This window comes from Lachnellula hyalina (genome assembly GCF_007821495.1).
Source record: "Lachnellula hyalina strain CBS 185.66 chromosome Unknown contig00003, whole genome shotgun sequence".
Lineage (NCBI taxonomy): Eukaryota > Fungi > Ascomycota > Leotiomycetes > Helotiales > Lachnaceae > Lachnellula > Lachnellula hyalina.
Genome location: NW_022157117.1, coordinates 106,494 through 160,251, shown reverse-complemented (window position 1 = coordinate 160,251; position 53,758 = coordinate 106,494). Strand labels below are relative to the sequence as shown.

The following is a 53,758-nucleotide window of genomic DNA, read 5'->3' as shown; positions in this document are numbered from 1 at the left end:
GCCATACCGTATCCAGGAGAAAGCGTTCCCATGGTACTGTCACATATTAATTACATAGATATCCGCATTCCTTGAGGTCCGTTTGGTAAATATGGCCTATACCGGTATTTAGTACGTTTACAGAACAAGCGTACGTTATACAGAACAAGCATACGTTATACAGAACAAGCGTACGTTATACTTACCAAGCGGGTCTCTATCCATCTTCCCGTGTAGATGATTTGGCCATCATCTGCCGCAAAAGTCCGGCTGCTTAGGACATTGTTACCATACCAATTTGCCATTTGGGGATAGGGGAGCGGCGTTGGAAGGAGGGGCAGCGACCGTTGGAGAAGTCGATGCTTTGTGTAAGTTGTCCACAGATGCCTCAGTCTTGCTCGCCACTAATTATATCCTTCACAGTTTGTCAGAGGTGAGCATTCCTACTGATTTGGACCCTCCCGAATCACGGGAGAAGTGAATGGGCTGAGGTGCCCACCGCCATATTTCCTGAATTGGACTTTGCCTGTGGTCTGCGACCAAGGATATGGCAAACGATCGCCAGTCTGTCGGCGACAAACTGTCGCTTGAGCTTCATGCCCGCTCAATGGGACTTATCACGTGGCATTCCTTCCTCTTTATGAGCTTTCGTGCCGGCTCATTATTGAGTTCCTAAATCCCGAGGCATATTATCAGGACCGGTACGTCCTCTACAAACTGCCTTGCTTTGAACTTTCATGCCAATTCTTGGTCGACTTTGCGAGGCATAGTCTCAGGTCCGATGCGTACGTCTTCCACCAACTGTCCTTTCCAAGCCTTGTTCGCACATCAAATCTCAGCTTGTAAGTAACAAACACTTCAAAATTTCCATTCACATTCTACATATATTTGAATAGCTTCTAACCAGGTCGTTGCTCTAGGTTGTGCTTCCATTCTTTAGTTTCCTCTTTCCGCGTTGATGATAATGATTTTAAAATGTGTTATGAGACCACGAGTATTGTTTTTCGACAGTCGTTTGTAATGGCCGAATTTTCCTGGCTTTGCTTTTCCTTGTAGGATTTGGTTCATTCCACGGTTCTGAAAACACTGTGTCATCTTTGGATTTATGCGCCTCCCTTTATCAATCAATATCTATGCACCACGCGCCGTTCTTTAAAATTTCCTCTCCCCACGAACCGCCCATTGCAAAAGAGAATCCCTCAATCTAGGCTCGAGGCACGGGGTCCAGGTACTATCCACCGCGAGTCGCCTTCTATTTTCTACTATGCTGTAAACAAAGCTTGAGCCCACCTAGTCCGTTTGAGACATTAGGTTAAAATGGGTCTATACACGTGACCGTACGTGTACATAATTCCGAGAACGATTTGAGACCAAGGCTTTTGCTATGGTAGAATGCCGAGAAAGCCCAAATCTCCTTAGTCTGTAATGCTATAAAAGTACCATTTGAATATATACCTTATACTATGAAAATGTACAGCCTGTCTCCCGATGCTTACTAGGCCAGACCAGGCTAATGCTGCTCGCTTATCACTTGCATGCTTTGATACGACGACGACTGGGACTTGTTGAATGGAAATAAAAATCAATTAATCTAACCAGTATTTTATCACGAAGGTATGGTCCCGAGTGGCCACCCGGCATAATAACCAGGCAAGGTACCCACCTTGCAGGACCCAGGATTTGTGAAGGAGCCTGAGCTCCCCATACATTTGTCAACGGCGGTGATGTTATACCACTGGCAATTGATACTCGCGGCGCCTCCTTGACGCGTGTCTGCACCTTTATCGCAACGGTCAAAAATACTCTGGAAGGCCGTCTTGCAGTCATCCTGGTTGAGGTTGATTCGGTCGGTACAGCCTTTGTCGAGATAGGCAAACATGAACAGTTCACCACCGCTGCTGGCGCCATCCTTGCTGTACCCGCTCGGCGCATTGCTGTATGGATTGGACGGGATTGTCGCAAGGCTGGCTCCACTGTTATCAGAGCAGAACTTGTCGCCAGCGCTGATTAGCGAGTCCTGCTTGATGCTGAACTGCTTGTTGACATTGCACGTGGGAGTAGGTGCAGCGGCTGCTTGGGTGGATTGGGTGGATTTTGTGTTTGTGGCTGCGCAACCTGTCACCGCGGAGCCAGCATTCGTCCAAGTAGCTACTGGATACATCGAGTTGTCGTTACAGGTGCAGTACGGTCCAGACCCTACACCAGTTCCCGAGATGGTCTCGGTGCGACAGGAAGTCACGGAGCCGCCGGTTACTTGTGTGACCTTGGGAGATATAGTAGCGGTTGGCGTTGCTGTGTACGCGCATGGAGAAGAGGGCGTATCAACAGTTGGGTAGATGCGTTTTGTACCCGCGCTGTCACACACGCACCACGAGGCAGGCGTTGCGGCGGGCTTGCCATCAAAGGCATTACCATCACTGTTGACGGAGCAAGACGGTGCAGCAGTGCCAAGGAGGGCGTGGTTTGCATCAATAGATCCAGCGATCTTCTGCTGTTCATCCCACCAGTTCTGGGCACCATCGCTTGGCTGCGGTGGAGCATCAACGCCGAGAAGCAAGCATGCGCAGTCTTTTTCGGTGCCCGTGGTGCACTTTTCCGTGTCTTGATTCCCTTGGCAATCCGAGTCGGTGCAGAGAGGGGAGTCTAGAGTAGAATGAGGTGTTAGATGGATGGATCAGACCGTTATATTTGAATCCCAACGAACGAACGCACCTTGATCGACTGCCTTGCTTGAATCGCACTTGTTATTATCATCGTCAGGCTCACCAACTCCCGCTTTAGGTAATTTCACCGCGGCAATGGTCCCGACATACAACTTAGCAGTGATCATGGTACTCAAGATGATCAAGGCTTTCTTCTTTTGGGCCTGGCTTTTCAAAACAGCAATCGCTGCCGAGAGATACGCTGGAGCATTGGCAGCGACGTCGGTAGCAATTGACTCCCAAAAAGCGTCCGTACCCGCAGCTTCCAGTGGGCCATCTGCGCCACTTGCTTTGACTGCCGCATCAATAAGACAAGATACCGCTGTTTAGTCATTAGTTTTGAAGGTGTGGATAAGGTGGTAGAAGCTCACAGTCGGCCCGCGGGATGAGGCTCCGCTTTTTGAGACCGCACGCTTGAATGGCGGCATCAGCAGTCTGTCGCAAAGCATCGCCGACGTCCTCCGCGAATGTGAGTCCAATAGCCCCATCAGCTGCAGCAGTCTCGACAGCAACTTTGATGTCGGATGTTGTAGTTGCTAGCTTATTACTGATCGTACTCGTGATTGTCTCGAGACTTAGATAATTTGTATGACCTTCGATGTACTAGATGTTTGTAATTAGTAGCCGTTTTTGTATGTCACGCAGTCAACATCAAGTACTTACGTGGTACACTTTCCCATCCCACGTTATCACCGGATTATTCGGGCCAAGGTCAGTGAGAGCATAATCGGTTGGGTTGCCGAGTTCTTCTGAAACCGAATCGACGCCGATTGACTGGCGAGCCTGAATGAACTTTGGAGCAGCAGTGATCTGCGCGCCATCAGGAGCGGCAATCGCAAGAGCGGCGGAAAAAAAGGCGGCGCTGAGCCAAAAGATATTCGGGGCCATTGCTTTGTTTGATGAGATGAAACCTCAAGCACGAAATGTAGAGATTCAAGTTGAAGTTAAGATATATCATATATGTATGAATGCCAGCTAGCTTCAAAGGTGAGCGGAAACTTCACATTCTATTTCGGCAACACTTCGCGCCTCTACAAATTTCTTTGCTAGCTTCTGGAAGGAATGATAACTATTACTGAAATACATATACTGCGCCTATCCAGCCCCATAGCTGATACAATGTTGACAACTTGGCAAAATCCTGTAAAAGAAATAGGCAATCCTCGTAAAGAATGTCCTAGTAGAGTAGAATAAGAAATTACAGACAATGCTTTTAAGGCTAACTAAGAGAAGTAACTCCTTTACGTATTCACGTTGAGATTGCGCTGCATCTAGCTTCATTAAGCAACTGTTTAAGTTTTGCACGGTTAGCTTTCAGAATGTGGCTGTAAATCTATTACATCTTCAATAACGAGTAGACCGTTGAGATTTGGTACGATGAGATGCCAAGATTTGCGGAGCTAGATATCACTGGCAGCCCCACAGAATCCTGCAGATCTAAAAGAGGGTGCTTAATGGCGGTGGTCTTCTTGACATATCCGAGTTGTTACCGATTGGATACCCCACAGGTGGTTTGTTTCATCGGATCGGGCTGTACAAAGGAGCAGCAAAGGTGCAGCCTTAAATGATTTAGACTCTTCGCGTGGCTAATAGGCTAAAAACACGAGTGCCAAGAGGTAAAGTCATTTGATGGTTGCAGCTGATACAGGGTACTTGTCACCACCCTTGCATACAAAGGATTTTTAACATGGGTAAAGCGAGATACGAAGCATTCGACCCCTGGATATTTCCCTTTTACGACGTATAACCTTATTTAGACATATACTGCTAAGAAACTCTTTGCATACCAAATAGTAACGCTTCTAACAGTTGAACTGTATTGTGGAATACAAATTCGATAATAGTATTCTATAAAACCTACATATAAAGTGGATGTATGTTTACCTCTAACATGCCCGCAAACCAACCAGAACCTCGCAAGGATCCGAAATGACCAAAGGGGAAATGTAAGCACATATGCAGATCTTAAAAAGGGTTTTGTGCCGCTGGATAAATGATTACGGTACTACCTTGCGGCGTAAGCACCGCAGAGGCGTATAAACCACTGAGAAGCCGAACCGCCGAAGGGCACATGCAGAATCATGGCCCAAATCAATGTACGCGCCGCAACTGAAAGTAAAATAGCATGTTGCACAGCCCAAATTCCTGTATAATTACAAAGGATGGGGTCAGATGGCCAAGACATTGCTCATCCTACAACAACAAGTGCGGTGAAGTAGGTAGGCCTAGTAGTGTTATTTTTGACTCGATTCTTGGCGAATAGAGGATTTTCGAAAACGACCATTTGACACTCTCATCTCGTAATGAACTACTGATGGGTTTGTTATCTTCGCTCCTACTTAAGTCATCATGGGCCTTTTATTGCTTTCAGGTGTTGTTGACGCTTGCTTTCCCTGCATCCTTACTCTCTTTTTGTCAAGAGGTGCATTCTTAACTTCAAACATTTCTTTTACTTTCACTTAGTTCAGCCTAGTGTTAGCACCGTCGTTGACTACGTTCATTATGCAGCTGCTCTCTGGTATCGTGGTGGCATGTGCCGCACTGAGTTTTGGAGGTACCGCTAATGGGTATCTGATTGACCCAGATTCATGCACCGGTGGTGAGTTTTCCGGCACCTTGCACATTGTGTGCGCTCGTAGACTGACTTGAAATAGACAACTATCAATTCGTCAAGGACACGGTCGAACAGGCTTTCACTATGGCCAACTTGGTTTCAGCCTCGGTTAAGACAACTCCGTTTGATCCGAACGCCAGTTGGCTGCTTAAACAGCTGTTTAACCTCGGTGACTCAGACTCTAGTGCTGCAAAGACCATGGTTGAACGTAAGTTGCATGACCCATAGTCTGTTGAATAGCTATTAACTCGACCTAGTCGCCCTCGATGCATCAGCTGCGAACAATAAGGGCGAGAAAACGGGTATACTTGTATTCGAGGAGGAGAAGACTGGGAACCTCGATGATCTTGATCAAAACGAGGTGGTTATCTTCTGTAGCACAGATCGCCTCGTCCGCAGAGCAAAGGACCCACTCCACCTGTACGACAAGAAAGTGAAACAAGCCGTGGGGACCACCAGTGGCTGTAGCAGTGCTTTCGCGTACACGCAGACGTTTGCCAAACATTGGGACACCATAACAGTTTGCCCGTGGTTCCTACAATACGCTGTGGCGAAGAAGTACCGCACGAAAAAAGACCTCACATCGCTACGTGCCTATATGGCGGTCAAAGGGCTCGATAAATTGATTACCAACAAGTACTACACGCCAATCGATCTAATGAGTCTATGGGATAAGGTCATGCTTCACGAGATGATGCACACGACACCCGGTGGACTTAAAGATGACGTGGGAGGGAGTGATGGCTACGGCTGGAAAAAGTGCACGGCGCTGTCTACTGATGGCCAAGCCAAGCTCAACGCTGACTCGTGGGCACTTTTGGGTAGTGCGCTGTTTTGGTTCAACCAAGGAAGTCCCATCGACGCCACGGGAAGTTTCACCTCCTCTGCTACGACGGCGCAGGGTGGCTCGAAGAGGTGGTTTGGGTCAGGGGTCGGACGAGGTATTGAGGCGGTTAAGCTTGAAGCAGTGAAGCGCTTTACTTAGGCCGTCGACTTGTAAATGTTAGCCTGGCGAGCGAATTCACGTACATTTCTCGAATATAGTAAAAGACATGCAGCCCTGAATGATACACCAAGTCTTTGATTTTCTGAGAACTTTGTGATTATATAGCAGCATTGAGGATATACGATTAAATGAATTAGATGGTTTAGAGTGGAAAAGTTTCTACTTCTCTATTCAATCCAGCAAGATGGGAGTTTCCAAAAGTATTCTATGAACTTGCTGTCCCCCCAGGCAATGACCCGGGAACCCTCCGCAAAACTTCCCACTGCTTCAAGATCTCTTCCGCAGAGTTCCCCTGTCCTAAATCTCGCACCCAGGTTAATACTAATTCCCCATGGGCTCCCTCCTCATTCAACAAGTCTTGAAGTGGCATCAAAATCTCCGCCTCTCGCTCCTGCCACCCCTCCGTCCAGCCATGTAGCACGTTCAACTCGACGCATAGCCACTGCAGATGATGGAACCTTTTCATCGCCTCCCAAAGGTCAACCCACTTCCTGTCCTCACGACCGCTGCTCTTCAACCAGCCCATCAATCCTTTGGGATGTTGCACTGGTATCGGTGGCTTGGCCAGTGTCCATGAGAAGTCCAGTCGCTTGAGGAACGGTGCTCCCACTCCGGCCGCGAGCAGTCGTATGACTACCGGATCGCCCGTAGAAAACGTGTTGATACCATAGAGTAGAGGGAGCGCCTCAGCATGGACAATGGAGCAGGTCAGTATGAGGCTGAGGAGGCGGGCAGCGCGCACGGCGGCGACTTGTGGTCCACCGATTCCAGGTGTTTGCAGAGTGAGAACGAGATGGTCTCGGGGCCCCTCGGCAGCGAGGGGTATTGGTGAGCATTGAAGGGCGAGCCTAAAGATTTGGAGGCGAATTTCGGATGGCAATGTGGCGAACAGAGGGGAGCGACCCTGGGGGTTCGGTGGGAACCGGCGGCGCCGTTTAGGACGTAGTTGAAAAGGCATAGGATGAGAAAGATTCAAATCGAAGGGGAATGCTAGAGTTAGATCGTTGTTGGGTTCCGTAAGTTTTGTTGACCCGAGTATAAATAAGACTTCTAGCTTACTTTGATTAAGGGGCGGGGGCGGGGCTCAGCACTCTATACGAGTAATAAGCGAAAATGAATTATATGAAATAGCGTTATATTTATGAAATTCTATAATTTAGGTAAGGTGGGGCGCGGATTACAAAAATTACAGGACACTTAGAACATTTCTGACTAAGCAGATTACCATGATCCTCCAGATCCTCACCAACCACTAGAACCACATCCGAGTTGTCTCACGAGTATTATCGCATTGCAACGGCACAATGCGAAGGAGAATCCAATAGCCACAACACCTCACCGTCTTCAAGGAGCGCGATAAGGCCACGGAGATCTGCGCTCGCTACGGCCTTAGTGACTCTACCGTGTCGATTAGCGCATGCACAGCGAAACGCCGCCTGAAAATGTGACACCCACCTTCGGTTTGCTCGCCTTACCTATCTAGGCATGGGGTAACATTGAAAAACAATAAGAGCTTTCTTATATGTATACCATTACATGAAAATCTACAACCACCATGATGGCTGTGACTGCCACCAATGCAGACAAGCTATACAAAGATCTCATTTCCCAAAGATACACTGAAGGGTTAAAAACGTACATTATAACTTTGAAGTTTTCGGACTTCACGCTGCTTGATCGGGAGCTCTTGGACCAAATCAGCTATGGAGGAGACCTGTGGGAGTTCCGTGCAGATTTGCTGGAACATCCATCATTCGAACAGACCCGCATTCCACCGCTCGAGCATGTCAAAAATCAACTTCAAACTCTCCGGAGTTTAACGACCCTTCCAGTGCTGTTCACAGTCCGGACAATTTCACAAGGGGGCAAATTTCCTGACAATGCTGCTCAAGAAGCCTTGGCCCTGATGAAGCTTGCGGTGGAAGTTGGCTGTGAGTATATCGATGTCGAACTCGACTGGCCATCATTTGTGGTTGAAGACATTCGTGCTAGTAAAGGTGGCTCGAAAATTGTCGCTTCATACCATGAATTTTCAGGGAATGTCAGATGGACAAGTGAGGCTCTACAAGAAAAGTGCAGGGCAGCAGATGCTATAGGCGGTATGGCAGCTACTTTCTTGTTGAACGGGTCATATTAACTGAATATTCGTCACAGATATCACCAAGCTTTGCGTTCAAGCAGTTGACATTAACGATAGTCACGAGCTTGCGCTCTATGCCCGTGATTATCAACTGCGAACGGAGAAGCCAATCATTGCCGTGGCAATGGGTCGCCATGGGCAATTGTCGCGGTTCACCGCAGCGGTTACGTTTGTGACGCACAAGCTGATACCGCAGTCTCCTGGTAGTGACCAATTGACTCTATCATGTATCAATCGGGCATTGTGTCTTTTGGGACAACTCCCAAAACGGAAGTTCTGCATCGTTGGAGGCGAAATCTTCCACCACGGGCTGTCAGCTTTCTTGGTTCCAGCATTCGAGGAGTTGGGCTTACCATATTCGCTATTTGAGGCGGGTCAGACTCTTGGAGCTGCCATTGCAAGACCTGATTTCGGTGGAGCTTACTTTGCTGCTCCTGAGTTCGCAAGTTTGGAAGACGTTCAAAGTATATCACCCGCTGCGAGGGAAATTGGCAGAGTAGATACAATCTCAGTCACAGATACATCACATGGACGATTATTATACGGTGATAATACGACATGGGTGGCGATCAAAGCTTGCATTGAGAAAAATGTCACCAGGGATTTTGAGAATTCCACAGCTCTCATCATCGGAGCCGATTACAGAGCCAGGGCTGCGTGTTATTCCGTTCAGTGTCTTGGCTTCGCAGATGTCATTATTGACAGTGGGTATGAAGAGAAGAGTCAGGCAATTGTCTCTGACTTCCAGGGGCATCCCGTGAGCTTCAGAGTTGGTACACTTGCAGATATACAAGTATCGGAGGTGGGCAATTTGAAGCGCAGGTTAGTCGTCATTCGATGTGTGAACTACCCTCTGTTGAAGCAAGACATACGCAACATTGCGTCTCAGTGGTCTGCATCAACTTTCATTGAAATGGAATGTGCATCACATACGGAAGACTTCACGCAAGATGCACTTCTTCGGGATTATTGGGAGGTGTTTACCGCCGACGATGTTTTCAAAGAACAAGCGTATGTGTTATTTGAAACATGGTCCGGAAGAAGAGCCCCGAAATCAATTAACAATATGCATTCCGCTATGTAGGCTGGATCGCTGTCACCAGGCTGGCTTATTGAAGACCTCGCCGTATAGTCGGGTGGGAATGAAGAGGGCATTCAAAGTACATATTCCAAATATTTGTGGTACAGCCATTGATCTATGTTCATCTTTGCCTTATCATCAAATCTGAAATAGACGCCATTTCCTGTTGGTCCAATCTTCTCTTGGAATCTAGCATTGAGTCTTTGAACTTGTATATTTCCTCTTCTGATGGTTGTCTCCACTTCCACATCTTCGTAAAGTCGTTATGACAGTCCTCAAGTACATCAACGACATATTTCCCAAGTGTGGGAAGAAATTTGAACCCTGGACACACCGAGTCAGTCCAAAATATATCACAGGCTCAGACATTACATACCATGACCAGATCCACCAGTAACTACAAGACAGTTTTCTATTCCAGGGACCCAGTCTATGACGAAGTCGAGATCGATGGCAAACGAATCCCAACAAATTTTGGCTGCTTTAATATCGCAGCCAACCAATTCTGGAATATTAGCTGAGATGAAATCTTTGACTGTATCCACCACAATCTTCGGAACATTTGTCCTCGAGGTGTAGTTCCATGGTTTTGATTTCGAAGTAATTCTCTCTGCGTCCGAATCAAAGGTGGGTGGTGCAGGATTTGTCCATTTAGGGGAGCGATGAAGAAATTTGAGTGTGCCATTGGCTTTATGGCAGTCAGCAAAAAGGGATCAAGTACTCGCGACATTGATCTACTTACGGTCGATAGGAAAGCCACTCAAACCTCCATCCTCATCATATCCAGTATAATTCCAGGAGAAGACAGGAAACACCTCTGACCTGAACCTAGCTTGAAATTCAGCTGGAACGTTGACATGTACAATATTTGCTCCTGTAGTATTAACAATCTTTTCCAGCCCCGGAACCAATTCATGTGTTCGGGCCCCTGCGGCCATGATTACAATGTCGCCGACATGCTCTCTGCCGTCACTTGTCCTGATACCAGTAGCACGTTTGGTATCACCGCTCTGGCCGTCAGACGTCAGCGCATATAGAAATGTCTCAAACTTCCCAGCCACGCTGTCTAGGATGATTTTGGCACCTAATTGTTGTATTTTCCGCAACGCAAAGAGACAGGCAGCATCTGCGTACACGAAACCAGCAAGAGTATCCAAAACGCCATCTACCGGAAGCCCTCTGCCTAGGCGGTCAAAGGGGTCGCATTTCTCTCTCGCCCATCCATTCTGAATCGCTCGCTGTCGCTCGGAAGAGTCGGTGATTCTGTACTGCGAGTTTCCTTGGCCACTTACTTCCAGGGTCTTCAGCGTAGCGATTTCGGCTTCAGCTATCGTTCCAGAACCGTGCATGCGAGTCCAGCCGCAGTTTACAAATAGAGGGGTTTCAGACTCGGTGTTCCACTGCTTCCATTTTGCAATCGCTTCTGTGGCCAGAGTTGTATGAGCCGACTCGGACCCGTACGCTGACCTGATGACTTTCATTGTATCTACTTGCATGCATTAGTTTTTATATACATCCACTGGACTCCACCACCTTTTGATGGGATTTTGTTTACCTGCGGATGCAGAATCGGCTCCTTGGAAAGCGGAGTACTCGGATTCGTTGAAATTCTGGTGGTCGAAGATCGTAACATCTTTATATCCGCCTTCAAGGAGATGAAGAGCTGTTGACAAGCCAAAAGCTCCGGCACCTACATTTCTGAATTTAGGTCGATATCAAGAAAGAATTCTTGAGGCTGTAGTACGTACCAACAATAATAACCGATCTATTCCCAGAGTTAGACATATTTCCAAAATCCAATCACATGTGACCTTTCAGAAGTAGTGAGGTCTGAGGATGCCACTATTGATCTAGGGCAAAATATGGTAGATTTCAACGGGACGGCTTTAGAATGTGACATTAAAACGAAGCTCTCTTGATCATCCAGCCACTAATAGTCACTCATACTGCAACCGTAAAATGGCGTGATACACAAAATGCGAAAGTCTTTCTTGTCAACGTATTAAGACCATCCCTGTCTTTCTAAATCCCAGTGTTTTGCGCGCGTGTCGCGATCTATCCCATCGACCCATCCCATCCCACCGGGTCGCCTGGTCTGAGTTTTAAGTACAAAATAGCGGAGATTTGTTCCGTAGAACCCTAGACCCATACTTTGCTTGATTTCCTTTGGCTGATCAAAGTTTTGGTTCTCACGTGGGCCGTGAACCAGGGACGAGCTCGGCAAAAGACTTACTCGAGCCGTGTTCAGACCGGTCTTAATTTCCAACATCCCACTTTCAAGGCTCGAAATTCAAGAAAGCCGCGTTTATATCGACCACCCAGACCGAAATTTCGAACAAGTCCGTGGGTTTCGACCCGGTTTTAGTACAAGATAACAATTTGAGGCTGCAAGCACGCAATCTGTTATGGAGCTCTGCGACAGATATCGGAAAGGGTCTTCCTGCTGCTGGAAGCATAAGAAGAGCGTGACAGATTCTCGGTTTTGCGGGTATCATTTTTTTGAGGGTGGATATTTCCAAGGATACGAAACGTTTGAGCTTCTTGGAATCCCTCTGTCACGATGGGGCTTCTGGTTAAGTTTGCCGAGTTCATTAAATGGTACCCGCGTGGGATGCCCGCTGAAGAGAGACGCCTGGTCTTCAAAGTCGATTGCCTCGTTCTGATCTACGCTTGTCTCTCTTTCTTCACAAAGTATCTGGACGTGTCTGCTCTGAGTAAGTTAATCAGTTCCAGCCTTTGGTGGCTTTTATTACATGGACTAATACGTGCACTTTCAAAGCCAATGCCTATGTGTCTGGGATGAAGGAAGATCTGCATTTGACTGGAAATAGATTGAATTATATCAATGCAGCATGTAAGCACACTTCCTAAGAGATCTCATTGAAGATTCTTGCTGACGTTTTTGTTGTGGCACTTAGACGAGGTCGGATATGTTGTTTTCCAGGTCCCGTCTAACATTCTGGTTACAAAATACCCAGCCCACTATTATCTACCCGCTGTTGAAATCTTCTGGGGTATTTTTACCTTGGGGACCGCTTTCGTCACAACGTATGAGCAACTTGTGGTTATGCGCTTCTTCGTTGGCCTCAGTTCCACAGCTTGCTATATCGGTTGCTTGACTGTCATCAGCTCGTACGTCCCAAACGATTCCTACCGTAGGGGAGTTATACTAATTGTTTATAGCTGGTATAAAAAGAATGAGCTCGGTAGACGCAATGCTCTATTCTGGTGCGCCAATCCTCTCGGGACAATGTTTGCTGGATATCTGCAGGCTGCTGCGTATACCAATCTCGATGGCCATAGCGGACTGCAGGGATGGAGGTCAGAATCCCGTTATCACAGGCTATACGCTTATAGTGAATGAGAACTGACTTGACATAGATGGCTTTTCATCATATGCACCGTCATAACCATACCAATTGCATTCGTGTATGTTGCACTACATTGTTATTTCACTTTCCTACCTATCCAAGGCTGACTGATATATCCCTATAGCGGCTTCTTCTTTTTCCCAGACACTGCAGATACCACCACAACCCGATGGTTGAGCGATGATGAGAAAGCCCTTGCAAAGAGTCGCATCCAAGCTGATGGATTCATGCCTTCCAAAGGCGTAAACCTAGGTCTCTTCAAACGTTGTCTAAAGCGACTAGACTTCTACATCTTCGTACCGCTCACAGTCATCTTCTTCACGTGTCTATATGGCTACAACACTCCCTACATCCTGTGGCTCAAGTCCCTAAAGAAGCCCAACTCCTCGAAGAAAAAATACACCATCCCAATGGTCAACAACCTCGGGACGGTCTCGTCTGCAGTTGGCGTAGTCACCGCGATTTCCGTGTCATATTATACTGATATCAGCGGGTCACGCTGGGAGGCTGCGCTGCTCGCCGGCGTCGTTTGCTTGTTCAGTAATGTTGTTCTCGCGGTGTGGAAGGTGCCGTACGGACTTCACTTCTTCTCATACATTGCGCTCGGTGCTGCGCATGGTATTGGGCCTTTGCTCGTCACATGGACAGGTGAAGCCCTTGCGGATGATTTGGAGACGCGGTCTATCGTCTTTGCTGTGCAGAATACCTTTGGCGAAGTTGCGGGTCTGGTCGTGCCCCTAGTTGCGTGGCAGGTTTCGCATGCTCCTAGTTTCCGGGGTGGGTTCATCTGGGTATGTCTCAACTGGTGATTATTCTGTTTGGGGTTTGTCAAAGCTAACATTCTGCGCGTCTAGGCTGCCTGTATAAGTGCACTGTTCCTCGGCAACGCATTTCTTATAGCTCTTGTACAGCGATCTAGAAAAATTCGCGCAAGGGGCCTGGATGCTACTGGTGTGCTGGGTGAGGGAAGAGTAGTCTCAGCAAACGATGAGAGTGAACTGACACAGAAGAATATCCTGCAGGTTGCTATTGTGGCGGACAACCATCCGGAGGTGAAGTGATGCGTTTTATTCACCGCCCGCTTGAAAGCACATTCCAGGCAAGGAAATTATGACTTGGGGATTAGATACCTAGATTCTTTTAGCACCTTAATATACGAACTCGAAAAACAGTACAAAGAGAAGTCGTTGAGTTGGTGATTGACGGTTTCTTCTTACAGTCGTCTAACCAGTTCTCGCCAAGTGCGAAGCATATAATGTTAGAGATTGTTTAAATGCGGTGTTCGAAAATTCGATATTAATGATTCTCGTGGAGATAGTAATACCTAGGCTTGCATTAAACGGCAAATTGCGGATTCGTTTCAATATATTTTCGTTATGCGCCGTCTTGCTATCTTCTTCTCCTAATCTCCATTTCTCGGTGGTTTCGCTCTGGCATGTGGCCTTTGCTGTATTCTATGATGTCTAGATTTATACCATGATTGCCACCACTTTCAAGCGAAATACTAGTAAAACTCGTTCACCGCTGTAATAGAATAGAAATCTTTCCGATTAGAATATTAGCAAGTCCAAGTTAAAATCTGAAATGGATTGGCAAGTACGCCAAGGCGCGTCCCAGCGACCCCCCGACCTTGCATGCCGCCCCCTCGCTCTCAGCGCTAATCGAAGTTTCGTACTAAAAGCTGTATTGAAATGATAAAATGTATCCCTTCACTTAACAACTAATACAGTCGTAACAAGTTTAATAGATTCCACTCAATACGTGGCGTTGCAAGTTAACAACGCCGATTCATGTTTATTTCATATATGCAAGAGAAATCCCCGAAACAGTGCTAAACCCGGGTGCGCTTACCCAATCCAGTAAGGTCGTGGACACCACAGGCTCCGCAATTCTCAACGTCGCGGGGTCAATATTTCCGCATCCAATGAGAGACTAGGAGACCGTTACCTTCCTCTCTTGATCAACATGCCATTTTACCGCCTCTATCAACTGCATCTCTTCTGCATCCAAGTGACTTCATACCTGCACCACACGGGATGCCCCGTACGTATTGTATATACAGAGTGTGATACGAATACCAGCTTCTGTCTGTCTGTCTGTGTCGTATGGGGATACCACACAGTCGCGCGAATCTTGTCGGCTGGCTCAAGATTTGAACTCGGAATTGGGCAGTCTTAGAGAAAGAGTACACCAAGTCATCTCACAGCTTGGCAGTCTTGGCAGCCGGCGATGATGCCAATTGAAGCCACAAACGAGTTACCGTTTTGGAAAGCTGTCCAAGATCCGAAGTCATGGATAAAGGACCCTTGCAGGGTGATACAGTACTGCACGAGGTAGAGATCCCAGTACCCCAGTACCATCCCACCCTCCCACAATTTCACAAGCCAACAGGTCTGCATCTCCTTGTCTGTCAATCATATGTATAGCCAGCCCCTCCATGTACTGTAAATCTACATGCCTCTCCTCGCATCTACAACTCCCGCTCTCCATTTCTCGCGGGTCATACCTCGAATAGTCTGTTTGTCTTTCGCCTTCTAGTACGTCTTGAAGTTACTGGTGTATGCAGCGGAGATACACCGCTTCTGATTAGGTGGGCTGGAGAAGACAGAATGAGTACCACTAAACAGGAGAATGTCAAATGGGTTGATGTAAGAATTTATGCCTTACCCTGATATTCGCAACGGTCTCAACGAAATATTGTCTTAGACCTACCTCTCTTCGCCCCAACTAACAAAATGGTTTCTCAAAGGGCGTTCGAGGTTTCGCATCTCTCCTCGTGGTATTTACACACCTTTGCCGTTCTTTCGATGAAGATATATTCAAACCGACGTCCGCCGATGGAGCATCACCGCGCATAGTCCAGCTACCCATCATCCGCATCCTATTCCAAGGAAGAGTCGGAGTGACCATTTTCTCACTTGTTACGGGATATGTGTGCGCTCTGAAACCAATCCGGCAATTCCGAGCGGGGAATCATGAGGCTGCGTTCACCTCCATCTCGAAAAGTGCCTTGCGACGGATACCAAGGCTTTTTCTACCCACGACAATCGCGACGGTCATCATATGGTTCATCTGTCAATTGGGGGCTTTTAATGTGGCAAAGCACAGTGATAGTTGGTGGATCGATCATACATCGCCTAATTCCTCTTCGAACATTGGGGAAGCTTTGAAGCAATTAATATATCACATTATTACGACTTGGACGAATCAATGGAATATTTACGATGCCAATCAGTGGACAATGCTTCCTCTGCTCAAAGGAAGTATATGGATATTCATGTTGATGATTGCAACGGCATACGTCAAGCCAAGGTACCGAATGATGGTGGAAATGGCATTCTTCACCTACTTCTATATCTGCAACGACCGTAAGTCCATCAACGATAACCTGACAAGGGACAAAAGCTGACTCGTGAGAACAGCATTCGGAATGCAATTCTTCTACGGCGCCTTCCTCTCGGATTTGTCGCAGTGTCCTGGCCACATATCCTGGTGCCAAGCCCGCAAATGGACGTCTAGATTCCTGGCACCACTTCTGATCTTCCTCGGTCTCATTCTCGCATCTTACCCCGAAGACGAACCTCAATGGATCCGCTGGTCTGAAGTCATGAAGAGAATCGCAGCTTGGATATTTCCAGGCGATGCTAAGACCGCTCGATTCTACTCTGGCATTGGCCTGCAATTTGTCACGCTCGGTATCCATTTCTCCCCCTCTGTCAAGAACGGCCTTTCGAACAAGTACCTGCTGTGGTTTGGGAAGAACTCGTTTGCGGTTTACCTGATACACGGTACCCTTTTGAGGACTGTGCTTGTGTGGCTGTATTACGGCGTGCATGTGCCTGCAGATACTATGGTTGAGGATAAGCTAGAGCCAGGAATGTTGCCTATCTGTGGAAGGGCGAGGTTCTGGTTTTGGTTGCCGATTTGGTTTGTTATGTTGTATTCGTTGGCGAATCTCTGGACCAAGTACGTCGATGCATGGTGTGCGAGGGTGACGGAAAAATTGGTGAAGTGCGTTTTTCAGGAGCCGAATGAAGATTTGGATGCAGAGAAGAGGCTTCTGCCTCAGTGAACGGAATGTCAAGAAGTGCAGCTTGGCTTAGTCGATATACTCCGATCCATCAAGGAATCAATGACGAGGCAGCAGAAGGAAAGATGGATGGGCCAGGAGAGATTCACAGGATGAGCGAGACGAAGAGTCATTTTCGGCGTTGAAGCATATAGATAGAACCATGGACATAGCAGGTTGAGAGGCGTCGAAATGGATTTCAGCACACGTTTGCTGTGGGGTCTTGGATTAATATCCACTGGAGGCGTTTCCGGCTTGAGATTCAGAGCGCCAATGGGCAATCGAAACAGAATTGTCTGTCTACTGACATGATTCAATATGATATCAACACCAATACAGTATTGAACATGCGCCTATAGTATACACAATGAATAGTTCCACCAGCTATTTTCTTTACTTGATTGGCGCTGAATTTCCTGCTCAAGTCGATTCACACCCCAAGCAATATGAAACATGTAATGAGATCGGATTTTACATATTGATAAAAAGCAATTGAAAGAAAGTAGCTTGATTCAAGAAGTGACTTCTTGATCGCTGACTGAGTGACAAGTAGAGTGAATATAGAAATTCCGAAGAGTAAGGAGTACAATTGAGACACAGGAAAATTTGAGCTCGAGTCCTAGCTAGTAACGAGTGCAACTAAATTATAAATATCCTTTACAATAACTTAAACTGCCCGTGAAAGACTACCTTACCTGTTCTACTAAATAAATCATCACGTGTTTCAAGAGGGGTCTCTAAAATATAAGCCCTTCTTCATGCACGCAGCGCGAGTCAGCCTTGCTCCGGGTGGACTAAGCCTTACCGGCAGAGTTTTCAAATGAAGCTTCTGCTTCTGCTAGCAGGTAGGCTTTCTGATGGGCACCCTCATGTAGATTAAGGCTCTCGAAATAACGATTCAAGTGAAATGGATTATGATAGAGAGAAAAAGGAAAGATGATAGACGTTTATTGAAGATCTCTTTTCCCTGACACGCCCTGACCGCCTTGCTAGCGCTGAGCTGATTCAACGACCGCGCCCCGCTTGTTGACTCGCTAAAACAGCCGGTCCTGGAAGAGAAAGCGACACAAAAGTGTATCAAGGATCAATCTTTCTTTGCCTTTGTTCTCCACGACTCTCTCCTCTCTCCTCCCCTCTTCTCCTCTTCTCCCACTTCCACCCGCCTCGATTCACGGTACCTGCCAATTTATACCTACCTGTGTAGTCAATTCTGCCCTCGATTTTCTTGATCGCCTTATACTCGGTGTTTCATTTACGGATCTGCATATACTTCGTTGTTCCGCAGCCGCATTTATTCCATCACCTTGCAGACCGCCCAAAGACTCTCGACATCGAACGATTTCTCGAAAAGCCTCAACCCACACCTTCAAAAAGGGCATCTCGACACTCGACAACGACGACGACGACGACCGCGGACTCTCAACGCGACAAGAATTATCCCAAACCTGCATCAATCATTCCTTCTGTGACTTTCAGTAGTCATGGCAGAGCCTACGCAGTTTGCATACAGGACACAGAAGACGGTGGGCATCGTGGATGCAGCGCCCGTCTATGAGCCCTTGAGCGGGTTCCAGAGACCGGATGTTGCCTCTCGCTGCTGCACGTACTCGCCGTGCGGGCGGTACTTTGCCTGGGTCAGTAACGAGGCAGTCACTGTAGTCGATGCCTCCGTCGGACACGTCATCACCACTCTCTCCATACCCAACGTGTACGAATTGGGTTTCTCGCCGCGGGGCTCATATCTCATCACATGGGAGCGGCCGTCCAAGGATGAGAATGGGGATGCCGTGAAGAATCTAAAGGTCTGGCGCACGGTGGAGGACATTGCAGAGGGCGCGGAGAAGCAGGTTGTAGGGCGGTTCGTGCAGAAGTCGCAAACGGGGTGGAACTTGCAGTACACTTTCGATGAGAAGTACTGCGCCCGCGCTGTCACCAATGAGGTGCAGTTCTACGAGAGTGACAACTTGGGGTCGGTCTGGAACAAGCTGCGCGCCGAGGGCGTTACAGATTTTGCTATTTCACCTGGCAACAACCAAGCTGTTGCCGTCTTCATCCCAGAGCGCAAAGTATATATGCCTAAGCTCCTTTTCTCTGATCTGAAAGTGCTAACTTTTTATCCAGGGTCAACCTGCTACCGTCAAGGTTTTCAACGTCCCTCAATTCGCCAGCCCGGTTTCACAAAAGAATTTCTTTAAGGGCGACAAGGTCACGTTGAAGTGGAACCAGCTGGGTACAACCCTTATTGTTCTTGCACAAACCGAAGTCGACAAGACGGGCAAGAGTTATTACGGAGAAACTACACTATATGTGCTGAGTGCAAATGGTGGATTTGATTCGAGAATTACTCTGGACAAGGAAGGCCCAATTCATGATGTATCGTGGTCCCCTAATTCGAAAGAGTTTGGAGTGGTCTACGGATACATGCCAGCCAAGACAACCATCTTCAACCAAAGAGCTGTTGCAACGCATACGTTCGATCTCAGGCCCAGAAACACAATCTTGTTTTCCCCCACCGGTCGATTTGTTTTGGTTGCTGGTTTTGGTAACCTTGCAGGGCAGATGGATATCTATGATCTCGAAAAGGATTACAAGAAGATCTGCACTATCGAGGGTGGCAATCCAAGTGTCTGCGAGTGGAGTCCAGACAGCAAATTCATCCTGACTGCCACTACTAGTCCCCGTCTTCGTGTTGAAAATGGAGTTCGGTTGTGGCATGTTGGAGGAGGTATTATGTACAATGAAGATATGGTGGAGTTGTATCACGTTACCTGGAGACCTCAATCACTGGACAAGCTTACGGCTGGGGATCCTTTGCATCCAGTCCCGACTCCTCATGCATCGGCTCTAGCGTATCTAGGTACTGTCAAGACGCCTTCCAAGCCTGCGGGCGCTTACCGGCCACCTGGAGCTCGCGGAACCTTAACACCATCGCATTACAAGCGTGAAGACGAAGGAGGGGCCGCACATGTTGTTAGTAACGGCACTCAGCTGGTAGGATCCAACGGATTTGGCAGAGGTAAACGACAAATCCCGGGAGCGGAAGCAGTGGAAAATCTGCCACCTGGAGCGGATCCTAGCAAACCAGTCCCAGGAGGTGCCGAGGGAGATGAGAATCTCTCCAAAGCAGCTTTAAAGAATAAGAAGAAGCGAGAAGCAAAGAAAGCCAAGGAGGCAGAAGCCAAGGCCCAGGGCCTAGTCCCTTCGCCCGATGGAGGAAATGCCGCTCCCCCCGATGTCCGCAGCCCTGAACGCAGAGATAGGCGCGACCATCAACGTAGCCGATCCAAGGGAAACCAAGACATACGCACCCCATCTCAGCAACGATTCCGCAGCAATACCCAGCAAGGCAAACAGCCACAGTATCGTCAGCAGAACGGCGGAGCTCCCACGGGAAATATGAACAACCTCTCTATCAATTCCACCCCACAGCCGCCAAAGCCGGTGCCTGCGCCTGAGCTCTCTGTCACATCACCTAATGGTGGCAGCCCAGATGCGAAGAAATTACGAGGACTGCAGAAGAAGATCCGCGCGATTGAGGATTTGGAAATGAGGCTCGCAGGAGGTGAGAAGTTGGAAGATACTCAGCTTAAAAAGATTGGCACGAAGTCTCAGGTGCAGGGAGAGCTTTTTGCTTTGGACCGTGAAAGTTAGTAGTCTTCAGACTCCAGGGATCAGCTTTCTGAAGACTTAGCTCTCGAAGCATTTCTTTTTCATGGCCCGAGTTCTCCAAAGCAAGCCTTTGTTGACGCTTGAAGCATATCATGCACAGGTAGTTGGGAGAGTGTCATTGGGTTTTTGTCTGCGTTGGATTTACTGGCATTGGCATTGGCGTCGGGCATTAAATCAATTTGCTTGTACGAGAATGGCTCGAGAGAATTTACGCGTTGATGTATAGGGGAAGGGAAAAGAGCCAGTATGGCATGGCATGGCATCGGTGATATGAATGAATGCACGGATGCGTAGATTAGTTTAGAGGAATAAAAATCTCTCCATACTTGGAGAATTCGGAAATTCGAGATTCTTTTCTTTTCATTTCTTTTTCCTTCTTCACTCGCTTCACTTGTGAGTGACAGACAATATATTACCTCAGGATACTATGAACATTTCAAAACTCGAAGCTCCTATTTAATGGGTGAGGCTATCATTGATATCACACCGTAATCCCCTTGACCCTTTCATCCACAGCGCAATCAAAATCCAAAGAGAAAAAAGTATATATATGTATGTGTAGTCAACCACCCCTCATTCTCGGCCCCACTATTTATCGCCGATTGACCCCACCTTCCCAATACGGAAAGATTTCTCAACTTCACTTCATCTCAATTCATCCTTTCACCCCTAACCTATCTTGTGTATGAGTATCCGCTGCCGATTTGTCTGCTTACTGTGAAGGTTTCTAAGAATGAGTTCTGAAGCTCACGTTCTGGCAGATGGCGTTGAGATTGGGGGAGGGGGGAGTGATGTGGGTCAGGTGAGTACTGTATTCTTGTGTGGGTGTGGGTCTGGGTGTGAGATTTGATGTTAATGCTGATGGTGAATAGGAGAATGAGGTGTTGGGAGGAGCGGATGTGGATGTGGATGTGGATGTGGATATGGAAGATGGTGGAGGGGCGATTCCCGAGGTAGATGGAGGAGGGGGCCATGTGAGTTTTTGTGAGCTGAGATGAGATGAGATGAGGCGAGGGGATGGGATGGGATGGGTAGGAAGAAGATTCTGATTATGTGTCTGTGTATCAGAGGCAAGATATAGATATCGAGATCGATTCTGCTATTGGAGCGGCTGGGAGTTATGCGTACGTACCGCCGGGAGCATTTCTTTGCGAATCCCACCTAATGAATCATTCGTTGTCTTCGTTTGGAGAAGCTGAGCTGATGTGGTATGGTGTGATGATAGGACTTCGACGTATACAGCTGGCTCTAGTCTTCTGAATAGGAATGTGGAGGAGAATGGGAGGACGTATCATGTATATAAGGATGGGAGTATGTTTGTTTATTTACCTTGACTTGATTTGGGGAAGAGATGAGATGAGATGAGATGAGATGATGCTGAATATTTCATCTAGAGTATATGTTGCCCAATGACGAAGTCAGTTTTCCTTCCTTCATCCACTCATTGATTCGCGAGGAGATTGGTGCTATTTGCTAATGCGAAACTCAGATCGAGTTGAATAGACTAGGTATGTGAATTCCTCTCCCTCACAGCCCTTTCAAAGTACTCGGGAATTAATAGCGAAACGAATGAATGGAATAGATATGCAAAACAAAATGTGGAGCATCACGTTGGACCAGAAGCTTCATTTAGCACCCATTGGCTCGAATCCTCAAAACGTCCTCGATATAGCGACAGGGACAGGAATATGGGCCATCGATTTCGGTCCGCCCTTCTCTTCGCTTCCTCTCTCTTCCAGCTGAGGACCTGTTCAGCTAATATCTCATGCAGCCGACGATTACCCCTCTGCAAACGTCATCGGCACTGATCTCTCAGCCATCCAGCCAGCATTGTACTTCTTTCCACTTATCCCTTCCCCCTTCCCCCCCTTTAACTCCCACTAATCAAATCACCCCCTCAAGAATCCCACCAAACCTATCCTTCGAACTCGACGACGTAGAAGATGACTGGGTCTTCGCCCAGAAATTCGACTACATCCACGGCCGCACCCTGGCCACATGTTTCAAGTCCCCGCTCTCGGTATTCAAGAAAGCGTACGAGGCGCTGGCCCCGGGGGGCTGGTTCGAGATGCAGGATATGTGTTTGCAGCGGAGTGATGATGGGAGTATGGATGGGACGAGTTTGAAGGAGTGGCAGGAGGTGAGTTTACGTTTTCTCTTTCTTTCTTTTAAGATTTTTCGCGTTTTGTATTCTGGGACGATTGTTAGTGGATGATTGAGTGAAGGGAAGTGAAGGAGTGAAGAAGGTTTGTGTGTGTATTGTGTGCATGCTGATGGGGTGATGTAATAGCATGTCCAAGAAGCAACGGCCTTTACAGGCGTGCCCTGGACGAACGTCCCGAATTACCAACGCTGGTTCATCGAAGCCGGTTTCGAAAATGTCACCGAGGTTACTTTCCGCTGGCCGAGTAATCAGTGGAGTGGGGATAGGAAGGAGAGGTTGCTGGGTGCCTGTAAGATTTCCCTTTTCTCTGTTGACCATTCATCGTACAAGTACAATACAATATGTGATTGTCCATTCCATCAATCAATCATCGTGAGAAGTACTGTATGCATATGTTGGAGAAAGTAATACTGAGAGAATATGATACACAGGGACACAAGCACAGATCGACAACGGCATGCTGGAATCCGTATCCACACGCCTCTTTATGATGAAGCTAGGCTGGTCGCAAGAGAAGCTGGACGCGTTCTTGGCCAAAGTTAATGCGGATACGAAGAATCCGAATATCCATGCCTATTCTCCCGTGTACGTGAACATGCCATGTCCCCCGCATATACAGTATACTGATCATGAGGTACCTTGATAGAACGGTTCTTTATGGGCGCAAGCCGACAAGTGCTTGATTGATGGGGTCGAGGGAGGTTGGATTTGGAAGTTGAATATGGAGATATCTTTTGTTACGATTGTGCACGTGGGGAGGTGAAACTTTGAAGATGATGGGATACATTGCGTGCTTAAGTATATGCTGGGGAACCTTACTTACTATTACTATTGTGACTGTTTATCAAATGCCCTGTTCGATTCCCATCCCGTACCTAGCTTTAAGGACAAGATTAAGTGTGAGGGTACTGGTGTAGTGTTATATTGGTAACCATCGCATCATCTCCGCGCTTCTTTGCAACTAATCGTCTTTTCCTTGGCCTCGTATTTCTATGCTAGGATATTGTCGATATCTGGGAAGTGGTTAATTAGCAAGAAGAGTGGGTGGGTGGCTTGCTGTAGGTGAGAGCTTTCTAGCAAGACTGGACGGACGGCTTGGTGATTGAATGAATAGAGAATCGTGGGATTATAATATGATATGCTAGGGTGAGAATGGATGAATGAATGAAATGGTAATAGTACTATCGTATAAATGTTTAGCATCATTTCCAATAGGGTGTTCGGGACGGAGGGAGCATGGGTTTGCCAGGGGGAAGGAAGGAAGGAAGCTGATCACGTGTTGATATTTTGTGATACAAGCGCAGACAAGACCTACTTACTACTCTTATTTGACGTATATGGATTTAGAAGTCAAGGTGGTTTTCTAATATACTGTATACTACAAGTTGGAAAGAGCATACTGCAATGTGTTGGTTTGCCTGCACCACACGTGACCGAACGCATGATTTCCTTGCGGGTAGGTTGATATAGACCATAGAAGTCAGGGGTGAGTATAAGCTTACTTGAACCTCACTTAGATAATTGAGTGAGGTAAGTCATAATCAAAAATATCCTGAATACTCGAGTAGTCAGAAGGAAAACAAATGACTAGAAAGCATAAGGTTTCCTGAAGTTTCAGCCTACTCTATGCCGTGTATGCTATTCTTGCCCCACAGAGACGCTTACGACGTGACGTGTTCAACATTTTCGAAATAAATAATTAGTTTATTCCGCAATCCAAAGCGCGAGATTGGTTTGCGTTTATATTATTACTTTAGCTTTTGGAATAAGATTGATTGAGAAAGAGAATAAGAAAGAGAAAGAGAAAGGGCTGGAGAAGAGCATTGCGTATAGCAGCATTGTTGTTTTATGATATATATATGTATGGCAGGAGAGGCTCAGATCTTGAGTACTGCTATGAAGATCTAAACAGAAACGTAAAGGTCAGGGTTGGATTTTTCTCTGTTGAAATACATATGTAATTAATCAGATGTATTTACGGAGTATGGAAATCAGAAATAGAAGCTTGGAAGCCGGCAATTGACAACGATATTTGTCTCGAAACATCTCCGACGCACATTTTGCCAAGTTTTAGCTGGTAAAGATACGGAACGGAGTACTGTAAAAGGCTACAATCTCTCGATGCGCTACTGTACTGTATTGATCTCACCGGTGACTAACCTAAGCAAGCGCTGATAAAATGTGTCACCAAACGCCTGCCGGTTATCCTTTACCTATATCGGGTGTAATAAGACTATGAGCCTCACAAGTACCCAAAAGGGGGTTCTCATGCGACCTGTACGTGTCGCAGCGATCCCAGTTTCGCAATTTTCAAGTTAAAGGCTTTAGTATATTCGGTAGGTGGAAATTTTGAACAAATCAACGACGGTACAGTAGAAGCTGAATAGATGACCTTCTAACCTTCTTTACGGAGGTAAGTGTACTGTAAGTTTGATGGTTGTTCAGCCACACGAGACACGGGACCTCCGTTCGGCAGGCACTCGCCACGTGGCTGTTCAGGGCGGGTCGATGCCTGATTGGACGTCTTGTACGGTCAACGTTTTAGCTCAGGGACGAACGAGTTTCGATGCACGCCAAAGGGGGAGGGGGATGCACCCAATCTACTTGTATCAAAACCAACAGCCTCTTTGGATGCAACATCGCATCTGGCCTTCCTTGAGGACAGAGTCATGAGGTGCTTTGACTTTGACTTGTGGTAGGTAGGGTTTTAAGCCACACCGCTCTTATGTGCTGCTAACATCCTCCTGCAACCTCCAGCTGCAGTGCAATGATATACTATCTTCGGGAAGCGACAGGAAAAGGCAGCGTAAGGCAAGTAAGGAAGGGTCAGGCCAGGGCGTGGTACTGTACAGTACTGTATCGTGTGGTAGCACCTATCCCCGAAGTACAGTAGCGTTCCCCTCTCGCTGAAACTCCAAGTGTCCTTGTCTTGAGATGGAGCATCCTATGGGAACCCCTCTTAGTGCCTCGAACCCGCATGGAGTATGCTGTACATGCCAACGACCTGCATACCGAGTCCTGGCCCCATTGCTTTTGCCAGCGATTATGGATAGCAGATAGCAAATAGCCCTTTTTGATACTATAGGGAAAATCAAGGTGTACGATTCGATTCGATTTGACTAGCCTCGTGGTCGAGAGCGGAAAGAATGAGGAAAGAATGAGGAAAGAAGTGAGGAAAGAAGAAACGTGTGAGAATTTAGAAGCTGTGATGCTACTAAAACCCCTCCCCCTGTGAACAAAGAACCACTCAATCGAAAAGTCGACAGAAATAAGGAAAGCGCGTACGGACACGACACGGACCTTTTGTCACGTCGGCCGAGCTCAAGCAAAGAGACAGCAAAAACCTTGACAAGCTGTCAACGTGCACGAGCATGAGCATGATCCCCCCATCTTTGCCTTACCGTACTCGTTCTCGTTAACCTCCGAAAATTAAAAGTTTGGCTGCTAGGACCAAGTAGGCTGGAGCTGCTACCGTACTGGATGCTGATTAAACCTCCCAACGAGAACTTGCTCCGTATAAGGTAAGTTGGTAAATGGAAAGCCCAAAGCGTGCACTGCTACTACTCAACGGGCGTCAATTGTAAATTACTTGGTAAAATCTACCAAAATTCCATTCCATCTCCATCACCTGCAACATACATATCACCAAATCATTTCAATACAGATGTTTCGCGACTGAGATTCTTTGTAGCCTCGTCTCGTGGCCAGGAATACACCAAAAACTACTCTAGTCCGTAAAAGCAAACACCCTCGACGATCTAATCTAACATTTCTCGGTGCCAGCCGGACCGGAATTTATCCCCTTGTACTCAACAATCAATTCCAAGTCTGCCACATCGAATAGTCGACAATTACTTGTACAATCCTCACAGTCCCTACCGTCTGCTATCAGTGAGAAGAAAGAAGACCTTGGTCTCTCCCGCGCCCTTCGGCAGTTTCAATAGCAGGTCGCATCTCCAACGTTTCCCGTCAGACACCCCAGCACCGAGCCGAGCTACGTTATTATTATCACAAGGTTCCTACTTCACCATCGACTGAATGCGAGGTTAAACCGTGTCGAAGATTCCGAGATTGGATTGCAGTAAGGCAGGTTCTGGCGTTGTGCAACTGTCAAGAGTTGTCGTCGCTGTCGCTTTTTGTGTCGCCAAACCTACCCCCTAATCGATCTCTTCCTGATGCCAGCCTTGCCTACCATCATCGAGGCTTCAAGATGCAGTCCTTCGAGAACACGCCATTGCCGCAGCCAAAACGCAACGGCCCGCCTTTGAACGTTGATACTGCTAATTACAGAGAGAAGAGGATTGAGGCTTCACCCCCACGAACAGCCTCCGCGGCTCACGAATCTCGGTCCAACAGAGGCAATATTGGTGCTGCGAATCGGGCGCTGAAACCAAGAGAGACATTTTTGGAAGATAACATACCGACGGATCCTGCTGGAAACAAAGAAAATGAGCCAGAGAATGGGCAGCGCGGACGCGATTCCCACGATCTCTCTTTGTCGCCGAGACAAGTAACTCGCGACTCGCTAGTTGATAATATGCTACTATCCCTCGACCAATTTTCATATGAGCAGGAGGCCGAGGGGTTTGGAACAAGGCCTACTGTGGATGAAGAAAGATTATATTCCACTTTTGACGAAGAAGAACCCTATCAACCTACATCGAATTTCCCGCCCAGAAACGGCCGAACGGGACACAATTATTCCTACAGTTCCGACTACGAGGGCGCAGACGACTCCAGCCGATACTCCTCGGGCCAAGCGTCTCGAGGGCGAAGAAGTAATAGCAGTTCGAATTTCCAAACTAGCTTAGGAAGGATTGATAGCATTCGCAAAGATTCAGGCAGCCAGGGGTTTGGTTCCAGGGGTCCATCCGCACCAATAACAGGGATACATTCGCGCAGCGGCAAAGGTAGCAAGGGAAGCAGTGCCAATAGTTTTGACCTTGGATACGCACAGGTTACAAGCAATCAACGCTGGGCGCCGGGGTTCCATGGGAGATCTTCAAGCTTTGACTATGGTGCGAATCGGCAGACCATGACTTCACAATCAGATGGGATGGCTCGGCAAAACGGCCCTTCTTTCACCCCATACGACTACGATGCTGCGCCAACCCCTACAGTTCCAGTTGGGCCTCGAAGGCCTCGTCCGGCATCACCAATTTTGATACCCCAGCAAGAACGTTCGCAGGTGGCCCCCGAGCCGGTGAAGCTGGAGCGGAAACGGAGTACAAGGTCATCCAAGAGCGCATATGCGCGCAAAGGGTCTGCACCTCCAGCAGGGGGCAGGCATGATTATGGGCTCGATGACCAAAACCACCAGCTTCCACCTCTGCCCGCTTTTATTAGAGAACCAGCACCAGCCCCATTAGTTGGATATGGAAAGACAAAAAGCCCGCCAGTCTCCTCAGGATCGAACCAACCCTCCAAAGACAAGCCTGGATTTTTCAGAAGAGTTTTCGGCTCCTCCAAGACCAACCTTGCACCTGAACCTCCTGGGTCACACGGTTCCACTGCGTCTACTGAAACGACGAGTCGCCCAAATAGCAAACCGCATCACAATGTCAACCAGACTAAGTCTCAACATGTCCCACCACCTCGAGAACCACCACCCCCACCAAAGGAGCAGCCCCATGTACTCACCAAAAAGACGTCGTCCTTCTTCCGGCGGCGAAAGAAGTCAGTGACGGAACCTCAGCCCCCAATGCCTGTTCCTATTGTCCCACCTATACTCTCACAAATGGGGGACGAGAGCAAAGGTCTACCAAGCCCCGTGAGCAGTCTTCGGGAAGTGATGAATCCCTACCTCAGGGCTCCCGCTAGGACTACAATGGTCCCTCAAACTCGAATAAGCATTGATCGCCAGATGAACGATAGTCCAGAACCGCACGACCGCAATGTGAGAGGATTTTCTCCAGATTATGAGCCTGACAAAAGCGCCACGATCAGAACTGTCAAATCGAGTTCGCGGGACGCTGATGAATCTAACCAGTCAAGTTCTGCTTACATCACAGCCCGCCGCACGGGGATTGACGGCCAAGACAGAGGCATGGGAGACGGTACTTTTCTACAAGATAACAGCGATGTTGATCCTGATGCTCCCAGTAACGCTTCGAAATTTGACAATGCCACAAAAGATAACTTGGAAGTTGGTAACACTTTGTCACCAATATCTCCCATTACCCCCATGTCAGCCACTCCATCAGTAGCCCGTGATATAGCTCTTGTTGCTGAGTATGAGAGAATTCACTCGAAAAGATCTCCAACGGTGGCGAAATTCGAAACGGCAAAGACTTCTCCCACAATTGAGTCTGCCAAGAGTCAAGCAGAATCGAAGCAGAAGAAACCTGCAAGGGAGGAGGAATGGGTCATGCTTACACCTACAAAGCCCGAGTCCCAAGCCGAAATTGAAAACCGTGTCTGGTTAGAACCATCCGACGATGAAGAAGTGGAAGACAGTAATCTTGGTACAAATATATCCAAAAATACGGGCTCAACCGATACAGTCTATCAGTCTGCCACAAGTCTACCGATTGTTAAGATTGAGGGAGAGCCTGAAGAGGATTTCGAAGAAGAGACATCTAAACCAAATCTTCTTAGCGCTGCCGAGGCTATTAAATCTCTGGACGAGCTGCCACCTGCTGTCGATAACACCATTCCGATGGAAGGTGATCGTGAAAGAGCGAAAAAGATATATGATGGAAACGAGGACTTTATCTTAAAAGGAAAAGCAGCTGCATGGATGGGAGAAGAAGGTCCTATCCGTTCAAGAACCTTGGTTGCCTATATGGAACTGTATGAATTTGCAAATCTGAACATTCTTGCAGCTCTACGGAATATATGTGGCAAATTGGTTTTGAAAGCCGAGAGTCAACAGGTCGATCGCATCCTGTGTTCCTTTGCTCGGCGATGGTGCCAATGTAACCCCAAACATGGATTCAAAGCTACTGGTAGGTGCACCATTATCTTCGGTCTATGTTTTACTAATTTGCATTGCAGATGTCGTTCATACTATTTGCTACTCGATACTTTTACTGAATACTGACTTGCATCTTGCCGATATTGAGCAGAAGATGACTCGGAGCCAATTTGTCAAAAACACGATGCCTACGATTCGAAAGAGCGTTTCCGAGTCCGCCCCAGATGCTTTTGAGACGAGACCCTCTGTTTTACCAGGAAAGAACCAGGCTTTTGGCGTGGATTCTGGTGATAGTGCTTTGAAGCCAGAGAAAGAAAGGGCCTCTTTTGAAGCTGAACGTCCTTCTTGGCGGTCCTCCTTTAAGCCTCCACCTCGAATAGATCCGGATGGGAACCGCATTGCTCCAACTCCTCTTGACTACGATACTCCCCAGGATGATTGCGGCCCTCTAGTGAAAGCACCATTTCATGGGACTTCACGCACTTGGGAGGTTCAAGTTGAAATTGTTCTCAAGGACTTTTACAACTCTATTCGTAGTGAACGCCTTCCGTTATTCGGCGCTCCTATCGAGAAGCCACAGCTCCAACCAGCATCGACTAGCAGTTTGGCTGTGTTTACCAACGGTATGCTTCGACGCAGCCCCAGTGTTCTAAGCAAAGCTCCTTCCGATTCCCAAAGCTATGCAAGAGGTAGGACCGCCCAGACAGTTCGTGAAGGGAATGGCAAATGGGCCACCAAGAACCGTTCAAGACCCCGGTTGTACCCTGGTTCTGGGATGGGATCTAGTAGAACTAGCCTGGATGACCAATCCTCGATGTGGAGCCCGTCTGTTTCTTCAAGTACTTGGAGCAAGTACTCCCTGGGAAAAACGCACACTTCGATGTCCGTTGATTCGCTTGGATCCAATTGGCCGCAAGGCGATTATCAGCAATCTATTGGTTTCGCCAATGCTCTTAGCCAGGCCATTATTCGCGAAGAGACTGTTGGCAGTGCTGGCAGTAATGGGAGTGATCGTGAAGAACTTCGCGTCGCACCTCTTCTCGAGGACGAGTCTTTGGAGCTTGCTGGTGCGCCATGGGCGAAAGAAGGTATTGTTAAGCACAAGCATCACCTTGAAGCCTTGGACAAAAAATCCAAAGACCGCAACTGGAATGAGGTCTTTGCTGTTGTTGAGAAGGGATACTTGAGTTTGTTTTCTTTCTCGACGAAAAGCATGCGCAACAAAGGCAAGGGCAAGGCTACTGGAGGCGTTGTTGGTGGAGGCAACTGGCAGGAGAATGCGCAGAATCTTGGGTCGTTCCTCCTTAGGCAGACAATTGCCAGTGCCCTTCCACCACCTGGGTATTCAAAGCAACGTCCTCATGTATGGGCTCTGTCATTACCTACTGGTGCAGTCCATCTCTTTCAAGTTGGTACCCCAGACATTGTCAAGGAGTTTGTATCGTCAGCCAACTATTGGAGCGCACGACTTTCGAATCATCCATTGGTTGGAGGTATTAGTAATATCGAATATGGCTGGTCTGATTCTATTGTCAACAACGCCTTGGTCGCTGCCATCAATGAGACCAATGCTCCAAGACAATCAATCAACGGTCCTCGGCCAAGTATTCAAAGCTCTTTGCGATCTAGTCTCGACCAATCCAGCGGAAGTGTGAGGTCCAAATTACCTGGAGACCGCATTGCGATTTCCGACTGGTCCCCACCGACGCAAAGCATGCGAGCTAGTAACCTGATGGAGGCAGATCAGTTGCAAACTTTGGTTACATACGTCGCCGGCATTGAAGAAGAGTTTCAGAAGCACAACCAATTGCGAAGCCCAATGCTTCTTGCTGTAAGTTATTTATTTGTACTCTTGAACAGAACTAATGCGAAACAGTTCACACCCCGCCACCCAAATTCTCAGAAAGCAATGGCAAACTGGGAAAAGAAATCCTCATATCTTCTGCGCGAGATTGTGAAATTCAGAACCTACATTGATTGCTTACACGCGGCCCAAATTGGCAAACAACGAATCTATACCGAGCGGGCTGCCGAAAGGGCCGTCGCAGAGGGATATGATGATGATGATGGCGACATTACTTTACGCCCAGAAGACTAAATTCCAACTTAATTTGTTTTTCTTTGTTTTGCATTATAAGGGGATTGCTTGCACCACGACATTATGTTCACGTCTGATGTTTTTCACTCTCCTTCATCGCCACCAACAACATACAACAAACACTTCACTTCACGAACACTTCTTCCTCCTTTCTGCGCTTACAAAGAGGCACTTGTATAATATATGTACAGATTTGGATTGTGCGCTGGCGTTGTTGGCTACTGGCTTTTCTGTTTTGGTTGATGCTTTGATTTGCTGTAACACTATTATACCCAGCCTGCGCTTTGCTTGATTTTTACCTTTTGGATGGATGAATGGGGGATTGATAGATAGATAGCTAGGGCTTATGAAGTATGACTTATTATGAGGCGGATGGTGGCCTGGCTTGGCTGGCTGGCTTGACTGTTTCTTGTTCTATTTTGTCTTTTCTGTTTCGTTCTCGATGTTTTGCCGGGCATAGTTAGAAGTCTGGTCGGTCTGTCTGTTTGGTGATGACATGACGATTATTGTGTTTATGAATGAGGTTAGAGAAAGAACGGAACGGAACGGAACGGAACAAACGAACCAATACATATATAAGTTTTAATTTCAGAATAGTATAGATTTCTTGGGATTGAGATGGATTCGTTCAGGACCTTTTTTGTGAACTGTATTATGTATGTAACCTGGGGGCCATGCGTAGGTGCACAGCCGCACTGCATTTGGTGTACCGGTCGGTGTACATACATGTACAAGATGGGTTTCGCAGAATGCATATACGGAGTAAGGAGGCGTTGCCTTGCTCTGTCTGACGTTGCGAAGGAAGGCGAGGGGAGGGAAATGCAATGCTGAGGCAGACAGGTATGAAAGCGATTATTCACGAAAGAGGGAGGGGGCATATTTCGAGCAGCGCTCTATCTACGCCTCGGTTCCTCCTCCATATGTCTGTCAGCCTTCTTCAGCCTAGGGTATATATATAAGAGTCCAGTTCCATGTCCATGCAAAACAAGCAATCAAGCAATCAAGCAATGTGATACTAGAGCAATCTACCTTTACCTCATCCCCCCTCAATCTACGAGATCCTTCGAGAAGAACCACACCTTCCTTTCCTTTCCTTTCCTTTTCCACTATAACCATCCATAACAATGACCGATTCCGATCCCGCGTCTACCATCCTCTACGGATACACCTACGAAGGCGTATGGCAGCAAGAGCACACGGAGCGCTACATATGGACTCTCACTTCCCCACGCGCAGTGTTCGTCCTCAGCGCCTTTGCAGCGCTGTTCGCCTTCTCGCAGTCTAGATCCTGGATCCTGGCTCGGCATCTCGTTGTTCTGCGCAAGAAAGCTGTGAGGCTGGAATGCGGTGGTCCAGAGCCGCTAGAGCTGCTGTCGCAGTCGGGGGCTGTGCAGGATATACTGCCGGCGATGAGGGAACGGGTAAGGGATTGGATTTCTGCTTTTTGTGTTTTGAGACGACGACGACGGGAGGGTCTGGGGGATACGCATGAGCTGGACACGTGTGATTCTCCGGTCATCTCGAGCCGATCGAGATCGTGCATGCGAATATCACGCTGTTTGAACTGGGGGTTAATTCGGGGGTGCGGCTTGCGGTCAACCATCCATCGGCTTACTTGCATGCCTGTGTATTTGGATTCCTTCTTGGTATTTGATGCCAATTCTCAGCAACCAAAGTTTCATCTCAGTGAACAAGAGTCACACCTATAAATACCAGGGACCGGTCGCGCGGGAGACTACCATGGAGCTACAGACCATGAACGGACCGAATTACTTCACGGACAAAGCGTCGGGGCGTCGAATGTCAGATGAAATGGCCATCAGGGATATCACCATTCTGCCGCGAGCAAGGCCATCGTTTGCCGAATCCCGCTCCAATGCTCTGCACTCTGACATGCAAAGAGACGACGGAACCTCGTTCCCGATCCTGCTTCGCGCTGGATTCATAAAGAGCAAAACAGCTATCTACGACCCGGTTTTCGCAACTACTCAAAAACACATCCCGCATCCCGAATCCACTTCTCTCGACGACCTCACGTACTATTCGCCCGACTACGAGGCTACGGCGCTAGGCTGCGTCGAGCAGTCTCAGTACTGTGTGTCTGCGACGGGAACCTGCACGCCCTGGGGCGAGTTCCCAGGTCAGGTTCTGAGAGAAGCGGAAAGCAGTTTGGGGATAGGAGAACAGCAGGCTTCGAGAGCGGAACTCCGTGAGTAGAATGTGCTTGCTTGCTTACCCGAGGCGAGAATCCTTCGTAGCTCTGGATTTGTTGGTTGCAAAATCAGAGAGAGAGCTGACTATTCTGGCCTGCCTTCTAGAGATCTTCTCGATATTGATACCCTCGTCCATCTCAGTAGTGAAGTACCTACGAGACCGCGTGTATAACATAGTACCATTATCAAGATCCGCTCCCTGGACATGGCCGAACCCGACTCAGGGCCCGAAGAACAGCAAAGATTACTGGGCAATAGAGGTCGAGACGTGGTTTATGAAAGCGGCGCTTGACGGCATTCTATCCACACAGAACGGAGCACGTTTTCCTCCGCGAGTTTTGGAGAGGCATTTACATTTCCCGGAGAAACCATCCGATCTGCAGAACTTTTTATGCGGTCGTATTCTTTTCCGAGATGCTAGTTATACTAATGTTAACTGGGTTGGGCTTTGGATAACTACTACGTCGCTTGTTATCGTGTGTTTGGCAAGTTATACGGTTAATAAATCGACAGGACGGCGAGGAAGACTTGTGAAGTTGCAAAGAGAACGATATGAGTTGTTTTGAGCAAACGGGGAACTGGGAATTGTCACGAGCTAGTCGGTGCATGACTAGCAAGAAAGGCCGTGGGGGATACAAAGATGTTGATAGTATACCTGAAGTGCTTATTCCACTCTTCTTGGGACATGAGAGAAGCTTACAAATGAGGACGTGGATATGTATTCATTACATATGTAGGTGAGACAGAAAGATGTGCATACTACTTACTCCTCGGTGCTTTGAAGGTGAGGGTGTGATGATTGCAGATACAGACTGCCTATCATCTTTCAGAGGCACTTGAGTCCTGGACTTCTCAGTAACAAGGCTCAGTGGTAGTCATTGCCATCATTTGTGTAGATATCTAGACTACCAGTGTCAATCAAACACCGGCCAGGAATCATGCAGTAATTTGCCGTATGTAAGAAATAGCTCAAGACCCGCATCGCACCCAGCGAAGAGAAACACCAGATCAATCACAACCAACAGGCGTTACTCGCACGCCACTCGCCTTGGGATTACACACGAATTCAAGGACTCTTGCTAACTCAGACCAAGAGCACAGGTTAACGCAGTGCCAAGATGACGACCAAACAAAATACCTAACTCAGACAACGGCCTCAAGCAAAGGGGTGTTCTTCGAGATGCATTTCCCATCACACCCTAATAAATTTTTCCCTTCAGATCCAGCAACAGTCACAAAAATGTACCCGAAAGTTATAAACACACCCCTCCACAGCCCCGCAGGCTTAAAAAGGGGTGGCAATAGAATCAATCCGGCCCGCTCACGCCTCCACACCTCTAGGGTAGGTACCAGCGATCAGCAGCTCTTTTGTAGAGGTTGATGTACCGCATGGAATACAGAGTTGCAAGGAATGGTCTCGCCTTGTACTCCACCTTGCCTTGCGGAAAAGAAAACAAGAAGTGAAGCCAGCAGGCCGAACAAATAAAGCAAATGGGATAGTAGAAGAAAAAGTGTGCCCAAGGAGATGCGACAAGGGAGCTGTGTCATTTCTTCACTTCATTTCGGCATGTTAGTGCTGGGTATCCTACAGAGATCTCGTAAAACGTCATAAAAGTGAAAGGGATCAAGACTGAAACAGCTTCCCCCTCCTCGATCCCCCATTCTCCATCCTCGCAAGCTCCTGGTCGATACCAGGGACATCCAGCTCCCCATTATTAGCACTCTTCTCCGTCAGAGCGAATCTTTCCGGCTGTCTCGTCTTCAATTCTTTACTCTTACTCCCTGTAGTCAAGATCACGAGCCTATGTTCGCCCGATACTAGGATTTCAGGGATTAAGCCTTGTGTCTTGGTGATTTGGTCAATGCCGGTACAGCGCTCGCCTTGCAGGTCAATGCCTTCAAGGCGCAGCATGCGGGAGCCGGATGCGACACTGTTGAATAAGTTCCCAGAGCCCGTTTTGCGGGAGTTTGCAGCCCAGTATTTGGAGAGTGAGGGAATAATGGTGTATGTTTCGCCGAGCCAGAAGACGATGGATTCTTCGGAGGGGGTGGTTGGTGATGGAGCTGCGATTTCGACGACAGATATTTTGCCTTTGATTGCGTCGCTTGAGCCTCTGGCGCTAAAGGGTTCGGTGGCTTTGCGAGTTGAGGGGGTCATGGGTGCGAATCTGGAAGTGGTGGGTTGGGTTTGGATGGATTGCCGGGATTTATTACCCGTATCAATGTAGCCGGTTAGACTGTATTGTGTTCTTGAACCGCCGTGGATTGTCTCAGTCGGTAGCTCATTTCTCGTTGTTCCTGGTCCTTCCCCCTCAATGTCCCACAGCGCCCATTCTCCATCGCTAAGTAATACAATGACTGCTGTTCCGGCTGATACCCACTGTGCATCGACAATGTTCTTCCTCCCAAAACCTGCATGTATGCCTGTCTGAGACTGGTCCTTTGTATTTTGAAAACCGGCATACAGAGATAAAAGAAAACTTCCTTGCTCAGATTCGGAAGATTCTGAACCTTCCTCGGTAATGTTGGGACCCTTGTTATAATCATATACGCGGCAAACGCCCGTCGTTTCTGCTATTAAAATTTGGCTGAAGCGATGTCCAGAGAGAGACGTGTTAAATGAAATCGACTTGGCAGGTGATGCTAAGAAGATCTTCTGAAATGGCTCCACACGTGATTCTGGCGATTTGACTGAGATTTTGAACAAAAGTAGTAATCCGGTAACTTCTCTCGAATGTGATGCAACGATTATGTGTGATCCTGTTTGTCCAGATGCCTGCTTGCTTCTGCCGAAATCTGCTGTTATGGCTACCCCGCCCGACGGCTTTTGATGGCCGTTGAGCATTGTAACTTTCTCCCCCCATTTTCCCTTTCCAGCATAGGCTGCTGTAAAGTCTGCTCTGAATTCTGGTCGTGCTTTGCTTTCGGGGGATGGAGGTGTGAGCGGTATAGTGACGAGTCGCAAGGAATTGTCCCCACAAGCGGCTGTAAATACAATATTCTTCTTTACAGGATCTAATCCTCGCCAGGATGCCCCTTCCGCCTCCAAAGCTGGAGTAGGTAATATTGCGAGATGTAACACGTTGGTCCCAAAGTGCAAATCCAGTGTTTGTAATATTGACGGGTATGGTCTCGATGGATCTAATTCCTCCTCGCCCTCCTCAAACTCTGGTTTGTCTTCAACGATCTTGGCGGGTAATTCGTCGTCATCTGATTCGAGAGATATAACAGCTCCTTTAGCACCATTCGTTTTCTTGGGGCCCACTGAGGAAGCAGATGAAGGCTTGAAAGCTCTGCCACCTCTCCAGAAAATCCTCACGCCATTTTCGTGACCGTATAGAATGATTGTCGAGCCATTGGGGGACTTGATGGGATAGGTTTTGGTTGTATGGATTCGGTGAGGTAAATCGTAGCTGAGCTGTATGCTTTGCTGACTCTTGGTGATGCGAGGTTGGGGGAAGCTGGCCATTTTGTGGAGCTCCGGAGAAAGAGAAAGAACAGGAGGTAAAAAAGCTATTCGTTTGCGAGGATCATATCATAGCTAGTGGTAATTCCAACACCTTTGTTGTTAGGCTAGCCTGCTGGAGCTGTGGTTGACTTGGATTGTTGTTTGGGGTGCGGTAAACGCGTTGATCAACCGCGTCCGTCATTTTTAGATCTTCAACCTTACATATCAGGCTACAGTGCAAAACTAGCAAGCTATTTTTAGGCAAGGGAAGGGTAAGTTAAGGTAAGGTACCGGTAAATAGAACTTCGGCTCTGCCGCGAAGGAAGCAATCACGGAACGTTCAGAGGGGAGGATCTAGGAGGAAATCCTCCCAGACTTTGTTTGAAGCTCTCTCTCCTCTCCACAAAGCCTCATGATACCCCACAGAGACGAGATTATATTCCTCTTCTCAAGTTAGAGAGAAGTGTTGTTTGAATACAGCCTCAATATGAGGACAACACAAGACATTTGATTGATCTATAGCTGGCCTACTGTAGTGGGTTAAGTTGCATTCGATTAATCTGTCAAAGTGGTGGGGCCCTTCCTGATGAAGCGCTTTCATCGGGGTTTCCGTCCATCTTGTGTTTTGCGCCTTTTGAATCATACTACCATTTATTCCTTTGGCTTCTGGACCTCTTGAAAGGAAGGCTCTAGTGGAGTCCTTTTGCATCCTTTCTTCTTGTAAAATGTATTAGAATAAGTGAAACGACGAGATTCTGGATACATATGTTTCCGTTTTAGCAGATCTTGACTTGGAATTTTGATAAAAATACAGGTTTTTAAAGTCGAGATTCTGTCTCTTTCAAAATGCCAGACCAGGATGGGAAGGAGATTGCCCAGCACAATGTCTATTCCACGGCATCCACAATTATCGATACATCATCAACAGAAGATTTCCAAAAGGGTAGCCGTACACCAGAATCTCGAACCACCCATTCCTCCTCCAGTACCCACTACTCAATACGTTCAGAGCCCCTCCCACCTCTCGAAGTAGCTTGCACACTCAATCCTCTCACCAACAGTGAACGACCAGGTCACACGTATACCAAAACCATCGCATCACTAGCAACATCTGGCTCCCGAATCCCCTCCTTCGAAGTCGATTTCGGTGTCAATGATCCAGAAGACCCGCGAAATTGGCCCATGTGGTACAAAGGTTTAACAATCAGCGCAGTCAGTTTCTCGTCATGGGTTGTGATAACATACAGCACAAGTTACACTATTAGTATGCCTGGAATGATGGAGGAGTTTCACCAGACCAATGAAACGTTCGCTACACTTGGAATGACATTCTATCTTGCTGGATTATCTGTGGGGAGTTTGTTTCTCGCACCGTTGAGTGAGATTTATGGGAGGAGACCAGTGTATATTGGAAGTTTGATATTTTTTACCCTGATGGTCTTGCCAACTGCTTTGGCAACATCTTTATCTGAAGTTTTGGCTGTGAGGTTTTTCGGGTAAGCCTCATCACAACAGTCTATGCACAATTCAAATCTAACAAGTCTAGTGCTCTGGCTGGTGCAGCCATGTTGTCCAATTCCCCCGGCACAGTTGCAGATATCAGCACTGAGCAATACCGAGCCCTCGCCTTCAGTATCTGGAGCGTAGGCCCCACGGCCGGACCGATAACAGGTCCTTTAATCGGCGGCTTTGTAACACAATACCTTGGCTGGAGGTGGACAAACTGGCTAATCTTGATAATGGGTGGTGTGGCTTGGATCATGTGCACTTGTATTAAGGAATCTTATGCCCCAGCACTGCTCAAGAAGAAAGCAGCAAAACTGCGAAAAGAGACCGGGGATGATAGGTGGTGGTGTCGCTATGATCAGAAACTAAGTCGTAAGTCATCGCCATCAGCCTTCGATACTATGGAAGCTAATTGTGTGCCCAGCATTCGAAATCTTGAAAGTTAATCTCTCTCGACCCTTTGTGATATCGTTTACAGAGCCGATTTGTTGGTTCTGGAATGGTTATATTGCTGTGAGTTCAACCTCTCACAAATTGAACCCCAATCACGGAGCGCGTCCCACTTCAAAAGGCAAAAGCTAAAACCTCCCCAGGTAATCTACGGGATTCTATACCTCTGCTTCGTAGCCTACCCCCTAATCTACGGCAGCCACCGCGGCTGGTCCGACAGCTTCATCGGCCTCAGTTTCATCGGAATAGGCATCGGGAACTTGCTCGCCATCATCACCGAGCCCCTCGCCCGCCGCATCATCAACACGCACAAGAAAGACCCCTCAACCGGCCGTGTCGCGCCTGAAGCCTGCGTCTCCATAATCTGCGCCGCATCCCTGCTGTGCCCCATCGGCCAGCTCTGGTTCTCCTGGACATCCCTCCCCATCACCATCCACTGGATCTGGCCCATCCTAGCCGGAATCCCGTTCGGAGCGGGCAATTGCCTCGTGTTTATCTATGCGAGTAATTATCTGGCGGGCTCTTATGGCGTTTATTCTGCGAGTGCGTTGGCGGGAAATGCTATGTTGAGGTTCATGGTCGGCGGCACGTTGCCGCTGGCCGGGCCGAGTATGTATGAGGCGATGAGTCCGCAGTGGGCGGGGACGTTACTGGGGCTTGTGCAGGTGGCGATGATTCCGATTCCTTTTGTGTTTTATAAGTGGGGGAATAGGATTCGGGCGCGGAGTCCATTGATTAGGCAGATGAGGGAGGATATGGAGAAGAGTCAGAAGGGGGGTGCGAGCGCGAAGAGGCACGAGGAGATGAGTGGGAATGAGGATGTGGAGAAAGAGGCTGCTGCGCAAACGGTGGTGGTGGTGGAGGAGGGGAAGTGATTGTTTATAGCGGATACCATGTACCGGTACATCAAATAGCAGGAAATGTAAATAATTCAATCGAGACCAAGAATATGCACGTCACATCTTAGGTATCAAAGGCGAGGTAGTGGATGGATCTGGGTGTGATGCGGAGTTGGCTTTCTACTCCATCAATGGGTTGAGATGGGGGGCGAGTAATCCGAGATAATGTTGGGGGAAGCGGGGTTTAGCACGTAAGGTATGGCATATATACTTTAAATAAGGAAGCAAAGAACCCTCAGGCCGGGTAGATTTTATTGGCGAGGGCACAATAGACTTCGTGATCGACGGAATTCATCTAAAGGGGGCTGACTTAAAGATGTCTCAAAATGAAAACCAACTCAGATCGCCGGACGAGTACCTGGTGTGCGTATTAGATTAGTTATGCTACTATTCAAGGACATCTATCAAACCTTTGTTCTATCTCGCCCAGAACTAGCTGACTCACACCCTTCACGAATCCCAAAACTTAACCTCCGGCCACTCCTCACTGGGACCCTCCAACACAACCTCCCTCTTCCCCTGCAAACACCGATCAAACCAAGCCCCTGCGAACTCCCCCACGATCTCCAGCATCCTCGCCCCCCTAATCGTCCCCAGCAACTCTGCAGCGCCCGGCACATCGTACCCAGCAGCGATAATCTCATCATACAACACCGCAAAATCAGTATATGCGCCATGCAAACTCCCCTCAACAGCAACCTCCAGCTTCATCCCCGTGCTGTTCCCCACGAACCATTTCCACGAATCGTCGTTGCTCTGGTTATGCACCGCCGAAGACATCAGGAAAAACGGTCGATCAACACCAGTGCCGACCACAGAACCCCAAAACGTCCCATCCAAATTAATACCGCACGCAAACCGCTCATCAGCAGCCATCGCGCTCGCACCCGTGGCGCCGCCTAAACTATGCCCGAAAACGCCGACGGAGGAAACGTCAAGCGTGCCATGCACACCAGGGATCTGCTTTGCGAACGTGGCATTCGTGGCTAGGGCATCCAGCACAGCGCGTAGATCTGCGACGTGGACGTCGACTGTGCGGGCTGCACCTTCGGGTGTTCCGGTTGTGCTGTTGACGGCGATGGCGGTGCGGTTATCGGGGTACTCGATGAAGCCGGTGTCGAAGGGGTGGTCGACGCCGACGACGATATAGCCTTGCGAGGCCAGGTTTGTTAGGGTTGCCGTGTAGTCCTGGTAGCTGCCGCCGTGGCCGGGGGAGAAGAGTAGGATGTTTGGGTGGGAAGGGGAGGTACAGTTGGGGTGTAGATAGGCGTTGGCGTAGGCGGATGATGTTACGTTCAATGTGAGATTGGCAGGGAGATCGAGGGAGGTCCCAAGGTAGGCGGCATAGGCGGGTACGACTACAAGTTCTCAGAGTTAGCATTGGCAGTTCAAGGAACCTCTTGGAGGTTGGGAGCACTCGGGAACTTCAGGATGAACCAGAGTAAAGTCTGAGTACGCCAAAACGCTCCCGAAATTGTCCAAATTAGGAAATAAACTGCTCTTGCATACAGGCTGGGGCAAGGTGGTAACGGCGGGTGTGTTGGATAGGATAGAAGACCGAGAGCATGAGATCTCGATACCGAACGTCTGGTGCGAATGGATCCAGACGAGACGTGTCTAGGAGCTCAATGGAAGTTGTTCCGACAAGCGAGGGGCCTATGGGATGTGGAAGGGCGAAATTCAGTGAGAGCGCTTGGGAGGCGAAGGCCAGGAGGAATTGGAGATGCATGCTGAAGAATGAAAGGATTGTGTTTGGTGTGATGATGGAATCCGTATGAGAAGCTGAGGGTTACTTAAGTATAGGTAAGTCCAAGTCCGTTACCACCAAGGAACCGTATCATGGCCAGACGAACGTGTACTACCATTTATAAGCAAACTCATGGTCATTTTACCATCATTATATCCGAAAATGGTCCTAGCAAAATCCCGCAAGGTAAATAGATGAGGCTGCCTAATCTGGTAACACAGAGCGCTATCACGCTATTATGCCGCTAGGAGCCCCTGTAATCGAAGGGGGATTCATGGGGAATTCATGGGGTTAGGTGAATACGAACTTTTAGCGAACCACTTAACTATAAGTGAAGAGAACCTGCAGGGCTTTATACCTACTTTATAGGGTCTATGCGGCGCTCATCTGCTTCAGGCCCTGCATTTTCGGGTCATTTCGCCATCACCTTCGTACTACAGTGGGATCTGAAGAGATCTAGGCATTCACAAAGTGACTTACTGCGCCCCGTTGATGATGTGGAAGTACTACTTCGTCCCAGGCCTAATGATACCACCAATAAGTCGACGTCACGGGGTGACAATGATCTTGAAAGCACCAAAGTATGCCCCGTTGCCTGGTCATTGTTGCGAATTTATTCAAAGTATAGGTACTGCAAGACAATGTCGAGGTAAAAAGGCGTTACCACACCCAAATCGTCGGAAAAGTAAAGGAAAGTTTGCGCTGAAAGGTACTACCTTCCCGAGCAAGAAAGCGGGGTTCGTATGCAAATGCGGTGGAGAGAAAAAGCAGTGCTCCTGAATATTGTCCGACGCGGACCGGGAATGCAGAGTAACGGAGGACTCGAGACGAGGACCTCAGCTCAAGAAAGAAAGCACAGGAGAATAGTTGCGGCATTTGGTTCAGCCGAATGTGATAAATCCAGATTGAATAATTGGTTGAATATTTAACCCGCGCCTTTCCCAAACCCCAAGCCGGCACCTTTTGCTCGACTGGCCCAACCTTTTCTGCTCCAAACAGGATATACTGCCCAAATAATCGCTAAAATCTATGCGGTCACGACGCTTAGTCTATTCTTGACCTCCGATTGAAGGAATGCCGCCCCTTTGAATCCTGGTATGATACATTTGAACTCCTTAAACAATACTCGAGATACCCGCAACCGAAAGATGTACAAGGTAGGCGTTAGAGTCCTGGTGAGGCATTGGTATTGATGTTCCATGCTCGTTTCTTGAGGCTTGTCCAAAGCATAGTATCCTGTCGACTCTTCTAATCCCATTGGGATTTCACCCATGCTTGCATAGATCTTCGTGGCAATGATAAAATGCAACATATCCAATACTCAATCAATCGCAGGGCGAAACGATCAAGGCCACATGCATTCGTACATGAACATCCAGTCTCCAAACCAGTTATCGAATCGCCCAACCAGTGTTGTAAACTCATCTCCTGGGCTCTTCCACTGTCGAGTGTGGAGTCCGTCCGTCATGGTATGTCTCTTGAAAGCAATGTTCATCGTGAAAGAGGAGAAGGAACATCCCGTAAAATGCGTGCTTTTCGACAGAACTAGGTAGTCCACAAGAGCTTGCTGATCCCAAGTGAGGTCGGTCAAAGCCTGGAGCTCCTGATCCTTCAACAAGTCCAACTTCGAAGTAGTATTTATCCCCAGTCTCTCATGCGCTATTTCTCCGAATCGGTGACCATCGGTTGCATTGCCACAAGCAAGATACGCATGTTTCAGTTTTCGCGATTCGGCTTCCTTCAGGTAGCCTTCACTTTGTACACTGAAGTCTGGCCAAAATCCAAGTGCGTCGCTTTCTGTTCTCAAATGGACGCCGAGGTATGGAACGTCAAGTTTGCTGTCTTTTGGTTCGACTCCTGCAAATTTGGAGAATTCCCTTAGGACTGCACGGGCAATGTTCTCAATATCGGGGTTTATCCTTAGCAGATCACCAAACGTGGCTGCGAACTCTGGCCCGTCGCGATAGATTGGCCATTCGAAGAAAGTCGCCCACCTGAATCGGACAGATACGGGCTTTGCCTCGGACGGAGTGCGCCTTGTGGACACCAACCATTTGTCGAATCTTACGCGGAAGTGGTCCAAATGTCTGTTGTAACCGCGCTCATCGCAACCATCTGGGTTATTCAAATCCTTTGGGTAGAACTCTTCCATCTTCGTAATATTCTGGTGGTTAGGAACGTCATTTATTGTATCGAAAATGGTCATTTGCGGGCAATTGTCGGCCATGGCGCCGCGGAAATGTGCTTCGTCGAAAAAGTAGCTCAAGGGTTGCATTCCCGTGGTAAAGAGGTTGGCATGATCCTCTTCGGAGCGTCGCTGGATACGGGGAATAATCAAGCCACTCGATCCCGATTCGATCGCATATCGAACACAGGTCAAGATGAAATTCCTAATGTTGCCAATTCCTCCCGAGTTGTTGTCGCACACGTATACCAGGCCAGGTGTCCATTTTGTTTCCTTGCATACGCGTTCAAGAGGCCACCCCACGTATTTGCCGTTGAAATCGTAATCGTGGAGATTCAAGGTCATTGTCTCTTTTGTTTTCTCCGCAGCAACTACTGGAGTTTTGGCGCCATTCGACGTTTTCTCGGGGGTTGAAGGTGTCGTGGATTCGAGGTTCTCGTCCGTTGTTGGGGAGCCGAAAGGATTGAGGTCGGATATCGACTGGTCGAAGAAGAATCGATTTATGACAAAGACATTGACCACCAGTGCGACGAACAGGACATAGCGGTATTTCCACCATTTGATGCGCGAGATGCCGTTGATCATCTCGGTCACCTGCTTCTGATACCGATGATTTTGGAGCATTGTGAAAAGCGCGGAAGGGAAATGGACGGAATGTTATATACAAAGGTTAGCCAGTCAGGCTAACAGGACAACATGTGTGTCTTGAAGTGACGCAGAAGGCGAACAGCGATGCAAGGGATGCAAGAATAATACAGTGAAATGAATGTGTCGAAGGGACAGGATCTGGTGGAAGGCAAGAGGACAGCAGGTAGGTATGATTTATGATTATTTGAGACGCCGCCCACCAACACTAAATGGTTGAACTATCACTTCAGCTCAGCCTAATAAATGGCCCCAACACGCAATAAGGAAGCGGCGGATCATTGCTACGGCTAAAATTGGAATCAACCCCAGCGGACTTTTCTTGGCGCCCGATCCGTCCAATCGAGGGTCTTGGAAAAACAGTATCTCCGCCCACGCCGCTCTTCTCTAAATAAGGTTATGCTGTCAGCTCACTGCTCCCTCTCCCACTGTCATGCAAAAAAATCGTTTTGCAAAACAAATCAAATATGGGGGGTTATATAGGCATCTTCATGCCTTCCCTCGAGCCCGCTACCAAACATGCTTTGGATGTGAGATACCAAGGGAGGAGGAATTGAAAGAGCAGAAAGGTTAGTGAGTGAACCTCATCTTTAAGCTATCCAACATTCGGAAGCCAACACTAAGCCTAAATCGTCCATTTAGGAGCCGTCGCCAAGGCTGTGGAAAAGGGGAAGGGAGTTTGAAGTAAGCGTGTGGTCCAATCAGGAATGAGGGGTTCTGCAGGTATTAGTCGATAATTTACTCCGTACTTCGTAAGATAAAGGGGTTGTAAAATTTGAAACTGAGTTCGTCGAGGTCGCCCGCAGGTCCGGTTTGCTTCTTTTTACAGTTTGACATAATAGTCTACACAGTATTTGCTCCATAGATATATATTCAATGCCACTTAAAGAGCCCAGATTCGATTTGACAAACGAAAAAGGGGCTCGGCTCTGGACAAATCTAGGTCGCTTGCCCTCAGCCGCAATGGAGATATCTACTCGGATCATATTTTAAGCTTATCAAATCCTTTTGCTTTATCGACCTCAAGGCTGGGGCTGGCTGGGTTGGGAAGACCCACCTTGATATTCCATCCTGTTTTTTCATCTCGTCCCTGACGTGACACCGTAACAAAACTGCTCTTTACAAGCCATCGCATCCATAGCTTGAGCCACATGGCAAAATCCACTGTACGGCTTGCAAGTGGCCATCAAGAATGCTGGTTACGAATATGTATCTTCCCATAACCAGTCTCCGAGTGTTCCGGGAACAAGCTCTCAAACTTTATCTTCCATGAAACACAAGGGCTGGCTGCGTGAGGGGAGGGGGAGGGTATGAAACGTTTATCGACCATAAGAGTTTATACTTGTCTAACTTGCATCTTGCCAGTGCTTGTCTGGGACTGGCGCCCTTTTCCGGGCCGGCAGCGCATTAAAAGAGATATCCTACTTACATCTCCAACATGGCCAAATCGCAAAGCCCTCTTCTGCTCACGAGGCTAGGCTACCTCGTAAAGGGAAAAATCATGGTCCTTTTCTCAAATCTGCGCCGCACCCCACCTGCCTTTTGCATCCCCTACAATCGCCATCACCTTCCCCAACCATCCATCCCATCCCATTAAAACTCCCACATCTCCTCCTATCAACCTTACAAAATGTATCCAGATTACAAGTTTTACACAAATTCGAGCCCAGCCCAGCCCATCTGATTAAAACCAGCCACTATCCCCCAACTTTGATCCCATATGGTAGATCGGTGTGGCTGACTATCATGGTATAGAATCCTTCAGACCTAGCCCGCGTCGGTAATCCTATCAAAAGCTACCCCTGGGCGGCCCTGATGCAGGAACGGCTTAGGATGTTTACGAAAATGAGGGGAACTTTGGAAAGTGCCGGTATCTTTATTGCTGGACCTGAAGATCTTCTGTAGCTAAGGCAATATGTGCTATGGGATTGTGGGCTAGAAGCTTCCACAGTTCGGAATTTTGGGTAACGGGTGGTTGTGAGAGTGCTAGAGCTGTGATGGTGTTAATGATATGGCTTTGAGGTAGGTACCTACCTAAGTAGGTTGGTAGATACAAGTAAATACAGCTCAAACTAGGATTTAGAAATTAACAGTGAGTGAATCATCATATGCCTCATCGGACCAGATAAGACCCCTATACACAGTTTTCATGCCCAACCAAACACCCGAAATATTCCCCCAAGACTCCATTTCCATCCATCCATGAATGCCATGCCAAATCAAATCAAATCACCCCTACTCAAAGATCAGTTTATCCCAAACGCAGCCTTCGAGGCCACGACGGCCCTCCTTTGCTTCTCCACCACGGTCAGAATACTCATCACGGCCAGGATATCAAATTCCTCGCCTAGATTGACCAGATTCTCCCCAGCCAAGAACCGGAACATACCAACCACCGACCTCTCCTCATTACTCACATTCCCCAGCCCCGCATACACCGCGACCGTCTCCCCCGTCGTAACCCGAATAAGTTTCAAACCCCCACTCTCCTTATTCCCATCCTGCGTTCTGATAAACGGCCCACTGGAATACCGCCACTCGAAGCGCTCGCGCACGAAAGATCTCGGCAGCGTGTGGCAGAAGGCGTATTTCTCGGGCGAGAAAATGCCGCCCATAGGAGACAGGCGCTCAGTCTTGAATTTCGGCAGGTCGCCATTCGACTCGGCTTGTATGGGGGGTGGTGCAGGAAAGGCGAAGTTGTTGGATTTGGAGTCCGAGGGAGGGGTGGAGTCGCTGCCGTACGGACACAGCGTGATGTCGGCTTTCATGGTGGCAGTATGAAACTCGACATAGGAGAGGATGGGAGATTTCTGCGAGGCATTCGTGTGCAGTATGATGTCTGGCTTGCGTGTGTATTCCCAGGGGGACTCGTCTTGCTGGACGGTGATGTAGAAGAGGTGTGGTGGTGCGGGCAGTGGCTTTCGATCACCTCGTGAGGGTGCGGGAGGGGAAGGCGCAAGCAGGAAGTCCTGCTTCTTCCGGTAGAAAGTTATATCTCGTGGTAAGCGCGGATACGGTACTGATGATGCGCCTGGTGATAATGTTACTGGCGAGTCGTTCTTTACGACTTCTGGATGTTGGTCTGTGACGACTTCTGGCAGGTCTGAGTATATTGGCGGTAGTTGTGGTGGTGGTGGTGATGATGCTTTGGTGTCGATCTTGGGTTTGCTTCCCCTTCTTCCATTCTTTGGTTTGGCGGCACTTGGTGTTGGCGTTGGTGTTGGTTTCGATAAGGAAGCCCCATCATCGAAGCCGAGCACCTGCTTCCACTTGCTGCTGGAGTTTTTCCGCAGCATTTTGCATGTATACAGCTGGCGATATCGAGAGCACCAGCCAATATACAAGGCAATTTCTTGGATTGGTGTTGTTCTGGTGTTGAGGCCCAGCTATTACCCCCATTGCCGGGAGTAGAACTGGCTCTAATAGCCGCTACTGCATACGCCTGGCAACACGCACGGTCGGCGCTTTAAACCTATTGAGGCTAATATGAGGGTAGATTTCCGGGGTGAAACGTCAGATGCACACTATTGGCTGCAATTTGATTTACTATGGAGGCAGAAACTACCCCCTATGCAGAAGGTCGCCATCCGACTGGGCACCGCTGGAGAAAGGCTTGGGACCTTGTCATAAGCAATCTAACGATATCAAGGCATGATCTACTGGGGGTATTGCCACTTGAAACCAATGCCGACGATATAGAAGAGCTTAGAGTAAGTAGCTGGTTGAAAATCTATCTCTACGGAGTACAACTATACCCTCCTACATAGCTAGAGCCGCATACTATACTGCTTTGTTCGACGCAGAACATTCCAACCAAAATCTCCAGAAGAGGCTGAACCAGAAACATGCGGACCTAAACCCTGTCACGCGGCAGGTTTTCAGAATGTCATGCATGCATGCATGGAGCTATTGGAGGTTGAGTTACGTACCTGGCGTCTGGAGAACGCTGCCTCTTAATCGCATACGGAGTAAAACTTCAATTCAAAGTTGGCGGGAAGGCTGCCCAGAATTTATCAGCTTTAAACGCGAAGCCGGGAATACTATTTCTAGTACTCACTTGAGTCTTTAGATATGCGACAACTGCGCTGTTGACACATTCAGCACAGGCAGGCTAATCTTTATTTCTCTATTGTTTGATGCGCGTTTGTCTGCAGACTGGGCTTCACCAAACGCTTGGAGACCGGCATATCTGCATGCCAGCTATCGGTTATTGACCATCGCGGTTGTAACACAGAGGTGAAGGTCGTGCACATGATAATATCTATGGCCGGAGAGCAAGAGGGTTGCAGAAGCAGTGAAGTCGGGTCGAGTGGTGGAAAGACATGTTGGAATCAGGCCAAACAAGAGGTTTGTTAGGTACAGTATAGGTCAGAGTCCCCGAGCAATGCATGTTAAAGGCTAGTTTTGATTCCAAACCTTGCAACGAGATATCAAGATCAACGGTCTTGCATGAAATAGATCCTTTTCTTCGCGGCTCTTTGCAAAAGTTGAACGTACGCACGTAGTACGGCTGCGTGCTGTCAAACGCGAGCTGGTTGTTGTGCTTGCTAGCTACTACTCGCCGCTCCTTGTGCGAGGCGTCTTTTGCTTGCGGCTACGCTTAGTTGGCCGAGGTTGGATCTACGCCCCTTTTTTCCACCCTTTAACTTCCTGGCCGTTCACGAAGTTGTATTGACCTTGGGACTCTTCGGCTGGTTGCTCACCCTACAGAACCCCTTTAGTTCCTCCGGCGAATTACAAGGTCCTCTTACCATTGGCTTGCCATCTTCCGGAGCCTCTACATACTCCTCTTCCTCCGTCACGGCCTCCTCTGTCTAAACCTTGCATTCATTGTCGTCCATCTGTGCCTTTTTTTTCACTGTCATGGTGGTCATCTCCAAGGGAATCAGGTGCCGCGAAGTGGTGTAGAAATCAATCTCACTGGCTGTAAATAGCCATGCTCGTTAGTACACAGGCGTGCCTATGGTTTATCATATCAGAGTTTCCTAGGAAAAGATAAGTTCAAACCTGTGACCCGCCAAATTATCCCTCTCGAGGATCTTGGATCTGTGCTTGTGGAACTGGCTTGGCGAGGTCCTAGCACCATCAGCTCCAGGCGACGAAGTGATGGAAGGCAACTCGGCTCAACTCACAATTCCGATTGATATTCGCAGCAGTAATCGATCCAAGCAATTGGGACTTAATTTTATACAAGGACAAGGACAAGCCTGCCGAGACGGCTCGAGCCGTGCTTGATGTTCAGCTGCCAAGCAAGCTAAGTCTATTTAATTCACGCAACAATACGAACATTCCTATCACAAGCGGTGAGTAACGGTTACACATATTCTAGTTGCAGGAAAAGTCTATTTCTAGTTGGCCCAAGAGTCTGGATCTGTCATAGATCTTAGCTGTGGGGGACTATATGAGCGCCTCATATACACGATGCACCCCTCGACTTTCAAGACTCGTCGCGAAATCTAACAATTTCCTGTGACGAGGTCTCTAAAAGCCCTTTGGTTTATGTTCCTCTCTCTCTAATTTCCATCTATACAGAGTTTAGCATTCCGAGATTTAACTTTACTTGCATTTGGTCCGGATCGCTAGGCAACTCTGATTGACTCCTTGTGGTCTTCTGCTTGATCAAGTAAGTAATAGCATCTTAGCAACTCACTAATCTTCTCTAATATATCATTCGCAGCCGCCAAATCACGTTACGAAGTCACAAGGAGCTTTCGAAGGCGCCCAAATCAAACACAATGAGTTTCCCACTCAACCAGTATCATTTCGACCCAAAATTCTCCAACGTCTCAACACACTCGGTATCTTCAGCGCCTGATCAGCGCTACCGGACTCTTGCACCTTCTACGCCATGGAGGACCGGAGGAATACGTCGCTTCCCTTGGCCGGGATTTTTATCGCTGCTCTTTGCTGTGCTTGCTGCGGCTAGCATGGTCGCTGTTCTCGTCATCTCGGATAACAAACCAGTGACTGGTTGGACTCTCTCGCCCGCCGTGTATCTCGCTATAGCGTCGACGGTTGCCAATATTCTCCTAAATCATGCTTTGTCTGAGGGGGTTCAGGTAGCTTGGTGGGTGAAATCCATGAAGCGGGGTTCAAATATCTCGGATATGCATAATATATGGTCACACGGAACAAGTCTGAGGAGGGCACTTATCTCGGGACGCTCATTTAACCTCGTAGCACTGGCCTGTATAACCGTTGCTCTCGCTCCTGTGAACGGCCCCCTGTTGCAACGAGCATCGACCATTACAACTACGCCTCACAAGACCGTGTCAACTCTCACAATTCTCGCAGCGCAGGAGTTTCCCACAGGATACACGGGGACTATTACAGGACGTGCACATGCCGTCGGCTTCGTTACTTCCAACTTTAGTTCTGTCACGCAGGATTATGTGCTCAAGCGGCCAATTAACGTAACTAACTCTGGTTGTCAAGGCCGTTGTTCCGGTCTTTTGCAAGCGGCTGGTTATGCCATCGATTGTCAAGAATCGGTCTCGTCGTTCAATCTTTCTACAGCGCTTGCAATTTCGAATGGCCAAGTGAACAGTCAAATAACAAACGGTACGAACGTATTTACCACCAATTTCACATACACGGAAAATACCATTGGTGATAGCCAGGACGATTCCCGTCCATCTTTTAATTATACCTCGATGTACAAATCAGATGGACAATGCTGGGGCGATCTTAACATTGCTCAATGTACCTTGGAGCCAGCCCTTTTGGAGTACCATGTCATCTTAGTCAACGATACCATCAGCCTTGATCCGGGCTACACTTACAAGGACGATCGTCTCATTCAATATGTGCCAGCTGTGGGTGACATTTCGCAGGGACCGACAACTCATGGAGGAATGTACCTTGCGTTGAATTCACTTTTCTCATCCTCTGTTCACCTCCGCTTTACAGGTGCTGTTGGATACGACTTGCAATCAACTGGTGCTCCAGCACTTCAGTATGCCCTAGCCGGATTAGGCTCAGGCACTGACGATGATATGTTTGCTTGCCCTACATACTGGAGTAATCCTACAGCTGATATGCTAGAAGCTACTCGGGAACTCGCGTTTAGGACGTCTCTCCATGCTGCCGACGCTACCAACGCCACAAATATTCAGACCGTCAACGCAAGCACAGAAAGCATCATCACAGTCTACCGCTCCCATTATCTCTATCTAGTCCTTGCTGTTGGATTCACTTTGCTCTCCACAGTATGCGTGATGCCTATCTTCCTGGGCTGGTGGAATCTTGGGCGGAACTTCACGCTTTCTCCTATTGAAATCGCAAAAGCGTTTGACGCCCCGTCGCTACTCAACTCGGATTCGAACTTGAATGCACAAGAGCTGCTGAGAGAAGTGGGCGATCGGCCTGTGAGGTATGGAGCTGTAGTTCTGGGAAATGGTGATAGTAGGAGCCAGGAGAAGTTGGTTCTTGGAGATCCAATGTATATTACGGATCCTGTAAAGGGCAGGATATATACTGGATGAATCCTGTTGTAATATTGATTTCGTTTGTTTGTTTGGATATAATTTATAGTACTTCTTCTGAAGTGACTGAAGGTTCTGACTATCTCTCGAGGCTAAACGTCCAAAGTAAGGCTTATTATTTCTACTTCCGCCCATTTTAACCTGGCCCTAAAGCAGCTGCCTCGTTATTAAAACCTGCACCACTTTTCCCACCATTATCCTTGGTCCGTTTCTGAATCTCGTTAACTGCCTCGTCGACCCCTTTAACAATTACCGTAGGTCCACCGCTTGCCAACTCGCCTAATTTATCAGTCCACCCCCCTTTCCCATGATGCCCACCAGCTCTGTCAATCCACGCAGCTTGCATACTAGCAGCTCTCGCGCCCACGACATCAAAAGGATTCCCACTCACGAGCCAAATATCCGCCATATCCCCTGCCTTCTTCCCAACCTTCTCCGCAAGGTGCGTGTAGACTTTTGGATCCGGCTTGTAGGCTTTCACTTCCTCTACGGTCACGATACCTTTGAAAACGGAGGTATGAGATGACAGTGAGGGTGATTGGTTTACCGATGATGATACCATGGCGTCTGTGCCGTTGGAGAAAACGTAGGCGTCGATTGAGGGGTTGCTGGCAAGTGCTTTTAGCGCGGGTGGCACGTCGGGGAAGGTGCCGAGGGAGTCGTAGGCTGTCATGAGCTTGCTAACATCGGTATCTGAGAGCGAGAGACTGAGTTCATCTAAGGCGTGCCGGAGAGATGTATTGGTGATTTCTGAGAAGGGTTTATAGAGACCTGGGGTTTTTCTGATCAGTGACCAACCACGTAAGCTGGGGAGGGTAGGTCAGATCTCACCCATGCTATTCATCCTCCAGGTATATTCCAACTGGAACCTATTGCTATGAGCACTTACACCCATACAACCCTATGATGCTGACTTGCCTTCTCCATAGTGCAGCTACAGACTGGGCTTTCTCGTCCCCAAAGTGAGTAGCGAGTTCCTTGGCAATACTCTCGGTTGAGAGTAACGTGCCGTACAGGTCAAATGCAATTACAGTCTTATTTCCCGAGGACATGGCTACTACTAATTGAAATGAAAATAGATGAAGCAAGAATGTCGATGAGAAAGCTGGAGAGTATAGGTACGAGTACGAGTCCCGTCTACGAGGTGGGGTTTACATATGATGACGCAAGCGGGGTATACTGTAGTACTGTAACAACAAATTTAAACTTTGTCAACTTTCAACGGTATCAAGTTCTATCAGAATCTGATAAATGGGTACATATCTAATTTGATCTGAACGGGATATTCGGTTGTAAACCTTTTCGTGTTTCTACTTGTCGAAGCACATGGAAACATAAAGGCCATTTTCACGACGGTGTACTTTAGGCGTCG

The 53,758-nt window shown here is 48.1% G+C and overlaps 10 protein-coding genes across 10 annotated transcripts; 5 read left to right on the top strand and 5 right to left on the bottom strand.

Annotated features, from left to right (window-relative positions):
* Positions 1-15,502: 15,502 nt before the first annotated feature.
* LHYA1_G000796 (uncharacterized protein) lies at positions 15,503-16,965 on the top strand (the record flags this gene model as incomplete). Its single annotated transcript, XM_031145785.1, has 3 exons — positions 15,503-15,541; positions 15,643-16,261; positions 16,316-16,965. The coding sequence occupies 3 exons, from the start codon at positions 15,503-15,505 to the stop codon at positions 16,963-16,965; spliced, it is 1,308 nt and encodes a 435-aa protein (XP_031009717.1).
* Positions 16,966-18,443: 1,478 nt separating this feature from the next.
* SPBC4B4.04 (Eukaryotic translation initiation factor) lies at positions 18,444-20,613 on the top strand (the record flags this gene model as incomplete). The annotated part of the gene is made up of 2 exons (XM_031145784.1): positions 18,444-19,028; positions 19,084-20,613. 2 exons carry the CDS (start codon positions 18,444-18,446, stop codon positions 20,611-20,613), a joined length of 2,115 nt encoding a protein of 704 aa, XP_031009716.1.
* A 751-nt stretch (positions 20,614-21,364) lies between these two features.
* Positions 21,365-23,378, top strand: tdiE_6 (putative methyltransferase; the record flags this gene model as incomplete). The annotated part of the gene is made up of 11 exons (XM_031145783.1): positions 21,365-21,433; positions 21,504-21,605; positions 21,700-21,755; positions 21,857-21,942; positions 22,026-22,048; positions 22,121-22,139; positions 22,193-22,336; positions 22,403-22,463; positions 22,534-22,771; positions 22,922-23,084; positions 23,227-23,378. Coding segments are annotated over 11 exons (1,113 nt in total), but the record flags the coding sequence as incomplete, so codon positions are not given.
* A 3,627-nt stretch (positions 23,379-27,005) lies between these two features.
* On the top strand, positions 27,006-31,809 carry LHYA1_G000793 (PH and SEC7 domain-containing protein; the record flags this gene model as incomplete). Its single annotated transcript, XM_031145782.1, has 3 exons — positions 27,006-29,742; positions 29,792-31,542; positions 31,588-31,809. The coding sequence occupies 3 exons, from the start codon at positions 27,006-27,008 to the stop codon at positions 31,807-31,809; spliced, it is 4,710 nt and encodes a 1,569-aa protein (XP_031009714.1).
* Positions 31,810-35,646: 3,837 nt separating this feature from the next.
* On the bottom strand, positions 35,647-37,491 carry NUP37 (Nucleoporin; the record flags this gene model as incomplete). The annotated part of the gene is made up of 1 exon (XM_031145781.1): positions 35,647-37,491. One exon carries the CDS (start codon positions 37,489-37,491, stop codon positions 35,647-35,649), a length of 1,845 nt encoding a protein of 614 aa, XP_031009713.1.
* An 825-nt stretch (positions 37,492-38,316) lies between these two features.
* mrr1 (Citrinin biosynthesis cluster MFS transporter) lies at positions 38,317-40,301 on the top strand (the record flags this gene model as incomplete). Its single annotated transcript, XM_031145780.1, has 4 exons — positions 38,317-38,966; positions 39,017-39,348; positions 39,401-39,489; positions 39,570-40,301. The coding sequence occupies 4 exons, from the start codon at positions 38,317-38,319 to the stop codon at positions 40,299-40,301; spliced, it is 1,803 nt and encodes a 600-aa protein (XP_031009648.1).
* A 474-nt stretch (positions 40,302-40,775) lies between these two features.
* LHYA1_G000790 (putative 1-alkyl-2-acetylglycerophosphocholine esterase) lies at positions 40,776-42,054 on the bottom strand (the record flags this gene model as incomplete). Its single annotated transcript, XM_031145779.1, has 2 exons — positions 40,776-41,520; positions 41,906-42,054. The coding sequence occupies 2 exons, from the start codon at positions 42,052-42,054 to the stop codon at positions 40,776-40,778; spliced, it is 894 nt and encodes a 297-aa protein (XP_031009647.1).
* A 1,363-nt stretch (positions 42,055-43,417) lies between these two features.
* On the bottom strand, positions 43,418-44,881 carry LHYA1_G000789 (uncharacterized protein; the record flags this gene model as incomplete). Its single annotated transcript, XM_031145778.1, has 1 exon — positions 43,418-44,881. One exon carries the CDS (start codon positions 44,879-44,881, stop codon positions 43,418-43,420), a length of 1,464 nt encoding a protein of 487 aa, XP_031009664.1.
* Positions 44,882-47,148: 2,267 nt separating this feature from the next.
* On the bottom strand, positions 47,149-48,205 carry LHYA1_G000788 (uncharacterized protein; the record flags this gene model as incomplete). The annotated part of the gene is given in 2 exon segments (XM_031145777.1): positions 47,149-48,162; positions 48,173-48,205. The coding sequence occupies 2 exon segments, from the start codon at positions 48,203-48,205 to the stop codon at positions 47,149-47,151; spliced, it is 1,047 nt and encodes a 348-aa protein (XP_031009665.1).
* A 4,317-nt stretch (positions 48,206-52,522) lies between these two features.
* HAD (2-haloalkanoic acid dehalogenase) lies at positions 52,523-53,438 on the bottom strand (the record flags this gene model as incomplete). Its single annotated transcript, XM_031145776.1, has 2 exons — positions 52,523-53,157; positions 53,276-53,438. 2 exons carry the CDS (start codon positions 53,436-53,438, stop codon positions 52,523-52,525), a joined length of 798 nt encoding a protein of 265 aa, XP_031009656.1.
* Positions 53,439-53,758: the final 320 nt, after the last annotated feature.